Below are 71,274 nucleotides of genomic sequence, written 5' to 3'. Positions count from 1 at the left end.
GACTGGGAGTGCTTGGCAGCCAGGTAAAGCTTTTCCTTTAAAGTCTAAAGTAAATTCATTCTGCAGAAATTTGCATCTTCTGGGCCTGGGATGAAGCTGAAACCTTTGCTGGTGGAGCAGGAAAGGATCACAGGAGGGGAAATGCATAAATCTCCATCTGGAGCCAAGTATGCTGGGAAGGAGATGGGGGAGCAGGAGTGCCAGAGCAGGCTGAGAGAGCAAAATTCCAAGGGAAAAGTGGAAGAAAGGAAGAGGAATGTCCCAGGAATGAAGCTCTTCTAATTCTCAATACTTTCATCAGAAGCAAACCACTGGAAAGCTGTAACTCAAATAAGGAAATTAGAGCAAAAATTAACAATATTCAACTATTCAGATGTCAAAAGAAGCAGCGGAGTTATTGGTGTTAGAGGTTATTGCCAGAGGGGAAAACTCAGCATGTCCTGGGTAATTAAGCTTCATTGGAGAGCATGGATCCCTTCTCCAGGTAAGAAAGTCTTTTATAGCATGGCATCTTTGCTATTGTAATTAAACACCATGGGCTATTCTGCATATGAAGTCTTAAACACTTTAGTCCTTTATCAGGGGATTTTACTGGCCAGGCATGTGTGTTCGTAGAGCAAAAAGAAAAAACCCCGTCTGCTATAAAAAAAGAAACCCAAACATTTCTTTTTATTACTCGACTTGCTGTATTTTTATATATACTGAGCCAAATTCATCCCTTGTGGAGCTCAGTTGAAGCCAATAAGGGCAGATTTGGCCCATGTCTATATGAGAAAGGTGGTGACAATTAAAATATATTGTTTAATAATGAGAGCTATGGTAGTGAAGTGTCTTTGTGTCTATGAAATTATACACCACGACACCCAGCCAGTGTGGAGCTGGGACTAGCAAAACATATAAGGCTGGTTTCTGATGGAAAGGCAAAAGCACTCTGACTTTTATGATTATGATTAAATATCACAAAGGCATTTGAACAAGGCTAATTTAGGTAACATCTCCAGAAGTCTCGTTTAAAGTGCAGTATTTTACCATTTGAAAATATTTCTTGACTGTTTTTATATGTGGCTCTCAAGGACAGCACGACTGGCTGTTATTAGCAGTAAGTAAAAGAACAGTTTTTATTTCACTTATATTTGAGGGACTTTCAGCAATATTACAAAAAGGAATGTACCCTATTAAATGAAATGTGAGGACAGCCTTTACTATCACTTTACACTGGCAATTCCCAGTTGTTCCCTGCTCAGGGCACGGTACCAACACATGAAAGGCATCGCTGATACCTTGAAGAGCTGAAGATGTTGCCAGTTTGGCAACAAACACCCAAAGCAGAAGAGGACAGTGTGCAGAGGACAGAGGAGTTGTGGTTACGTGGCTCCTACCCAGCAACTCCTCTGTGTATCCCTGTTGTTAAGTTTGGGTGAATTTCCAAGCTGGAGTGTGCTCTCTGCTGACTTCCATCCTCCTGCTGCAGTTTGGGCAGTGCTTATCCCCAGGCAGGAACCAAAGCTCTCATTGCAGGCTCCGTCCCTGCTGCCAGCGGGGCTGGCTCAGCCTTGCTCTGCCTTGTAAATGTCCCAAATGTTGGCTCCAGCGCTTTCCTGTTGGGTCTTCACCCTGCCAAGAGGGGAGGTGGGAGGCTGAGAGGGATAGGCAGGAGATTTCCCTTGGGGAAAAGTCTTTTCCCCTGGGGCTGCTCTGTCCTGAGCCTTGGCAGCTGCCTCTGGCTCCTGGCTGTAGGAGCTGGGGTGAGAAAGGTCAGAGGAATAAGAGATATTTGTTAATCAAGAACAAAACTGGCTCCTGATGGCCCTGCTCAGGAGCGTGAGGAAGGTGGAAATACCTCAATAAGAAGCTGATGGGTCAGCAGAAAAGGCAGCTCTTAAAACTAAATATAAAATATCAGTTCTAATACCACTGGTCTTCTAAAGAGTCTCTGACCCCCAAAAATGAGAGCAGGGAGGGAAACGCAGAAGAATAAAAATAATTTTTGCTGTGCTTATTACTCATTCTGAATGTCTTTTATGGAAATCTGGCCTTTGGCATCAGACTCAAATAATATTTTATTAGAAGAAAGCATGATTCATTGAAATGGGGCACTGCAGTATCTATGGAAAGGAAAACTGGGAAGGACACAAGAGAAGCTCAGCTGTGGAAAACCAATTCAAGGAACCATTGCCCCACAAAGGATCTCAACCCCCAGGAAGAAACGACAGAAAGGAACAAAGAATTTCCAAGGAAACATCTGAATGTGGTGGTGGAGCCAAGTAAGGAATTATTACAATTGTAGACTGTCAGGAAGGGTCATACAGTACCTGTGGAAGGAGAATATCCTGTCCTTTGGAAATTAATAGGATTTTTTTATTAAGATCAATGTGATGATCAGGACTGGCACGAGTACCTGAAATGGAACCAAAGGAGTAATAAGAGACCCCAGGAGGAAGGGGATGTTTAGTCTGTCTTAGATAGGATAAAAAGCACTTTTTTCCTTTTTTGCACATTTTCAGAGATCTGTTTTTTGAGCTGTGAGAAGCATGGCTGTGTTATCCACAGTTCTCTCTGTATGATGAGAAGAGAAGCAGCAAAAAGAGGTGAACAGAACAACCTCAACCTCTCCATATTACTGACAACTCCTAACTCATCCAACACTGCAACTCCTTTGCCTGTTGCTTTTGCTCCTTGGCAAGAAATGAGCATTTATATTTAATTATTTTATTTTTCTTTTTCCTCCCTTTCTCTCCTTTAAGTTTTCCAGCTCATGTTTTCCCTGTATTAAATTCCTGCTCCCTTACCTCCTGCTTCTCCTTCTTTTGCTGTTAATAGGATGAAAACTGATTTTGGGACAATCTAATCAGCTACTTCCCAGAGGTGAGGGGGTGTTATTTCTGCCTTGTGCATGAGAGAAACAAGTCATCCACTAAGGGCTGGCTCATGGCTGGGGGTAGGAGCATTTGTAAATCCTGAATTTCACAGAGCCATTGCCTGCAGTGGAAGCTGTTTTCTCCCAGCTAGGAGGAATTCAGGTAAGTGTGGGGGTTCAGCTTCACATCTGCTGATTTTCAGTTGTAGTTGGTCTAAATAAGACCTTCTAGAGACTTCTTTGCATGCTGAGCCTGGCACTGGGTGGGAGGAGAGGAGAGGGGGCTGTGTGTGCAGCAGGCACTGAACACAGTGAGCTCCCAGTGCTGCTCACCCAGTTCCTGCTCCCCTGAATTCTCAGAGCTTTTTGATTTCCACATTCTGCATTTAATGGCTCTGCTGCTCCCAAATTTCTGGGTCACTCCAGGGAGGATGGTCAGTGCCTCCACAGGGATATCAGTACTCCAGCCCTCACTGGATGTTCTGGATGTCTGAAAGGACAATGTTTGCTTTCCCCTCGAAGGCCTGAGAGCTTGGGCAGCGTTTAGCCAGAGTTAAAATCCCTTCCTCCTTACCTGTTCCTGGTGGGGAAAGGTGCAGGGGCTGCAGGCATGTGCTCAGTTCTAATGCTGGGTGTAAATCCAGCCCTGCACTGTGATCCTGGACAGAAATCCCAGTGGAAGCTTTCCCTGCCCCTAAGCTGTCTCCTCCAGAATGATAAATGGTGCCAAGGGAAGGGTGAGGGGGAGTGAGGGGATCTCTCCACGCTTTGAACTGGCTGTGTAGTCAGGAAGATGAGAAGGAAGAACAGACTCATTTCAAGCAGAATTTTTAGTTGGATAAAATCCTTTCACTCTTCATCACCTTCGCTGTTCTCACGAGTAAGGTTTAGACCAAATCCTCACCCAGAGATGTCTGATCAGGTGAGGCACTGTGGTTACTTTGATTTTTGGCTGGAAATGGAAAGGATTCCCTGTCCCCAGTGCCATCCCTGCCCTGCACGTGGCTGCTCAGGAGCTGTCCCCTCCAGCCCCTGCACACCAACTGCTTCCCATTACTCTGACGCACCAGGCGAGTTCATCACCTTTCCAGGATGTCCCGTGATTGATTCCTCATGGCCAGGCCAATCTGCTCCAAAGTTTCAGGCTAAAATGAGCTCTTGCATTTAAAGGGGATGATCAATACCATTCAATTTTCAGCTCTCCTTTCATGTATTAGTTTCACAGCTGATATTCAATACAACATTAGATTCAGACTTTTGTGATTGTCTCAGTAGCTGCTCAGATACCCTGGGCATGAGTAAACTGCAATTTTCAGTGTGGCTGTGTCATCCATCAAACTCAAACACTCCGTGGCTCATTCCTAAGCTGCACTGCACAGCCAAGGCTGCAGGCTGGGCTTGCTGAGGGGAACATTAAAGGGCTGGTCCTGCTACACTGAAGTCTATAAAAGTTTTCCTATTGACTTCAACAGAAATAGGACCAAGCCTTAGGATTTTGGCATGAAAACACAAAAACATCGCTTTTCATCTCTGCTGAGCTGCAGCAGGCATTGCTGCCTGCCTGACGTAAGGAATTGTTCTCTGTACATGTTGTTCTGCAGTCCATGTTGGAGGATGTGTCTGTCCCTGCTGGCAGGGCTGAGCATTAGGACACAAATCTGGCCCAGTGTCCTGTTATCAGTGTGAACCTCCCAACTAGAAGATACATTTGTCTAATTTTGTCTTTCAGGACTGTTGAAACCCTTGCTGCCCAAGTAGACGGTGCTGACATTCCACCTAATTTTTCTTATTAAAAAGTCAACTTTCCACCAGTTTGTAAATACAACCCTGCTGAAAATGTTCCTCGAAACTGCAGCAATGTATGGTTCAAAGCCAAAAAACAATGTTTGCTGAGAGCAAAGGAGAATGACAACAACAACAGGAAAAATAAAAAAACAGATGAAAAATGTTGGTATTTGCCAAATATTCCTTCAAACCTCTTCCCCATCATTATTTTGCAGTGGAACAAGAGCCTTGTGACCTGTTGTAGCTATTCCTCCTCTGTTCATTCCAATGGGGTTTGCTTTCCTTTTATTAAGCAAGTTTCTAATTAACAAAAACTGCAATTATCCTGATTTAATTGAATCAGTATTATTAACACTTTGCACTAATTAATCTAGTTTTTTATTAGCTTCTCTCAGGACCTGCTTCCTAAGGTGGGCTGGGGCTCAAGAGGGCAATTCCCATCCTGGAGGCCTCTTGCTACAGCTCTGTGTAAATCCACTGGGACACCTGAGCTGGCATTCCCAAAAGTGCTCAGACAGGAACATTTGCTGGCCATGACCAGGACAAAGGATCTTCCTGGCAGGAATGGGGGCTTGGGGGCCACAAATACCCAGCAGGGTGGCACAAAACCCCAGGGGCATCACCTTTCCCAATCATTTCCCAGTGAGGCTGAGCAGCCCATGCCAGGATTAAATTGAATTCTGGTTTAATTAAACTGGTTTGACTTAACTGGTTTGATTTAACTGGTTTGATTTAACTGGTTTGATTTAACTGGTTTGATTTAACTGATTTAATTTAACTGGTTTGATTTAACTGGTTTGATTTAACTGGTTTGATTTAACTGATTTAATTTAACTGATTTAATTTAACTGGTTTGATTTAACTGGTTTGATTTAACTGGTTTAATTTAACTGGTTTAATTTAACTGGTTTGATTTAACTGGTTTAATTTAACTGGGCTATCCTGCCCAGTGCTGGTGCAAGGAGGGGCTGGGAACCCTGGGATGAAACCACCACCTAAACCCCAGGGTTTTATAGGCATTTCTCTCATGGCAGTGTTTGCACATTAAATGAGGGTCACGTTGGACAAGGCTTCGTGCTTTGCTTGTACCACTCCCAAGATTTTCTTTTCTTTAATTTTTAATCTTGATCCTGTTCTTTGCAAAGAGCAAATGAGTTCAAAACGTGATGTTTTCTACCAGTAAGTCACAGGCACATGATTTCCCTCCCAGCCTGCTATCACAGGAATAAAACCCCTCCAATCACACTGAATTTAGGCTGTCTCTTGTCCCAGTCAAGTGCATGGCACCTCCTTGGAGCAGGTCCTTAAATTAAAATATTGTTGATTTTTTTGCTGTTTAAGCACTACTGCAGAAACATGAGTGGCCAAGGAGAGAAGAGGTTTTTTTTTCCCTCTGGCTGGAATTTTTCACTATAACCATCCTCAGGGGAGTTCTCATCTTCAAAAGAGACATTCTTTCTATACAAGCTGCAAAAAGAATTATTTAATGACATCATAAATTAATACAGAGAGGCACAAATTTTCCAAAATGTGGAGAGAGAGAAAAATAAATTCATGTTTGCCAAAAACACCCCAGCTCTTCCAGACTTAGGCCCCTCTTGAGCCGGTGAGCTGCCAGTGATGCCAAATTGAATGGTGGGGCTTTTGGCAGGACTGAAGTTTAGCTTGTTTAAATTTTGGCAAATATTCCTATTACTCACATTCTCAGCAAGCTGATACAAATATTTGTTCTATTTAGAGGGAAGTCCAGGCTCAGTCTGGCACCGAGAGCTGCTGGGCTCGGTGGAACTGAGCCTGCCTGAGCCAAGATTGAATTTGGACATCTACCTTAAAGAAAAACAGAATTAAAAAAATTCCCTGGGCTTTTTAGTACAGATTAGAGCACATCAATGGAAAACAGTCCTCGTGTGTATTCAGGTTTTTCTCACTTGCTAATTTTTGCTTTAATCTGATTTGAAATGGGCCTGGTTTCCCTGAGCTTGGATTGCCGTTCCCGGGGCTGGAAAAGCCTCCACACACATGAACCTCCACATTCTTGAGAATTAAAAGCTGTTTAAACTGTAGTAAATCAAACTGGGACACAGTAAGCACACTTGATCTCTTTTAAAGCTGTGCAGGTTGTTGGGATTTTTTTTTTTAAGTCATGTCCCCAGTTTAGTGTTTCTGATTTGAAAAACAAACAGAGCAAATCCTCCAGGACACTCAGGATCGCTGAGCTCTGCTTCATCCCTGGGAATGATCCTGCTCAGCCAGGATCTCAGTCAGGATCAGCCAAGCCTTTCCAGGTGGGAAGAAAAGCAGGAGAAATCAAATGGAACCTGGGTGCCTCACCTGGGAGCCTGGGATTGGGACTGGACACTTACCCAGGTTAGAAATCTTGCAATGAAAACATAAACTAAAAAAGAACAACCTGTTTCCATCCCATAAATTAATACAGCCAGTTGGGGTTTTTAGACTGTGCTCAGCTCGAGTGGGATTTGTAATGTAAATAATTCAATGATGTCTCAATGTTTTTGTCAAAGTCACACAGGAGGGGGATCCTGCTAATATGAATTTTTAGCCATTTGGAAATGGGAAATCTGCTCTAAGTGGCTGAACTGGATTCCTCTGAGTGGAAAAAGATCGTCACTGGAGAATGATTCATCCCATTTAATCTCAGTGTCTGATCTCTCTCCAGTGACTATAAAAGGAACCCAAATGACCAGATTAGCATATATCCAAATGTTGCACATTTTTATGCTAACTCAGCCTTTCCCAATCAGGTCCTGTACTCATAAATATCCTGTGCTATTTTTATAAGGAAAGGATCATTGTTTGGCACAGGGATTCCCAGGGCACTCACTCAGCTCCAGTGGCTGCTGTGGGACAGAGCCTGGGCCTTGCCCTTTGCAAAGGCTGCCAGGTAAAACTTGCATTAATTACATGATCGAGATTTCTCTACACTCCCTGCATTGACTGAAAGGTTCTGGGATTGGTCCTACAGGAATTACTTTTTAAATCAATAAATATTGCATGGACAAGCAGAAGGTACATGAAAAATGGTTAAAATAGCAGCAGTGATTATTCATTAAAAAATGCCATTGTTATTGTGTTGGTCACCTTTGTAAAAGATCCAGGCAGATTTTCCTTGGCAGCCTGGGCCACTGACCCCACTCATTTTTGGGTTCCATTTGTCTGGTTCAGTGTTGATCCAGTGTCATGGTGAGAAATGAGCTGAGCATTGCAAATCCTGGCCAGTGACACCCCCAGACCTCTCCCCCCTCCCACCTTGAACTCCTCACCACTGGCCCTGGAACTGAGCTGCAGCCGGGCACAGGAACGAGATCAGGGCTGCTCAGCTCAATTCTTGTGAGCCTGAAACACCAGAAACCTCCCAAATAAACCCGGGGCACCTAAAACCCGATGCTGGAGCTTTGAGACGGTGCAAAAAGGGTCAGGTGTGACTTGGGAAGAGTGAGGTTGGTGTAGTCAGGCAGCAGGAGACAGAAGAGAGACGAGGCATCTTAATTCACCATGGAACATTTTTATACTAATTATTGAAATTCACCATGGAACATTTTTATACTAATTATTGAAATGCACCCAGAGACAGCTTGTAGTAGTAAAATGACTTTATGTTCTGATATGTAAAATAAAATGTCCATGCTATGTAACAAACATTTAAAAATTCCATACCACCTGTATCTAATGTGGTTTCTAATAAAGATTTATCTGTAGTATATATGCTTTTTTGTCTAACCAATTCTTACTTTTTACATCAAAGGTGTGTAATTAAAAAAAAAAAAAAATTAAATAGATGTCTTTCCAAAAAAAAAAAACCCTTTGCAACATTCATTTTTATTAAGTATTTCATTTGTCAAAAGCAAAGCTGAACTGGACACGTGGCCTGCATTTGTGATATATATAATTTTATATATATATATATATATATAAAATATATATGTATATAAATAGCTATTCAGCATGCAAAAATTGTAGTGATTTCCAAAATCTGGTTACAAAACCCCCACCAGTCACACAGGAACTGTGCTGGGGGGGGTGCAGGGGACTGTCCTGGTTGAAAAGTGACCTCGGGGCTGTGTCCCAGCCCCCTCACCCATTGGGCTCCTCCTTGGGATGGATTCACCAAAACACAGAGGCACCTCCCCACCTCAAATCCTGCATTTCAGCTTTTTGCTTTTGCCCATTGGGGAAGCAATGGCAGGAAATAAAAAACACCCAAAATGTGCAATGACTGAAGCTTGACCATTGTGCCCTTGAGTGGAACCAAAACCCAGCATCGCCTCTGTGCCACCACCCGGGAGCTCGGCAGGACCGACACTGCACTGGATGGACACTGCACTGGATGGACACTGTGCTGGATGGACACTGTGCTGGATGGACACTGTGCTGGATGGACACTGTGCTGGACAGACACTGTGCTGGATGGACACTGTGCTGGACAGACACTGCACTGGATGGACACTGCACTGGATGGACACTGCACTGGATGGACACTGTGCTGGATGGACACTGTGCTGGACAGACACTGCGCTGGACAGACACTGCACTGGATGGACACTGTGCTGGATGGACACTGTGCTGGATGGACACTGTGCTGGATGGACACTGTGCTGGACAGACACTGTGCTGGATGGACACTGCACTGGATGGACACTGCACTGGATGGACACTGTGCTGGACAGACACTGTGCTGGATGGACACTGCGCTGGATGGACACTGCACTGGATGGACACTGTGCTGGATGGACACTGCACTGGATGGACACTGCACTGGATGGACACTGCACTGGATGGACACTGCGCTGGATGGACACTGTGCTGGATGGACACTGCACTGGATGGACACTGCACTGGATGGACACTGTGCTGGATGGACACTGCACTGGATGGACACTGCACTGGATGGACACTGCACTGGATGGACACTGCGCTGGATGGACACTGTGCTGGATGGACACTGCACTGGATGGACACTGCACTGGATGGACACTGTGCTGGATGGACACTGCACTGGATGGACACTGCACTGGATGGACACTGTGCTGGACAGACACTGCACTGGATGGACACTGTGCTGGACAGACACTGTGCTGGATGGACACTGTGCTGGATGGACACTGTGCTGGACAGACACTGCACTGGATGGACACTGTGCTGGACAGACACTGCACTGGATGGACACTGCACTGGATGGACACTGTGCTGGACAGACACTGTGCTGGATGGACACTGTGCTGGATGGACACTGCACTGGATGGACACTGTGCTGGATGGACACTGCACTGGATGGACACTGCACTGGATGGACACTGTGCTGGACGGACACTGTGCTGGATGGACACTGTGCTGGATGGACACTGCACTGGATGGACACTGTGCTGGATGGACACTGTGCTGGATGGACACTGCACTGGATGGACACTGCACTGGATGGACACTGTGCTGGACGGACACTGTGCTGGATGGACACTGCACTGGATGGACACTGCACTGGATGGACACTGCACTGGATGGACACTGTGCTGGACAGACACTGTGCTGGATGGACACTGCACTGGATGGACACTGCACTGGATGGACACTGTGCTGGATGGACACTGTGCTGGATGGACACTGCACTGGATGGACACTGTGCTGGACAGACACTGTGCTGGATGGACACTGCACTGGATGGACACTGCACTGGATGGACACTGCACTGGACAGACACTGTGCTGGATGGACACTGCACTGGACAGACACTGTGCTGGATGGACACTGCGCTGGACAGACACTGTGCTGGATGGACACTGTGCTGGATGGACACTGTGCTGGATGGACACTGTGCTGGATGGACACTGTACTGGATGGACACTGTGCTGGATGGACACTGCACTGGACAGACACTGTGCTGGATGGACACTGTGCTGGACAGACACTGCACTGGATGGACACTGTGCTGGACAGACACTGCACTGGATGGACACTGCACTGGATGGACACTGTGCTGGATGGACACTGCACTGGATGGACACTGTGCTGGATGGACACTGTGCTGGATGGACACTGCACTGGATGGACACTGTGCTGGATGGACACTGCACTGGATGGACACTGTGCTGGACAGACACTGTGCTGGATGGACACTGTGCTGGACAGACATTGTGCTGGATGGACACTGCACTGGAGCTTTGTGGCCGAGGGCAGCGGGAGTTTTGTCCCAGAAGGAATTCCTCTGCTCCCTCAGTGTCAGCCTCCACACAGAACCACTGAGGATGGAGAAGATCATCAAATCCACCCCGTGACAGCTCCCAGGGACACTGCAGAGGGCAAAGCCAGCGCTGGAGGAATCAGCCCTGGGCACTTCCACAGTAAACAAAAGGAGCAAGGAATACACTGGATACAGATTTTACCTGTTCTACAAATATTTGTACACTGTAAAGCCTGACAGGTCATGGGAGCTCTTCCCTCCTCACCCCACCACTAGGAAAATATTCCTCCAGGCCTCCTTTAGGCTGAAAACAATTCCATCTGAGTTAGCTGCAAAAGAAAAGAACATAGCACAAGAGACACGTTTCAGCTGAATACGAAAGAAATCAAGGACCAGCAAATACAGAAATCGGTTCTGGAAAGTATTAGCGACTTTTAAGCTTAAACTTCATAAATATATTGCAAGAAGCAAATGTGATTCAATCAAGGGATGGGAGTCTGAAGACACTGGGTCTGTTCCTAACGCTGCAGTTAATTTGCTGTTTGGCCTCGGGCTTAACTCTTCACATCTTCGCTCCCCACAGCCGGGAGCGATGTGGGTGTGGGGGCAAGAAGAGACATTTGTGCTTCGGTGCCTTCTCCGCTGTGCCCGGGCAGCTCCCGGAGCTGCCGCCGCTCCCGCCCTGCCCGAGGAACCAGGAGCCTCTCCGGACCCAAAGGGCCAAAGAAGCGCTGCCACGGCAGTCCTTGAGCTATGCAACCCATCAAATGGCTTCTTCCCTCGGAGCTTCGGGAGTTGTGGCTTCATGAGCCAAGGACCGTAAAAGTAAAGCTCATATTTTTCCCAAATAGCCAAAATTTGCTCACGGATGTTTAACATTACAAGCAAAAGAACATGACTAGCTACGTCACTCGTTAGTCATGAAGATGGTTTCTACTGGATGAAGACACGAGAACGAATTTATTTGGGAGTCACTAAGAGCCCGATGAATCCAGCCCACTGAGCCGGGCGGTGGAATTCTCCGCGTGCCCGAAGATTCGAGCTCCTCACCCACACAAATCCCTCTGGAAACGCACACGTGTCTCACCCAAGTGCAAGTTACCCACAGGTATCAACACTGACTGAGCTGGCCCGGAGCAGTGAGGTCGCCGTGGCCCGGGGGTCACCCGTCAGTCCAGTTCTCCACGGTGGCCATCCCTGAATGGTACTGCAGCGAGGACTCCCTGGACAGCGAGAAGCTCTGCGAGTACAGGAACTCGTTGGCCGCGTTCAGGTGCGGGGAGGGCGCTTTCCTCTCGCACACGGCCGGGTGTCCCCGCTCCCTGGCGAACCCCGAGGCGGGGCCGCGCTCCCGGCCCGGGCCCAGCTGGTTGTAGACGCTGAAGGGGCCGTTCCCCGGCGGCTGCGAGCCCTGGCCCGCCATGGCCGGGAGCCGCGGCATCATGGGGGCGGCGGGGAAGTGAGCGGGGAAGGGCTGGTAGGGAACAGTGTCCATGGTCTGCACGCTGTAGCCGGTGTAAGGTGCGACTGAAGTCCACATGTTGCAGCTCAGCGGCGGCGGAGGAGGAGGCAAATCGTCGACGGCCGAGACGGCGGCGATGTCGGCGCCGGAGCCAGAGTACATGCAGGCCTCCCGGGGGGGCACCTCGCCGCAGTAGGACGGGCTCAGCATCTGCTGCTCGTAGGGCGGCGGCGAGCGGAAATAATGATCGTCCCCCACCGAGGAGGAGGCGTCCAGGTAGGAGCGTTTGCAGGGCAGGTCCAGGTGCCGAGCGCTTTCTGCAAGAAAAATTCGCGTTCAGGAATTCTGCTGGGAGCCGGGGCCGGGCAGTCCCCTCGGAGGCCGCGATTATTTCGCTAAACTGGTGCCCTTTCTCGGCTTAATCCACTTAAACCATCTTAGTTTGGGAAAACAATGTACAACATCAAACAGACATTGTGCTGCAAATGTCAGGCTAATCCCCCCGGCCTCAAAGCGCTCCGGTGACATTTGTCAGCTTAAGTGAGAGTCTCTTCTCACATCAGGGATTACTCCACGTTCATCCAGATAACGGAGGGCCCTGACACTCCTGCACGGCTCCTCCTGACAAATTCAAGAAGTCTCTTAAAGGGTCTTATCACAGCCTGCCTTCCTGTCATTGCAAAAATGGCTCTACATTTCCCAGATATTCACGTCAAAAGCTGCAGAAATATTTCCAGATAAAGGAGCCCTTTCCCAGTCAGGAGCCCTTCCTCAGCTTTGCACAGCCCCTCTCCTCCTGCCAGGACCCTGGCCCTGTTCCCCAGCAGCTTTCTGTTACTTATTAGGAATATTCTCTGGATGAATTAGTGAATTCATCTGCATATTAAACATCTGCTAAAATTACACATTTGCCTTGCAGCCCTCATTACTGGTGCTGTTAGATTCTTCATTTAGCCATGATCAGAGGATTCTCCCAGCTTAAATAAATTAGCAGGCAGTGAGACATGCAAATAGAAGGATTTTTTTCTTCTGTGCAAAATTTTTCCATTTAACTTAAAACATGCCATGATCTCATCTGATGCTGGACTAAAAGGAAGAGAATGCAGTCACATCTCACTTAAAATTGAGAGTTAGTGGATGAGAGGAAAGGGCTGCTCATACCAAGCTCCCACAGTCCCACTGCTCTGCAGGCATTGAGGGAATTGCTCATGGCTTTGCCTTGGAAAATGTAGAATTTTTGTAATGCTAATGGCCTCCTGCAAACAATTTTTATTTCAGCTGATCCTAACAATGGATAATTTTCCACTGAAGCTCTATGCCATTTGAATTACACGTTCTAATTAACTTTTTCACCTCTGTCTCAGAGTCTGAATTTACCTTCTATGGGACAAACCCACTAAAAACTTCCCCAAACAGCAGCTCTTGCCTCCTGACCTTCCAAAACACTCCAACCACAGCTGTATTTTTGAAGATCAAAGCCCCAGAGACCAATCCAAACCGGACTCACGCTCTCAGGTTTATTTTCTGTAATATTTTTCTAGCTGTGAACTCGAGTTACCTCTTCTTTTTAGACAATGGTAGAAGAGCCCTGAATCTCTCTGTGCTGTGAAGGTGTTGAGTGGCAGATCTTGAGTATCCGAAGCTGCAAACTGCATGTGAGCTCCATTCTCATACTGATAATGCTGGAGGGTCTGGTGATTGCCATGGAGTGGGTTAACATCTGGCTTTGCTGACAGCTGGCCATGACTGGACACCAACCTCTGCCTCATGATGCTTTTGGAAATTACTGGATATTCTTTGCTAAAAGAGGTGAGAAAAATTAAGACCGGTTAGGCAGCGATCAGCATCACCAGAATTTCATCAACAGAATGAGGAAATATTGGTTTGGCTCCCCCAGAGCATCTCCAGTCAATGACTTCACCACCCTTTGCTTCAGACGATGAACTCACTGCACTCCTCTGGGTGTGGGCAAGAGCTGACAGCACCGAGTGTCAGAGTTACAGGAAGGGCTTTTGAGGGATATCAGTGGCATTCAGGCACAAGGAAACACGGTGCCCTGTGGCTCTGGCACCTTTCAGCTGCTTCTCCAAAGAGCTGCAGCCCGTGAGGAGGAGGATGAGGAGGGAGGTACCTTTGCAGCCGCGCCACGCGCAGGTCGCTGTCGTCGCTGCCCCGGAAGCCCTTGGCAAAGGGGTTGTTTTCAATTTTCAGCTGGGTTATCTTTGAAAGAAAAAAACACCAAGAATAAAGTGTTTGAAAACAAATCGGACCAAAAGTGCAGCAGCAGAAGGGCTGAGCTGGTGGGTCTCGAGGGGCCCAGTCTTGATGACCCCTGTGAAATGCAGAGCCTGGGTCTTATTCTAGGCCCTGTGTTCTTTTTCTGGACTCCTGATAGAGAGAATTTATTTGTCTGATTTAAAAGGTTTCTTATGGTTCCATGTTAGAGAGCCCTGCTTGTCATGGTGTGGCTCTCCCTAATTCCCATAACAATTTAATACACCTTTATGGCCACCATTGAGCCATTTTAACTCTGTGAAAAGCATCCCAGCTCAAACAGTGTTTTATCCCTGCACAGCCTCTCTCCCTGCCCTGAGCCCCCTGCATCCCATTTTAGTGCTGAGGAGAGCAGCCAGTTCTGCTTTGGGATGGTTTTGCATGAGCACTGCTGTTACTAACAGCTACACTTTTAGCAATGTTGAAAAATATCCCTTACCAAAAAAACTCCTGAGAACACAGCTGGCCGCTATCAGTGCTGGAGGGGAAGGTGGTGACATGTGAATTTAAGCAGCCTCCAGGGCTCCAGCTCTTCCAGGGAAGCTCAAGCAGCTGATGAACCACAAGAAGCGCAGGACCCTTCCAAACCCACAGCCTGACAGCAGGTTTGTACATCTTAATTTCATTTTATTATTTAGTGATCGTGGTTTTCCTCTGATGTGAGCAGGATCAGGGCTTCAGTCCCTCCTTGTCACCTTCCCCTGGCCTCATGCAGCCCAGGAGGGGATTTGGGGTGAGCACACACCTTCCTCACTGGCCTGTGCAGGGGTAACCTCTATCCTCAACTTCCTCATTTTTTTCTTTAGGAACACAATTATTTACAACCACACTTCTTGTGAGCAGGAGATTTCTGAGCTAAAAATATTTCAGCAGTTTGTTTCTTCTAAAAGAAACCCAGACCACAGTTTTAATTGCTGATGTGTAAGAGAATAAATAAAACCATTCAGGTGTTCCTCTGAGGCTGAGATTTTCTCGAGGCCACACTGAGGTCATGGTGAGACCTTCTGCCTGCTGTCACCTGCTGCAGGGCCCTGTGTCCCCTGCTCAGGGCAGTGTCCATTCCATCCCCCCAGCCTGCAGACCCCAGGCCAGGAGCTGGGCAGCACCACCAGGCTCCTCACAGGATTTTCACTAAAGAATTTGGGCTCATATGGGACATTTTCCCTAAATCTGTCAGGTCCACCCTGTGCTGCCCCCCAGGCACGAGCCCCCCCCAGCACAGCTGGACAGCAGTGACACTGCAAGTGAGGAATTTATGGAGCACTTTAGGGATGAAAGGCACCATTGACAGCAGACATTTTAAATATGTATTAAATATAAGCTCATTTGGATCTTTTTGGTTAACCATGTTTGGGCAATTGGTCATTTTACAACAGCTACAACTTTCTTACCTTCAGTATCCTAATGGGCCCTTTTCCCCCACCCTGCCTGACCATACCACATCCATGTTTCTGCTTTGAGACTCTTAACTGGCTCACTAATTGCAACATTTTTGCAAGGACTCTATGCTTCAAGCATCAAAGGGCACACAGGCATCCTGCTTGGGAGGAAAAGCTCTGGTCAGGTTATTGGGGAGGAAGAATTTCACACTTGTTCCTGTTCCTGCAGGATTTTCCTATGAATGTGTAGGAAAGGAATGGGTACAGTTACACAGGCAGATTTCACACTCGGGGTGACAGGAGGGCTCTGGCAGTGCTACCTCGCTCTGCACCTTTAATTATGAATCTTGATGCACTTTAAAAATTCCAATTAAATTATTAATTATTCCTTATACAGCAATTGGACTTTGCCATTAGGAAAATGCCTGGGAGCAGGAGCTTGTGCAAAGGCAGAGCAGTAGCAGGATAGAATCTGAAGCCTTTCCATCCCTGCAGTCATTCTCCCCTGTCCCTGTCCTGGTGAGGTGACACAGGGAGGTGACAATTCACTGTCCCACCGCTGTCAGTCCTGCTGGGATCCAACCCTCAGACAGAACTCTGCCCATGGCACAGGTAGCACCACCCTCAAACCACAAACAGCCCCTGCAGCACACAGGTGCCCCTGACACCCACCCAGAGCTGAGCCCTTTGTACTTCACAATCCCCAGCCCCTCCTGCACCCACGTGCAAACTGCAGAGGCAGCTCTGAGCTCTGGTTTTATGGTTACATTCCTCATCTGTCTCACTAAACACACATTCTGTAATTACTGGCCACTGCAGATTTATGAGCAAGCTTTAGTGGTCATTATTAGATGTGCCTTGCTCTTTGAATGACATCTCAGCTCTATGAGCACAGCGAGTCAGGCGAGCCCAGGCTTTGCCAAAATCTTGTTACCAACAACATCCCTGCTGTGTCCTGGCTCATCCCTCGTGCTTACAGCCAGGATGGAAACTTGTCCTTTAAAGCAGCAGAACAGGAAGATTCTCTCACAAAGTTCCTGGCCAGAAATAAAGCATTTGTAGCCCCAAAAGCTGCCTACCTTGTGGTTCTGGTAGGAGGTGACAGAAATGAAGGAGGTCTCTGGGAAGACGTGGGTGCAGAAAGCCGTGTTCTTGGAGCCAAACGCGTTGTTCTCGTCTGCCTTCACGATGTGCAGCCGTGGCTGGTATTTGTGCATTGAATTAAGGATGATCTGAAAAACAATTGAAGCTGAAGTGAGAAATCCATTCAAAATAGAAGAGACGAGCCATGGCAGTTGGACTCTTTGCAGCAGGACCCAGCAGAGCTCAGCTTTAGCTTTGCTTGTGAGTTCAAAAGGAAAATTTACATTCTAGAAATGCACATGAAGCAAGGCACAAAAGGTATCTGCAGCTCTGGCAAGCAGAGCTGAACTTAAAGCTTTCCTGGTAAACCCTCATTTTTCCTATTGCTATTGGATAGAATCAGTCTGGGTGGAAAAAATGTCATAATTTTTTTTTTCCCCCAGCTCACGCTGAAGCTGTACAATATATAATTCACCAGCAGCCTGGTCTGTAAAGATTCCTAATAAATACTTTACTGAGCTGAAAAATACACAGTTTAGCAGAGGAAAAAAAAACCAACACAGAAACCACAGGGGGAAAAAAACTAGAAAGCTATTTTTCTTTTATCTGCTGGTAAAAAAAAATCAAACTACAAAGCAGCGGATTGGGTTTTGCTGCTGTTTGTGGAGTGGCTGAGTGTGGGTGGCTGGTCCGGGCACCTCTCCCCTCCTCGAGTCTTGACCAGTGAAAGGCAGGGCCAGCAGCAGCCAAGGGATTTTTATGGAGGGTGCCAGGGGGGCTGGGGAGGGGCTGAGGTCCAGCAGGGATCACAGCCTGGCTCCAGGAAAGGGTTTTATTTTGGTGGAGTTTTTTGGGCTGAGAGGGGCTGCCCAAGCTCATCCCATCCCAGCAGAGATCCCACAAAGAAGGGATGTGCCCACACACTGTAGAAGAAAATGGATTCAATAAATGGAATTTCTTTTAAGAAGTGGGATGGTTTGAAGAAAAGCCTTTATTCCTTTTACTGGGCAAAGAATAAATACTGCTGCCTTGTTTTCTCAGCATAATCCTTTCCAATCTCCTCCTTCCACTCCCAAAGGGGCTCGTTGAGCCCGGCTGCTCCTGCGGGAGAGGAATTCCAGAGAGGAATCCCAGCCAGGCTCTCACCCCTGGGGAGCCCAAAGGCCAGGACAGGGACAGACACAGGCAAAGGGCCAAGGAGGGGACACTGTGGTGGGTGGGGTCTTCTACTGGTGGTGGATGGAGGGAGGGAGGGATGGATGGATGGATGGATGATGGATGGATGGATGGATGGATGGATGGATGGATGATGGATGGATGATGGATGGATGATGGATGGATGGATGGATGATGGATGGATGATGGATGGATGGATGATGGATGGATGGATGGATGGATGGATGATGGATGGATGATGGATGATGGATGGATGATGGATGATGGATGGATGGATGATGGATGGATGGATGGATGGATGGATGGATAGATGGATGATGGATGGATGGATGGATGGATGGATGGATGGATGGATGATGGATGGATGATGGATGGATGATGGATGATGGATGATGGATGGATGGATGGATGGATGGATGGATGGATGGATGGATGATGGATGATGGATGGATGATGGATGGATGATGGATGGATGGATGGATGGATGGATGGATGGATGATGGATGATGGATGGATGGATGGAGGGATGGATGGATGATGGATGGATGGATGGATGGATGGATGGATGATGGATGGATGGATGGATGGATGGATGGATGATGGATGATGGATGGATGGATGATGGATGGATGGATGATGGATGGATGATGGATGGATGGATGATGGATGGATGATGGATGGATGGATGATGGATGGATGATGGATGATGGATGGATGGATGGATGATGGATGATGGATGATGGATGGATGATGGATGATGGATGGATGGATGGATGGATGGATGATGGATGGATGATGGATGGATGGATGATGAATGGATGGATGGATGATGGATGGATGGATGGATGGATGGATGATGGATGATGGATGGATGATGGATGATGGATGGATGGATGGATGGATGGATGATGGATGGATGATGGATGGATGGATGATGAATGGATGGATGGATGATGGATGGATGGATGGATGGATGGATGATGGATGATGGATGGATGATGGATGATGGATGGATGGATGGATGGATGATGGATGGATGGATGGATGGATGGATGGATGGATGATGGATGATGGATGGATGGATGATGGATGATGGATGGATGGATGGATGGATGGATGATGGATGATGGATGGATGATGGATGATGGATGGATGGATGGATGGATGATGGATGGATGGATGATGGATGATGGATGGATGGATGATGGATGGATGGATGGATGATGGATGATGGATGGATGGATGGATGATGGATGATGGATGGATGATGGATGGATGATGGATGGATGGATGATGGATGGATGGATGATGGATGGATGATGGATGGATGATGGATGATGGATGATGGATGGATGATGGATGGATGGATGGATGATGGATGGATGATGGATGGATGGATGGATGATGGATGATGGATGGATGATGGATGGATGATGGATGATGGATGGATGGATGATGGATGGATGGATGGATGATGGATGATGGATGGATGGATGGATGGAGGGATGGATGGATGATGGATGGATGGATGGATGGATGATGGATGGATGGATGGATGGAGGGATGGATGGATGATGGATGGATGGATGGATGATGGATAGATGGATGGATGGATGATGGATGGATGGATGGATGGATGGATGGATGGATGATGGATGATGGATGGATGATGGATGGATGGATGGATGGATGATGGATGGATGGATGGATGGATGATGGATGGATGATGGATGATGGATAGATGGATGATGGATGGATGGATGGATGGATGGATGGATGGATGGATGGATGGATGGATGATGGATGGATGGATGATGGATGATGGATGGATGGATGGATGGATGGAAGGATGTGCACACTGCAGCACAGCAGCATCACTTCACACTAATTATGGTTTTAGCCACTTTTAAATAAGAAGCAGAAGATTTGTGCTCTGTGATTGCTCTGTGTGTTCAGAAACCCTTTCTTCTCCATGATTCCCATGTCCAGGAGAGCTCAAAGCAGCAGCTCCAGGTGCTCCAGCTGGGATGGGAGGCAGTGCACAGAGCTTGTGCTCTCCAAACCCCCTCAATCTGCTGCAGGTCCCCCTGCCCACAGTAGCTGCTGCATTATGCACCACTGAAATGCAATTTTTACTGTTGACGTTTTCCAGACAGCCCTCCCTGCTCCCCAAGGGAGAGAATGAGGAATTTTTGGCATTTTATCAGCTTTACATCAAGCCTCTGAAGCACTTTGTGGCTGTTGATGTGCAGGGTGTAGATCTGAGAGGGTCGGCTCAGGTTTTGGGCTGGAGCCTTTTCTCTGCTTTCATGTACCAGCCACTCATAAAGCCAAGGAACACCCAAGGGACGGGACTTTCATAAAAGAAGGGACATCTCAATTTTCAGTAATTAAGAGTTGAGCCATGCTGATAAATAATGGCTGTCTGGAGCAAAAGCTGGGCTTTGCTGAGCTCTCCTCACTGTCTGTCCCACACAGCCCAGGATGGGTGACTTTTCCCCAGAGCAACTCAGCTTCAGGATGAAGAAAACAACTTTAAACTGAGATTCCCAAAGGGAAAATTAGGAGCCCAAGTTTTGATACACCCTGGATGAATAGCCTGTGTTCCACCTCCAAAACAGGCTGGGCTATAATGACCCCTTTAAAAAGATAAATGTATTTTTAATAATATCTTCAAAGTCAAGGAGTCCAAACAATTTCCAAAATGAACTTCTTGGAGCCTGATAGAAGAACTCAGCAAAGGATTTCTGACAGATGCTCAACGTTTCTGTTGTGGCTGCAGATCTGCTTGGAGGTTCATCATGCAAAAAAACCCCAAATGGCCTAATTTTGCCACTGTATTTACAAGTTTGAGCATTTCTGTCCCTTGCACAAAAAGTGAATATTTGCCCACGTGTCTCAATGTAATTCCTGTTGGAATTTGAGTGTGTGGCACAGGGGATTTCCCACATCTTTTTGGGGGTCAGCAACCACTCTCTGCATAAAACCAGCATTTTATTTAAGAACAAGAACTCCTGCACAGAGGCTGTGTCTGCACACAAATCCTCCTTACTTGTGCTTGGTGTAATCCCTGTGCATTCAAAATCTGTGCAAAGTGAAATGCCAACAATTCAGGCTAAATAGTTTTCAAGGCTGCTTTGGGAAGCTAAAAATACACAAAACAAATGTCAATTCCACTCCAGTGACGAACATAAGTGGAAAGATTAACTTGAAGAATTGTGTCAAAAATGAGAAGTATTTTTATTGATGGGACAGAGCACTGAGCCCTCGGCCTCAAAGGTGATGCTGAAACCATAACTTTGTATTTTCCTGCACTTAGCTTTTTCATGGGGAGATAAATTCAGTGTCAGACACTGTCACACACAATTTTCAATTGTTTTTGTATAAAAAGTAGGTAATTTGGGATAGGTTGGCAGGGACCCCATGGTGGGGACCCTCCTGGACTGCACCAGCTGAGACCCAAAAAGCTCCTGGATATTTTGGGAGATGTTTTGCACCTCTTGGCTGCTCCCCCTGGCCCTGGAACTGCCTTGGTGCTGGCAGAGGAGCCAGAGCATCCCCAGGGTGATGTCACTGCTACCCCAACACGTGCTGAGCAGAGTGAGAGAGCCCAACCCCGAAGTCCAATGTGAGCTTACACAAATATCCTTTTAATTTTTATTTTAATTTTTATTTTTATTCTCACCCCCTGTCTCCCTCCTTTGTGCTGCTTACACACTTGCAGCTGGAACTTCAGCTGTTACAGAATTCAACTTCTTCATTTTTTTGGCATTCCCCAGTCAACAAGAAATTTTAAAAGAAATGGTGTCGTTTGCTCCTTTCATTTAATTTCACTTAGGAAAACAAACTCCTCTAACTTCTAATCTCTCACACTGCTGAGTAATGGCAGCTCCAGGACCTGAGTGTGCAGGATGGGGCCCAAAGGCCACGAGCTGAGCTGGGGAAATGGTGCCACATTCCTTGTCACAAGGCAAACTTGCCTTGAAATCACCAGTAAAATGTATTTACTTTCATATGAAATTTGGGGAGTTGATTTAAGAGCTCCCTGTTTCGCCAAGGTATCAGATGTCAGATGATGCAGTGGTTGCTATGGTAACTCCCCTTTTTATATTGAATAGTAAATGGCTACGAAAAAGCCACATAATTTTATGGTTGCTCCCAGGGGATCACATAACTAATATAAAATCTTGCATTTTAATATATTTTCTGCTTCTTTCTTCCTTCCCTCTATTCTTTCAAAGTGAAAAAGCCTTTGAGCTGAGGCTGGCCCTGGTCCCACACTGGGACTCGGAGCTGGAGCGCAACAGCCCAGAACAAAAACCTGACAATCCAGTTTTTTGCATGGAAAAAATGGTGTTTTAATCAAGGAGGCTCTGCAGAATCATCTCAATTAATATTTAGAGCATTTGGTGGTATAAAGCATCCCAGACTGAAGAGTTTTTTAGTTTGGAGATGCTCCATCAGCACTGGAGCTGACCCAGCTGTGCTGCCTGGGATGTGTCCAGGGGATTTGGGATCAGTTCCCTCTTCTCCCTGCACCCACCCTGGGACTCCCAGGGACACCTCACCCCAAAGGCAGCACGAAAATCACACCAACATTTACAGTGGGAAAGACCCCTGAGATCACCCAGTTCAACCAAATAAAACATTCTACTCCCACACCCTGTCCAGCAGCTAAAACTCCAGCTCTAAAATTCCCCTGAAACTCATCCCATGGATTTGCCCTTCCCAGGGAAGGATTGGCCTCGCTCTGTCCCAAGGCAGGGACAGACTGGGCTCTCCCCAGCCTGTCCCATCCAGGCTGCTCCTGCAGGGCTGCAGAGGAGCCTCCCAAATCCACACGTTTGTCCTGGCAATCGGCACAGCGGGGAATAAAAGAAAGGCTGGAAAATCCTGGGAAAAGGTTCAACATGAGCTCAGACAAACAGTTCCTTACGAGATGGCCAAGGCTGGGATTTCTGGGTTTTTTCTCCCTCGGCTCTTTTTCATCTCCCATCAGCTGGAATTATGGGGCCTTGGGACACAGCTTTGGGGTGACTGCACCTCCACTCTGGCACGGGAGGGTTTTTGGGCAGAGCCCAGGTGTGACACCTGGGACACCCCATGTGTGACCCCCTCAGGTGTGACCCCTTCCCTGCCTTCTCCAGGCTGGCTCCCACTCCAAACCATTTCAGGATCTGATTCCAGTTCAACTTCACCAAAATCCGCTGCATTTGACTCCCATAAACCAGAGATGTAACAACAAAAAGACTTAACAGAGAGAAGTAAATCTTCTTTTCAATCACCAACCCCACTGGCCATTTCTTCCCCAGTATTTAAATGGAAACCCTGGATCCATCCCTCCCTGTGGAACACACACCATTCCCAGTGGCACACAGCTCTGCTCATTTCTTTTTTACAGCAAACAATGTAAAACTTCACTTTGTAATTTATTTGGGCACCATTATTGCTCTGATTTCCTAAAATGAATGAGTACCAATAAAAAAAAAATATAAAGAAAATAATCTTTTCATGGATATTCTTTCAGCAGAAGGCTTAGTGATGCTCTGAAAAAATTGCCTGCAAATTTAGGGCTGAACTAAAGAGTTTTTCCAAGGTTTAAACAGACTGGGAAAAAAGGTGGGTTAGTATTGGGAGAGATTTCATATTTATTTTTATATATATATATGTATATATATATATAAATATATACACATATACATATATATATATATAAATATATATATAAAAATGTGAACACATATATATGATTTCTTATATATTATAAATAAATATAGATATAGATATAGATACAAATATAAATATAAATATCAATATCAATATCAATATCAATATCAATATCAATATCAATATCAATATCAATATAAGAAATATACATATTGCATATATTCCTTATACATATAAGAAATCATATATATTCTTTTTAAAAACCATGCATATATCTATATATCTATATCTATATCTAAAATGTTATATACATAAATACAGGGAATTTTCAGCTGACAATTGCTGTGGGCAGGACAGGAGGGGTGAGGCTGTGTCCTCTCCCCCAGGCAGGATTTCCCCCAGGAGCTGCTGTGGCTCCATCCCTCCCTCTCTCCCTCCCTCTGGTGATCCCAGTGCCCGGGGTGGGGAAGCTGCTTCCAAGGCAGCACATAAACCTCCCACCAGCACCCGAGAGGAAACTGCTTGGCCACAAGTCATAAAGCAAACAAATAAAAAAAAATTATGAATCAAAATTAGGGTTTTGCAAGATTAGTAGGACGTGGAGCTAATTAAAAGTGCCTGAGTGCGTCTGACGGGCACAGGCAGAAAAAAGGCTGATTTAATTAATAGAAAAATGAAAAGGAAACCCCAGGACTAGGGGAAAAATTAAGGCTTTCAGTGATAATCAAATAAAACCAAGTGTGCAAATATTAAATCTGAAGAGAAATAACAAACTCATCAGCATTAATGAGTAAAGCCAGTAAACAGCAGATTTGAGTCAAGAAAAACAGGAATATCACTTGAAACGCTGTCGTGAGTGACAGGCCATCTATAATATTCTGTAGCTTCAAATCTCACTTGGTTACATCCCAGAAACTAAAATAAAAGCTTTATTTTAAAAGCAGGTAAAGTAATTATGGCAATTAAAAGGCATCACCAGCAGCTCAGGAGTGAGGTAGGTACAGAGTTTGCAACACAACCAAGCTCAGCAATGCTGTGTTGGGGGGGATTAAATTAAATATCTACTTTTATTTGTCACAACCTCCACTTCTAATCTTCATTTATTACTTGCCCTCTTTGTTTATTTGTTTGTTTCCTTGCAGGAATATCTTCATATATCAGAATCTATTTAAATATTCATTATATTCCCATATTTTTCATTTCCAATCAATCTGGTCCCAGTCAGAACCTCTCAAGAATACTGATGTGATGCTCTTGCCCTTTCCAAGCTGGCCTGGCTGCAGGAGCTGAGTCCTCTGGCAGAGAGGTTTCATTTCAGTCACTGACAACAGCGGCACAACAGCACAAACCCCTCCTGGGATGCTCTTGCTCCTCTCCCGTTTTCCAGCCAGTGAGCACTGCCCTTAGTGACTCTGGGTGCTCACAGCCTGCCTAAAACCAGGGGACAGAGGCCTGGGCTAAGCCTGGGATGTTTTCTCCCAGCTGCCATCCAGCTCATGCTCTGCTCTGGATACTGCAGATCCCACTGCTCAGTCCCCAGGAGAAGGATCCGGGGCTCTGGAGCTGCCAGCACGTGTCTGGAGCCACCACTTGTGATCAGTCCTCTGGCCAGTGCCCAAAAAGGGCTCCCCATGTCCCACCTACAGCCCCAGTGCCCAAAAGGGCTCCTCATGTCCTCCCTACAGCCCCAGTGTCCAAAAAGGGCTCCCCATGTCCCTCCTACAGCTCCAGTGCCCAAAAAGGGATCCCCATGTCCCCCCTACAGCTCCAGTGCCCAAAAGGGCTCCCCATGTCCCCCCTACAGCCCCAGTGTCCAAAAAGGGATCCCCATGTCCTCCTTACAGCCCCAGTGCCCAAAAAGGGCTCCCCATGTCCCCCCTACAGCCCCAGTGCCCAAAAAGGGCTCCCCATGTCCCTCCTGCAGTCCCAGTGCCCAAAAAGGGCTCCCCATGTCCTCCCTACAGCCCCAGTGCCCAAAAGGGCTCCCCATGTCCCCCCTAGAGCCTCACTGCAGTTCTGAGCCACCCTGTCACTGCCCTTCAGCAGCCTCACACCACCCAGAGCATTTTCACCTGCCAGGGCCAGGAGCTGACCCACAGCTCCACCAGGATGATCTCATGGGCACCTTCCACCCCACTGTTTATGTACTTTAAACCCCTGGAGAAAGTGGAATTCCATTCCTGAGGGTTTATCACCATGCAGACACACACTTGCTATTTTCCCATATTGCCCAGAATCAGCTTTCTAAAGAAATATGGGATTTATGTTCCCCTTTCCAACAGAGAAGGGATTTTTGTGCATCCTCTGCAGCTGAGATTAGCACAAAATAACCTGGAGTGATGGAGTCATTCCTGGTTTTCACCTGGAAAACACTGCTAGGTATTTCCCAGGCAGAATACACTGGGAATGGTAGGGGATGTGCCACCCTTGCTGGCACAAGATTATTTTCACCTCTGCAAGTGCCCTGTGGCATCAGAGAGCAAAGCACCAACTCTGCCAGAATCCCTCGTGCTCATAATCACTCACCAGCCCCAAGTAAATCAGAAGCTCTATCAGGTCGATTATCTCTGCATGTAATGCTTTGAAAATACATAAATTCAGATTTCACTCTGAGCATAGGTGGCTTACAGTGCTTTCTTTGGGGTCAGATAGACCTCACTGTAGCTAAACATTACAGTGGCTGCTGATTTCTTAATCCATTTTCAACATGAACGTTCCTCAGTTGTTAAGCCTGGTGTGAAAGAAGCCTTTCATGGATGAAAAATCCCCCCGGAGCAAAATATACAGCCCACGTTTTCAGGCTGTGCTGTGTGAGCTGGGCACAGGCTTACCTGCCACAAAACCTGCTCAGCCACAGGGGCTTGAGGCAGATTACAGAGCTCTGAATTTGTTCTGATATAAAACCTGCTCAGTTTTTCGTGTCTGCATTGACAAATGCCTCCCATGCCTCGGACTGAAACTAATAACTTACCACAGCAGATAACAGCCCGTGGCAAGCAGCAGGAGTGAGGCTTGTGAGGCTGGAGAGAAAGGGCTGAGTGTCAGGGAGTGAGGCTTTCCCATGTCCCCAGCATGGTAAATAATCTCCAGTCTAATTCTGGGGATTGCAGCAAAGGCTTCAACTCCACAGTTTATTAATTAAGATGTTTATCTTACTTATTTTAAGCCTCAAATGTGCCTCCACTTCTTACAATCTCCATGGAGCTGCTCATCCCTGATATCAAGCAGCTATTGCAGTGCACAGAGTCAGGGCATGGATGGATAAATGGATTCATTTATTGATGGAATAATGTGAAATTTCTGCTTGTCTTTCAGGTGAGATCCCAGGAGCTGCACCCCATGTAGGGACAGGGACACTGCAGTGGCCGAGGGTGCCACGGTGGGTGACCCAGCACAGCTCTGGCCCACAACCCCAAAAATGCCCCAGCCAAGGCTGCAGAAATCCTCACTCCACATGGTTTTGAGGTTTGGAGGAAATCAAAGACAAAAGGAAACGCAGGCAGGCTCCGCTGGCGCACGGGAAGGCAAACAAACCCTGTGGCTTTTCTGACTTGTTTTTCTTAGGGAGCTTTAAGAAAGTTTTTGCAGTCACTGGGAACAAATTCCTAGAAATGAGAAGCTGTTATTATTCCTAACGTAATGCCTTCGTGGGACAGGCCCTGCAGCAGCAGAGCTGTTCTCAGCCTGAGCTGATGGGAGCCTTCCCCCTCTCCTGGTGCAGCCCAGCTCTCCTCCACGTGCACCACAAAACCTGGAGCACAACATCTCTAGAGCAGATGATTAATTTGGAAGCCAAAGCAGGAGCTGCCTGAGGACAGGTTCAATCCCATTTAGGCAGGCAGGTTGTCAGTGCCTGAACTGAGCAGCAAACCAGGTACTTTAAAATCGATTATTTCAGGCATTTTCCCATTAATGTGAGAGGGGCTGTGGTACATGGCCCAAGGGCACTGAACAGGGCTCATCTGGAGCCACAGCATGGTGGGTATTACCCCCAACACCCAAACCAGAGTCCCCACTGTCTCACTAGGGAAACCTTGTGGGAAGACAAGCAGGCTGTTCATTGGAAAGGACGAGGGGGTTAAAACCCTGTTAAAATGCAGCGCTAAAATCTCAGTTAAAAAATGACAAAGTCAGGAAAAGCAAACGTTTAAAGTTGCAAAACCAACAGGGCACATCCTGTTTGTTTTACAGCCACATCGCACATCCTGCATGTTTTATGGTTTACATTTTACAGCATAAACAGTCGTATATTAAGCTGCAGAGTGACGCGAGAGAAAAAGACGGCGTGAAGAAATGCCACGTGCAAAGCCAGCGGGTCAGGATGGCTGTGGCAGCGAAACGGTGCCAGGGGTGGCTTTGTGTCACTTTTCCTGAGCCAGCCCTGACGCAGTTGTTTCATTTCATTTCATTTCCGTGGTGCTTCCCCCCTTCAGGGGGAGCAGGGATGGGCTGTGATTAATAACAGCAGCATTAAACGGTGCCGGGGAGCCTTTGAAGCTCACACATGTCTCACTGGGGTCAGTAGGGTGGGGAGGGGGTCAGGGCCCAGCACAGGGCTGGGTTATCAACGAGTCCCTGCCAGGGCCCAGCTTTTGGAGGCTCAAAATCCACAAAAAATGACAAACACTGGATTTACAAAATCTGGATTTACAAAATCTGAATTTTTAGCAGTGTTTTAAGCTGGTGGGGTCCTCCTGCCTCTTGAGTGAACTCCCTAAAGCTCCAGCTGATTTAGCTGTGCCAGAATCACTTTGTGGACAGCTTTGGGAGGCACTGGGACCCTGATTCCAAGTGCAAAGCTACTCTTTAGAAGCTCCATGCACAATCATTTTAAGCAAGACAGATACATCCTTTCCCACTCTGCACCCTTCTCACAGCCCCCCTTGCCCTCCAAACTGCTGCTGCTAAAAACACCATCAGGTTAAAACCCACATTTGATGACACAAATTAGATTTTCTTACCTGTGGTACAAGGAGGAGCTGATGGCACTAAACCTAGAAGGATTTTAAACTCTCTCTTCCCTTCCTCCCACCAAGGATGGTTTAGTTCTGTGTGACTTTTCAGCTCAAACTGTGCAAACCAGACAGGTCTGTGTTTTTATGTGCAGTATCTGAGCACTCACTCTCCTGGCAGGCTGCAAGGGCCCTTGGTCTGAGTTATTAAATGCACTGGGGGAGATAACTGTGTGCTCCCCACTTCTGCTTTCCCAATACACATGAATCAAGATTTTCCAAATAAAATACTTCATCTTTTTTAGGGCTGCCAAAGCCAGCTTGGAAAATCAGAAGTTTATGCAAGCTGCTTCTGTGAGCTGCATGTACCACGTGCAGGGCTGAAAATCCCCCAGTGCTGCCTGGAAAGTTCCTGGGCACAAAACTTGGTGGCATCCAGCAGGACACAACTGAGCCAGTCATGGCTGTGTTTCCAGGAGCAGGGGAAGCACACAGACCCTCTCCCTTTGCATTAAACATCCCCCACTCAGCACAAAATAACATTGTTCCTTATTATTCAATTAACTGTTATTAACTGTGACATCCCACCCAGCATCCCAGCCACAAACTCAGCATTACAGGCCCACCTCCACCCAAACCCCTTGCAGAGCATCTCTCTTACGTGTCCAAAGGGATCCAGGTGGTTGTTGGTGAGTTTGAGCTTCTGGAAGGACACCAGCTGCCGCATCCAGTGGGCTCCGGTGGCCGGGGAGTCGGGGTGCACGTACAGCCGGCCTGGCATGGCTGGCTCGGCCTTCCCAGCCACCATCCTGGGAACAGAGGGGACAGATGGCATCACCCTGGCACAGCCTGCACATGGAAGAGCTTTTTGTCCTTGGACTCATCCCAGCAACCCTCCTGCCAGAGCTGGGGGGATGCACTGGGACATGGGAACTCGGGGAGGCTCCCGCTGCTCATGGGAGTTTTTGGGATCCTTGTTTCAGCATCACAGGCTGGCAGAGTAACCCCATCCCTGCTCCAACATGGAATTTCCTTGGGGCACTGTCTCCACATGGGGATTGTGGAGACATTGTTCAAGGAGGAAAACTTGTCTGGGTTTCTGGAAGTCTTCAAAGACCCTTCTGCAAAGGGAGATGGCCCTGCACAGGAGAAAGAACCTGTGGGCAGTAGAAGTGGTGTGGCTGCACCCTTCACAGCCAGGCAGGGTTCCCACAGCCTGTCCCAGTGGGAAGGGGCTGCTTCCCACCCTGGAGCTGCTCCCAGCACCCTTCTGCAGCTCCCCTTGCCCCACAGCACCATCAGCTCTGGGACACAAGGCCCAGCCATGAGACATCATTTAATGGCAACGCCCTCATTACTCCACATTGTTCTCCTCTTATAAAACCTCAATAAAAGCAATATTACCAAAAACAACAGAAACTTTCCAGCAGCAATAAAAGGAAAAGGGGAAACAGCTCTAGGGCTGGCAAAAACTAAATTAGACAGAGTTAAAACTATCCATCATCTTGTGTTTAATGTCTGAAACACACAAAGTGGCCACCGTGGTGCAGAGACCCTCAGTCCACTCCTCTTACCCGGCGGCATTCCGGGACAAAAGCACACGGAAAAAGGATTTTTGATTTAAAACTGGAGCAGTCCTAATGTGCAAGTAAATAATTTCTGCTTTCTGGGATGTCACTGGGCTCGTTTTCTGTGAAATTTTCCATTGCTTTTCACCAGGCACAGCCAGTGGAAGGGTTTGGGGAAACCACAGCGAATAGTGGCAGTGAGGGAGGCTGCCGGGCATTTTACAGGGGGAAAATCAAAAGAGAAAACAACACGTTTCCTTTGTCAGACAGCAAAAATCCCAGCTGCCTCTCGGGTAAGTAACTTTGCTGGGAAAGGCACAGGGAAGGGAAGAACAGCAGAAGAGAATCAGGGCTCTGAATAAACCACCCCACATTTTGCTTTATAGCTGCACTCCTAAAAGCAAAATATTACTATAGAAGAAAGGAATTTAAAACTTTTCTTGAGTCACACAGAGACCTAGTTTTGAGGGCCAAAATGGGCCATTAGATCATCCTGTCCAGCCTCTGGTACAAGGCAGGCTGTGGCTTTACCCTCCTACACTGGACAGATAACCTGTGCTTGCTTAAAGCACCTTCTGCAAGAAAACTCCCCAGTCTAGAACACTTTGGGGATGGACGAGTCACCACCCCCAGCAGCACTTTTTTCCAGCAGTTAACCACACCAGCCTGTTAATAATATTTCATTTTATATTTGTCTGGTTTAAACTTCCAGCCCTGGCTCTTGTGTCCATCATTGCTCCAGCAAAGAGAGCTCTGGGATGTCCTGTGGGAAGGTGTTTCTGTTGGTTTCTAAGTTTGCAGAACAAATGGTTGATCCAATTGTAATTTTCTTATGGAAAAGCAGGCAAATAGAAGTGTTGTCTTACCATTTGTTGTCACAGAATTTGTAGCGGTGGTCGTCGGCTGGGACGATGTCGATCAACAAAATGTACTTGGTCTTGGGGTTCATTCCAGTCACTTTGACCTTGTAACTGGGAAACATCCTCCTTGGGGAAAGCAGAAGGTTACCACATTAGTGAGGGATGGAAGCACTGGAACTGATGGAAACCTGGAGCAGCAGCCCAAAAAGGAGATCAACCATCAGAGGGATTTATGTGAGGACATTATTGGTTCTTGTTCATACCTGAATTAAACTCTCCAGAGCGTGTGCCAGTGCAAAAGTGGGCACAAATTTTGATAAGGGTATAGGGAGGGGGGCAGTGGGCCAGTGCCAGGAAAAGGAGAGTGCAGAGAGAGAGATATAAGGGGCTCAACACATCCTGTTTGAGGGAGGTTTGGACAAGGAGCCCTCACTTTTACAGGGTCTGTACCTGGCTTATGGCAGCGCAAAATTGCAGATTTCCTGCTGCAGTGGAAGTGTTTGGAAGATCAGGAGACCTGCCTACATTTCAGAGGAAACCGAGCACAGGCTTTGTCATTCACACAATCCCAACATCCACCAGGTCCCACCACTACCCCTGTTCCCTCCAGCAAACTGAGAACTGAGGATCAGCAAAGCCTGGGGAAGACAAAGGGTTAAACCCTGTGGTGGTGCAGACAGGCTCCTCTGGCATTCCTGGATTTCCCAAATTCACAGCACACCCATTAAACATTGCTGGAGCATGGCAGAGCATGGCAGCCTGTCCCACCAGCTTCAGCAACCGACACCAAACCAGAGTATCCCATAAACCAGTGCATCACTGGAGAACACTTACATGCCTTACAGACCTAAAGAGTCCTTGTGATATTAAATAACACCTTTTTATAAAGCTATGTGGCTGTGAGAACAGCAGATTCCATCACAGTCCAGCCTTGCAATCCAAAGGAGAGGGCCCTAATGGATACTGACATTGCCATGGGCTTCCCAATCCCTCGAGGCTGGGTCAGCAGCCAGGATTTGCAGGATTAGGCACTTCACATCCTCAGAGTAACTTTTTTCTTGGCTCCATCTTCCCCACCTCCTCCTCATCCAGTAAAAACACCCAAGTCAATAGAGCAAACTGGCTCACCACAGCCCTCCAGCCAGGACACAAAGTTCTCCTTCCCGTCAGCACAAGGGGATGGAGGATGAGAATTGCCACATCCTGGACTCGTTCTAATTACGAATTAAGATGGGCCCAAATCCTGATGTCCTTTCTCCATCAAACATCAAGGCCACTTTGTGCCCCACTTTATCCCTCTTTTCCTGAGCTGGTCCAAGTCTGCAGCACCATTTTGTCGCTGCTTGGGGAGAAGGCAACAAAATGGGCCCTGTTCAAAATCATTTCAATTGACTCTTTTAACCGCCCTGCATAAATTCCAGATGTTTACCATGTAATTAGCCCAGAATAAAAAGGGGTGGTTTACCAATGTCCCTCTTTGATTTTCATTCATAAACTCTGCACTCCTCTTAACCTTGTCCTCCTACAGGTAAGCACCTGGGTAAATACAGTAGGACATTTCAATTTGTGAATACACAGCCCAATTCACACATTGAAAAAAATTGTATAAGGAATCCAATCTGAATGCCAAGATTTTTTTTTTTTTAAATTAGGTCTTAAAATGGCATTTAAAAATGAAACAAAAAAAAAAATAAAAAGAGGAGAAAATTATTAAAAACCCAAAATGAGATGGACACGATTTGACAGTTTGTCATACCTACATTGGGGGTTTTTATAACACTGAGCTTCTGAATTTCTTTTTCCTTCAATCATTTCATTTACTGTAGAACATCCAAGCTGCTAAAGTAGCTGAACTGATATATTGTAAATGTTAAGTGCTTTTTTAATGGCATTTAAAATTAAGCTTCAGCATATGGAGTTCATATAGCATGGACATGCCTGAGTTTATAATGTTCTTTAGTATAGCCCTCTAAAATAAATACAAAGAGCCAAAGTACTACTATAACATATACAGCTGAAATTCTTTAAGGATAACAAATGGGGACTCACATCTGATTGAAGGTGTTGCTTAACTTGCAAACCACTCACTATCTCGCAGTGGTAGCATTGTGCTCAGCAGTCCACAGACCCAGCTACAACCAAGTTTGCCAACTCTCCACATTCTTTTCCAGGAAAACACAGGGTAGATTTTAGTAATTTGGCTGTGCATAGACATTTCATCATTATTATTAGCTGCTGCATTTTGGCCTTAAAGAAAAAATATGCAACTAATGTGCTGTCCAGGGACTTGTCAGTTTAATTTTCTTAATGAAAACATATTTCTCAACCCCTTGGCAGAGGCTCGTTTAGTAAATATCTCTTTGCAATATGATACAAACATGGGTTGTGCATTTCTGGTGGGAAGGCATGACAAACCCAAGAGCTGGGGCCAAGGAAATGCAGTCATAGAGCTTGAATTAAAAAGGAAAAAAAAAGCAAAAGACAGCACCTAATATCATATCCTGGCCCTTATTAACTGTCCCATTTGAAAGAAGGGAGCAGAAAACCATGGTGGAGCTGCACCAGCCCTGCCCGGGAGCGAGGCCATGCCTACAGTGGCTCTATAGAGCTCCCTGTCAGCCCTGGGAAGGGGCCAAAAACCTGCCTGCTTCCCCAAATTTACTCCAGGTCAATGGAGCTACTCACAGGCACGAGGAGCTGCAGCTCAGCAGAAGCTTTGCACAAGCAGCCCCTCTGGCAGCCCTGTGCAGGCAGGAGCTCCGGGCGGATGGGCGGCTCCGCCGAGGATGCTCCGCTCCGGCCAGCTCCTGGACAATAGGTTGCTTCATCATCCATTGCTCGGGGACCAGCAAAGGCACAAGAATCACCCAGTGCTGCAATAAAACTTGCCAACGTCTTGCCAAGCTCTGGGAAAGCTCAGCCTGGCTTTGGTGGGAGGTCTGAAGCAAGAGCTGGGCAGATCCCTGTTTTATCCACCCTCCTTCCCGCACGGCTCCAAACCGAGGGAGAGCATTGCTGTGCAGAAACTGGGGACAAAAACTGGGAATCTGGGGCTTCCTAGGGAATGTGTGCAAGCAGGTGACATCTGATCCTCAGGGCACCTCCTGTGCCAAGGGCAGCTGCAGCCCTGCCTGGGCAAACGGGGCAGCTCAGTGAGGTTCAGTGATGGGCACAAGAGCAGCACAGCAACACCCAACTCTCAGGTGAGGTTTGAGCCACCAATACTCAGGAGATTAGTTGCAGCAATTCCTGGCCTCAACATATTTTGTTCAGACCCAAAACCTGTTTGGACACAGTGTCCATGCAGGGAATGCCCTGAATGTGCCAGCGACAACACCATCCCTGGGGTGGGGATGTCCAGCACTGGACCAATTTCCTTCCAATTTATACTCCTCTTCTTGAAAGCCACACCAGGTGCGTGTCCAGCCCAGCAGCACAGCTCAGGTGGAGGCAGCAGGGCCCACCAGCAGCCCCACAGCTTCCCTGCCCACCCAGGGACTGGCCACGAGCCCTGGGAGCACCCGTGTGATGCACAAGGGACTCAGCACAAGCAGCCAAGCACCAGCCCCACCAGCCTCTTCTGCAAAACACCAAAATTAACAGGACTCCAGTTTTAGGCACAGTCAGATCCATTTCTCCCTCCCTCCAGCTCCAGCCAGAGCAGAAGGGATCATCCAGGCTCCTCAGCCCTATCCTGAGGGTCTTGTGTGCCCCTCAAAGCTCTCTGCTGGGTTTAATGGCTCTGACAGACACGTTCCTGTCCCACCCCTGCACTGGCAGGGACAAAGCGCTGCTGTGCCGTGGCAGCAGCTCTCACAGAGCAAAACTTCAATCAGTCTTTATGTTCACAAAAGAGAGGCACCCACAAACAAAGTGATCATGAGGAAAAGGCCACTGTGCCTCCTGTGTGAGCAGGACATCCCTTATGGCATTAAAATCCCACAGTCACTGGGTGATACCCTGGGGAGGGCAGAGCTGGCTCTGGGGACCGTGGGCAGTGGGAGCAGGGTTGGCATCACCAGGGTTTGGCACCCCACTGCCACAGCCCCAGCTAAACCCTTCCCTGCAGATGAAATGTAGCAAAAACAGTAAAAGCCAGGAAAATAAACAAGCAGAACAATTCCACAGGCCTCCCAAGCTTCAAAGATGATGTGCTAGTGAATTATTTGTTCTGATAATGAAGCAGTCACTGCTTAGCTAAGTTTATGCTAGGCACATTTTATCTCTACATGATATTCACAAATTGTTTTAAAATGAACTGTTAGAATAAGCATCTCTTGTTTATTTATTTATACTACTACTATCCAATCCCCTTAACCGTGGAGCAGTTGCTGACATGGAGCCAAAGCTTCTATTATGTTCAAACAAAGTTTAATTGATGTGTAATTGGCTGGTTGGATTTGGAAGTGAGCGATAAGAGGAAAGCTTTGCTTTCCTTTGGGGCAGCAGTTCCCAGCCTTTCAGGCTCTCCAGGCTTGGTCTCTTTGTGGGCATCTCTCATGTTTTTAATCCCCAGATGAGCAGGTTTGGTTGATCCTGGAGAGATGGGTGGCTGCAAAGCTCCCATGTCCAACAAAATCTTGTTTTTTGGGCGGGGGGCGGCAAACCAGGAAAGTGGAGAGACTCAGAACTGATTGAGGAACTCAAATACTGATCTGAGCACTGACTCTGCTGTGCCACACTGCACATCAGCAACAAACCCTCACTACCCTCCTGCTCACCTGAATTCAATCTGACCTGCACTTAGATGCCAACACCATCCCTGATATCCCTATGGATGCATTAGCTGGGAAGGGATGGCTCTGACCAGCACAAGCAGGGAATTCAAACAGTATTTCCATAGAGAAAACTGCATGGAAGCAGGCAGCTCAGCAACTCAAGCCATGTCCTCACCAAAGGCTGTCAGTGCTCTCTGAAGCCCGTGGATTTACGTGGCTTGGTGTTCACTGCACATCCCTGAGGTGTGTATGGTCCTTCAGATATTACTGAGTGCTTCCTTCTGTCCTTTCAAGGGGATGAAAAACATCCCCAAGCACTTCAGCAGCTCAGCAGCTGAAATTCTATTTTTTAAGACAATAAGACAAAGACTTCCAAAGACAGACAGAGATTTTACAATCCTTGCTTTTGGGATGGTCAAGTAAAGCAGTGACTGGATTTTTGGAAGCTCCTGTGCTGTGCTGCCTGGGAAGGTGCTGCCTGTGGTGGGTCAGGTTGTGAAAGCATCAGAAAACAACTGCTCACTCAACATCTTGACTAAGAAGCCGTGTCATGGCTGAGCAACCCCCTCCTCAGAACCTGCTGGGTGTGCTGAGATGCCTCCAGTGATGCCTTCAGAGCACCAAGGCAGGTGACACACCTGCATCCCTGATAACGACCGACGTGGCCCCAAATTCTTCTTGAGAACTGGCCACTGCTGCTTGAGGATGCTTCTCCTTGTCTTTATTGTTAGAAGGGAAAAGAATGGTGTGCACAGGCTTCAAGAACTATGTCTCCATTCTGATGACCTTTCTTAGGTTTTTTGTATTTTCCCTTCTTTTGACAAGTATTTCTTCCACTGACTTAACGCATCTTTAAAAATAATATTCTCCAGGGCAGATTAAAACAAATTTGGGGATGTCAGCTGTTTCTTTTAGCCTCTTAAATGGCATTTCCTTTTTGATAGATTCTTGCTTTCAGAAAATACTTTAAAGAGATCAAAGAGTTTTTCAACAGGGTCCCATTTTCCCAGTGTATCCTAACCCTGAGTCCCTTATTTCTCTTATCACCCACGCCACTCCGTTATGACGCTCTGTATACAAAGTAAGAGCAGTTAACTTTGAAGTGCTGGATTAGCCCATGCCAGATCCTTGCCTCAGAATAACAAACAATACAGGTTCAACAGGAGTTCTCATCAGTAGTTCATTTTTCAGCCCCAAATTCACTGTCACTAACACAAGCAACATTGAACTCTCAGTCTATGGGCAGATAGGAGAGATTTATCTGGTGGCAGGACCATGACCTAGTGATGAGAAGGTCAGACAGTTAAAGGATTTTTATATTTTGGAATGGCGAGGTTGTATTTTTTCCTTCTGGCTAGCACATCTAATTTTTAAATAAAACATTGTTTCTCACATAGTTGAGAACTTGGTTAGCTGGATGGCTGCTTTCATGGTCTAGAAACATTTCCTTTCTTTGCCCCATGGTGACTTGAGGCACAGGCAGGCTCCTGACCATGAGCTGCTTCTCTGGGCTTTCATTTTGCTGCAGCTGAAGTTGAGCAGAGAAGGTCCCAATGTGCAGGAGCATGGGAGAGGTGGTGCCAGCAGCACCAGCAGCACCAGCAGCACCAGCAGCACAGCACAAAGGTGCCTCAGAGAGAACCTGGGTGAGAGCACGGTCACCAACAGCATTTCAGGGCAGGTTTGCACTGTCACCAACAGCATTTCAGGGCAGGTTTGCTCCCTCTCCAGCCCAGCTCCCCGGGCAGTGGGCTGAGGGAGGAGCTGAGGCAGCCTTGGCACTGATGGAGCCACAGCCCTGGTGTCCAGGAGCCTTTGAGACAGAGCCCCAGCAGTGGCTGGGACCTTCCCCAGCTGATCTGGGCTTGAGCAAAGCCTCCCCTCACCCTGCCACAGCACCAGCACAAGGACAAGCAGGGAAAGCTTTGGGAACACCTTTAACTGTGAGCATCCCATGTTTTTAAAAAGCAGGGATGGCTGCTTGAAGAGAGAAGTGCATTAGGAACCAAACTGCCATCCCTGCCCTCCTTGGCGTGCACAAGCTCTGTCTCCCTTGCCAAAGCTGTTGACAACTTTAGCAGCAGAGCCAAGAGCCATTGGAGTTCACTCCTGCTTTCTCTATAAAAGCAGGAGTTTGCCTGAACAGGATAATTCCAGGATCCCAAATTTAGGAGCAAGCAGATGAAACATTCCTCAAATATCTATTTTATTTCTATGTTTTAAATTGACGGCTCACATTCCTTCGTTGATCTCGGATATTAAGGTTTGCTTTTGGATCAAAAACCATCAACAGAAATTCTTGTAACTGCCTCAAAAGATTCTGGACAAATATTTCCCTTTAATTGTAATGAGAACTGGGCATCCATATGCCCTACAGAGCCATGGAAAATTTAACTTTTAAAGGATTATTCACACAGGAAAGCTGCACCAGCTTAGCCAAAGCATTTATACTTCTTCAGACCTTGATGTCCTAAAAACTAGTTTTATTTTGGTTTACTAAAGTTGATTAGGAACAGATTTATTTTTTTTAAACTTAAATAAGCCACTTTTAAAATGAAACTTGAACATCTAAAGTGGATTTGCATCTTTTCCACACATGCAAGATGTTTTATTGATTCTATTTTTTTCCTCTGCAGCATTTTCCTACATATGCTTCTTAAAACCTGCTACCATAGAGACTAAAGCTGGCTTTGTACCTGTGTACATCCTGCACTCCAGCCAAAACTCAAATTCAGTATCTCAAACCTCCTGTTACGTCTCAGGGACGGTTCTGCTACCACAGAGAAATGATACATTATTTTCTCTTCAGGAACTTCTCACAAAAATGTGGCCAGACATCCTGTGAACTGGCATTTTTTACTGATGAAACAAAAGCTTTATCAAATTGTTTGTCCTTGGCAATACCTTGATAGAAATTGCAAAGATTGGCACCTTGGAAAAAAACCTAGGGAACAGCTAAATAAATAATCTAACAGAAAGAAGAAATCCTGAGCCAGGAAGGCTGTGAAGCAAAGATTAACTTCCAGCAGAAATAAAGTCCAAAAGATGAGATTTCACAAAGAATGGTTTGCCACGAGCTACAAAAAAAAAAAAAATAAATCTGCAATTGTTCAGTTAAATAATAGTTCACAAAAACGAGAGGATGAAATCGGAAAGCCAGATTTATAATGATGTCCCTCATTTGCTTTCTGCTTTCCCCACCCCTCGAACAATTTCACAAAAGTGTGGAATTCCTAAAATCCCGGGGGAAAGGTGTGCACCCTGCCACGACAGAGCGATGTCCCCACAGCAGGGCGGCCAGAGGGGAGGAATCCAGATGTGCAGCTGCATCTGCATCCTCTAATACACCCTGTGCCCTTTATTAGCATCTAGATTGATTTGATTAATTTGATTTAACAGGATCTCATCGACTGGAACTTTTCGGTGCTGGAAGTTTTTAGGGTGTTTTTTGGTTAAGTGTTTTTTTTGGAGGTGAGGGATTTTTTGGTTGATTGGTTTGGTTTTGGAGGGGTTTTTGTTTGTTTTAACACACATACACACACACACACACACACACGGGAGGATTTGTGAACAATTATTTCCAAAACCAGGCACTCCGAGCTGGCTGTGGGCGCTGGATTCGTTCCCCCATCCCTGGAAAGCAGCGCTGGGAGCAGGGATGGGAAGCGAGATGCTGGAGCGGGGAGCGGGAGCGGCCGCCCCGCCGGGGCTCGGCGAAGAGAGGCTGCTCAAACAACGGGATTCCCTCTGCCACCCGAAAAACCTGTCCTGCAAAACGCCCCTCGAGATGGGCACTGCCTGAAGGGATCACCCGTGGGCGCTTTTTCCTCTCGTTCCCCTCCAGTTCGGGCAGCCGTGGGTACCCAGCGCTCCGGGCAGCGCCGGGGATGGGGCAATCTCTGCACCGCAGACATTCAGCCTTTTAAAACCATCACCAGATAATCCTCCGGAGGAGAAATCCGTAATTCCAGCAGACCTCAAAGAGGAGGAAGGAGAGGAAGGCTCTGAGTGATGGAGCCGGCGCCCATCCTGCAGGCGCTGCCACGGGCGCTCTGAGGGATCCGAGCGCTTTTCTCCAAAGTTCAGGGAACTTTGCTAACATCAACTTTTTATCTTTTGATGATCCTTTTAATATAAAATAATCTCTTTTTTTTCCCCTCCCACAATGAAGCAGTCAGACATTAAAAAGATAGCAAGTGCATTTTAAAGATGTTTCCACTTTATAAATCAAACTTTCTTGGCAACAACATGATTTCTATTTCAATGCTGAGCTTGCTGTGTTCTCCTAATATCTCCTACAGATCAGTCCTAAGAGGGAGTAATAATCCCCTAAAGTAATTCTCAGCCTTAAATTCTCGATAATTTATAGTTGGCTCGTTCTGTGGAGCTCTACAAAGAACGAAACAAATCACTCCCCCTCTCCCCCCTCAACTAAGTTATCAATATTTGCCTTGTTTATACAAAAAAGCTATTTTACACCATTGCCATGGAATTAACGCTTCCGCTGAGCTTTACATTTCCTCTCCATTGAGTGAACTTGTGATTAAAGTCACTCTTTTTTTTGTTGTTGTTGTTGTTTGAAATTTAAAAATCAGGCTTCCATTTCTTTTCGTTTGTGCCCCTTGAGGTCAGACAGACCTACATTTAAATGATTTCAACTAAAGGCATTCAGGGGCATCTCTGTGCCTGCTGGGAGGGGGATTAGAGTCCTGATTAGTGCCTGCAATTAGCCGCTTTCCCTCTTTCCACACCCCCCCAATGCTAAATGCAAGTGCACACAAATCTCCATTAACCATGGTTTGTTTTTTTTTTTTTTAATTGGGTCAAGAGGAGGTTTATTATTGTGACTCTCTATTTAAATAGCTTGGGTAAAATTAAATCTGCATGAAGCAATAATTTGCATTTTGTCCTTTGCATGGGGATTAGCAGCAGATCGAGGCTCGTGGGCTGCCCTGCTCTCAGCACGGCCACGCGTGGCACCGCTAAGAACCGAGACACGAGGCACCACGGCATTTAAGCGATTCCATTGTTCTCATGTTCATTATTTTGTGTATTTTTGCTGTGGGTGCTGCGGCAGAGCCCAGCCCGGAGCGGGGGGACCGAGCCGGCTCCCGGCACCGGCGGCGCGGGGGCTCCGGGGCTGCGCCTCCCTGCTAAAAACACCGATAAAAGCCCTCGTCCTGTATTTTCACACCATTTGCAGCCGAATCCAGTGGAAAAACATACATTAAAAAAAAGCTCTTTTGTTCCTCGTTGTTCATCGGCATTTCAGCCACTTCTCATTATTTTTTTTAAATTCAAAAGCGTTTTAAAATTATTATTTTTGAAAATTCTTTTAGCTCGATGGCGCTGCACTGAATTTCGCAAACGGAGAATTCGGCTCGGGTAACTTAAAAAACCCCAATTTTTTGTACATCTTGTGGTCTACCCCCCATCCCACCTCCTGAAAGGTGCACTGGCAGCTCCACCGGACAAGGAATGTGGGACTGAGCCCTGTCCATATGGAGCTGTTTAAACAAGCCACGTTAAGACTTCCAGAGAGATAACATGCACGTTTGGGATGCTTAGGGTCTCGAATTTGGTACAGATATTACACATCTCTGCACAGACACACTCAGATACTATAAATTATACTATAAGGGTGAAATATCTGAGGTCTTGATCCCCTCATCTGAGCTGACTTAGGGAGCAGACCCATCCAAATGAACCCAGCTCTTCCCATCACAGAACGAGCCCTGAGATTTTATACACCAAAATAAGGTGTGAAAAGGACAGAGTTACCTGCACCATCACTCCATAAAACAGACACACAGCAAATAAATGGAAGATTCCCGGGACATACACCCCATCTCCAGGGGAAATAAAGGGAATATCTTGCTTATTAGAGTCCAACTTCCCTACACCGAGCAGCTGCTGCACAGAGCAGCACTGCCCAGCCAGAACACGGAGGGAAAGCAGAAGAAAAGCGCTCATCAATCCCAAAAATCCAGTGCCGAGGGTTGGCTTCTGGATCTCACAGCGTGAACAGCAAACAGGAGAAAATCACACACACACACTTCATGAGCAGCCCCGGTTGCTCTGAACGAAGGGTCAGAGACTACAGAGAAATAAAAACTGCATGGGAATTATTTGTGGGTTTTTTTCTCTGTTTTCTGCCCGTTCTTTGAGTGTCTGGCTGCACAGCTCGCTAGCACGGTGTAAAACAAGCAATCACAGGGCACGGCACAACCACTCAGCTGTGCTGGAATTCAATGTTAATGGCTCAGTTTTTCTTTCCCAGCAGCAGCGAGGCGAGCCCGCTGCCGCAGAAGCCAAGGGCAGATACTTCGGTGCCCACAGTGACACCCTAATTTTCTTGGGAATTATCTGATTCCCGAGCCGGTGATGGTTTGAGGTTTAATTCTGATTCTTAATTTTCTGACATTAATTCTGCCATCTTCCACCAGAGCAGCCCGGGCAGGACAGGAGCCCTGAGCAGAGGCAGGGCTGAGTTCTCTGGGCAACTGAAGCCTCTGTGAGGCTCTGGTCTCCCTCTCTGGCTGTGAGGGGGCTGTGATTTGATAAAAAGAATTATTTGTTTCCAAGGGAAAACAGATTTTTTTTTTTTTTTACCCGTTTCTCTTTCAGTTTTGAGATTAAAAGAACATTCGTACAGCTAAAACTTTGGTGCAGAGTATCTCAGCTCAGGTCTTAGTGCACGGCACAGAAAAGAGAAGAGGGTTTGCTTTGTGGGGAAAAAAAATAAAACCACACTTATGCTGATTTCCTAATTTAAAAAAAAAAAATAATTAAAAATCATTACCAATGAAAATAAGGACTAAATGTTCCAAACGACTCCACAACATTTTCTTACATCTACATTCTAACTGCCACACTTAAACACATGTACAGTGTACACTAAGAAAATGATCTTACTGAAATTTGCAATCACAATAATACTTTTAAATACCACTAACTGGCAGCTCTGCAAAACCCAGTGTTAGCAAACAGAACATTTCATAGAGATCAGAAGCAATACATGTTTGCAGGGAATTTTCACTAACCTGCCTGCTTTGGTTATTATCATTTCCGTGCCAGCTTCATGAAATTTCTTCCATAGCTCCTTCTCATGGAGATAGACTTTGATATTTTCTATTGTCTGTTAAAAAATTAAGATAATGAGAACAGCAAGAAACGATGGAGAAAACCTGCGAGAAGGGCTGGGAAGGGCCGTGGAAGGGCGGGGGTTGGGGACACTCAGGGCCCGCGTTGCAGCCGAGGCTCCGGGCGAAGCCACCAGCCTGTGCGGGAGGAGGATGGAGTCTCAAAAATTCCGCTGCCCTTTGCCAAAAATAAGAGAAACAAACGGAGGCCGGTTTTAATTGCAGACTTTCACAACCAGGCAGGACACTGCAGCTAAATGGAATTTTTTCTTTTTTTTTTTTCCTAGTGGGGAGAAAAAGTCTCTTAGGGTAGACTCGCCCTAAGCCTCCTAAAAACCGGGGCCAGGAGCAGCCGCGGGCACAACGGATCCGCGTCCCGGGCCGAGTTTTGTGCGTTCCGGGGGATGCCGGGGACATCGGCGAGATGCGGCCGTGCGCGGGGCGAAGGCACAGAATCCGCGTTTTATTTAGGGATGGAAAAACCCCGGCGAATTCCCTGCCGGGCCGCACCCCGGGAGGAGTCGGGCCCTGCCGGCCGCGGCTTTCGGTGCTCGGATTCGCCCTTTACCGACCTGCGCACCGATGGTGGGCCCGGGACGGCCTGCTGCGGACGGGAAAAATCAAATGATAACATAAAAAAATAAAAGCAAAGAAAAGCGACGAAAAATGAGCTTTCCTCGCAATCCCTCCCCGTGTCGTGGCCGGGGGAGATGCGCGGTGCTGGGCCGGGCTGGTGGCGGGGTCAGGGCGCAGCAGGGCAGGATGCGGGGCCGGACGGAGCGTACCTGCTCGGGGTCGGGGAGCTGCGGGCTGCTGAGCGGCGTGCTGCTCCCCCCGGCTACGCCGAGGACGGGGGAGCCGGCGGAGGTGTCCGCATGGCCGGGCGCGGGGGCTGTTGGAAACCCTTCCTCGGTTTCAGACAGGCTTTTCTCCTGGAGCATTTCCTTGGGGGAGAGAGGCTCAATGTTAGCTCGCGGCTCCGGGAGCCACATCCAACCCTAGCCCCGGGCACGGCCACCTGCGAGGTCAGGCCCTCCCGGGCCGGCCCGCGCTCGTTCCTCGGGCGGCGGCACTCGGCGACACTGGGATGTGACACCGCCGGCCCCGGGGGAAGCCGCAGTGCCCCAGCCCCCGCGGGAGAGCCGCCCACGCGTGAGGCCGGGTCAGCTCATGGCTGATGTGGCCGCAGCCCCCCAGCCCCGATTCTTTCTCCCCTCCGGTACCCGTCGGGAAGGGCAGCCCGGCCCGGTCGGTCTCTCTGCCCCGTCCCGTCGGGGTTGCGGGGGCTCCGCGACGAAGAACTGCGGCGGAGCCGGGCGGTGTAAACAGGGGGAGTGCTGGGCTCCGAGATAAAAGGGCCCCTCTTAAACTTGGACGGAGACTGGGAAAAGCCAATAAAGATAAGGCCTGACAGCTCCGCCGGGGCTGCCGCGCATCAACGCCGACTTTTACAGTGCGGACGGACGCGGCCGCCCGCCCCGCTTGACGGACGGACAGACAGACGGACGGGCAGCGGCGGCGAGGAGGGGGAGCAGCTCCGAGGAGGCTGCGGGGTGCCGGTCCCAGGGACCGAAGGCGGCGCTGGCCGCGGACCTGAGGCCCCGGAGGGAACGCTCCTGTCCCCGGCCCGCAGCCCCGGTCCCTGCCCCGAGCAGCCAAGGCCGTGCCGCTCTTCGGGACAGCGGCTATGCAGGGAGAGAGAGGGGCTGGGACCCCAAAGTGCAGCTCCAGCAGAGCTCCAGGGAGAGCGGGACTGGAATTCCCAGCTCCATTCGCACCAGAATTCCCGGAGAGCTCTCGCCGAGGAGCCGGACAGCGAGCCCGGCTGTGTACGGCGGATACACACACACCCCAGTGACCAGTCCCCGGGGCAGGGAGCACCGAGCGGCGAGCACGGTACGGGGCTCAATGCCCCGAGAGCTCCACCGGTCCCTCCGCTTGGCTCGGAGTGTCGGGACGGGGCGGCCCCAGCCCGGCCGAGGCGCGGATGTTTTCCGGCGTCCAACCGCAGAGCGGAGCCGGGTGACCGGGAGGGCACAGGTGGGAGGTGTCCGCGGCGAAGCCCGAGGGCGAGGCTCCAGCCCCGGACTGGGATCGGTGCTCCCGGCACGGAGCAGGTTGGCTGGCGGGGAGCAGCAGGGAGCAGCGGGGCAGGCTGGCGGCGGTGTCCCGCCCCAGGCCGGGGCTCGGCGGGCTGCAGGGAACCCCGCACCTTTGGACCCCCCGCTCCCTCCCGTCCTTCCCCCCGCACCCCGGGAACTCACACGGCCGGCCGAGGGGCAGGAGGCGCAGAGGGGGGCTCCGGGCTTGGCCTGGGGGCGGCTGCGGCATGAAGGGCATCCGCGGGGCGCTCAGGCCGGGAGCGGCTCCGCGGCCCCCGATGGCAGCGGCGTGCGGAGCATCCCCCGCTGCGCGGATTCACTTTCCCTTGATCTCGGCGGAAAATGTTCCATAAAGATCCAGTTTGGGGCCTTTCGACTCCCTCCCTCTTTGTCTCCCCCCCCTCCCTTTTCCTTCCCCTCCTGTTGCTGACGTTGCCGCTGTCAATCACATCTCCTTACACCGACTCTGGCCCGCTCCGCCCGGCCCGGCCCGCCCGGCCCGGCCCGGCCCCGGGCCCGCCCGACGGTCCGCACCGGGGGGCACCGGCGGGGGCAGCGGCCGCCCGGCCCCAGCGCACCGGACCCGGCTGCGGCCTTCCCCGGCCTGCCTCGGCGCTGCGCCGGGCCTGGCGGCGAGCGGAGCCGCTCGCTGCTCCGGGAGGAGCCCGGGGAGAAGGGACATCCTCGGCACCACCGCCCCCTCACAGCCCCGACGGTCCTGGGGCTCCCCACTGCCCGCCGGGGAGCCGGGCAAGGCCGGGGCTGCAGCGGGGGGCATAGGCCGCGCTTGAAAGGGCACCCGGCTCGGCGGGACCCCGCTGCAGGAGCCGGGGTAGCCCGGGAGAGGTGATGGGGAAGAGCCGGGATCACGCCTGGGCAGGGTCCCCGCCTCAGGAGGGGCCCACGACCCGCGTGGGGCTCCCTGACCCTGCACTGCAAGCGAAGCGTCCGTGTCCGCCAGCCTGCGGCCTGCCCTCGGTTGCGGGTCTCGCTGCGAGCCCGGGGACGAGGACAGGGCTCCCCTCCTCTCCATGTCGCGACAGAGAGCCCCGAGCCATTCCACAGGGCAGGCAGGGGCCGTGTGGCCACAACAAAGGCGAGGCCAGGCCGTCAGGGCTGCCCCGAGGTGAGGGCGGCAAGGGAAGAATCCCCTCAGAGCAGCCGGCTGGAGCTCCCTCACCCTGCGGCACGGGCACCGCCAGCTCGGGGCTCCTACGGCCACGCCAGACCCCCAGAGCAGGGGAGAACCCATGCGGGAGAGTTCCCCGGTGCTGTCGCGACTTAAAAGAGCCACTTCAGCTCGGCTGTCGCGATTGCCAAGCCCCACACACACACATCCCCTCAGCGCTGCCCTCCCTGCGCGGAGCCGGCCCTCACATCCCAACCGCGCCCAGGCCAGCGCGGGAAGGATGTGCACGGGCCTGTCGCGACAGCTGCACTGCTGAGCCCCGCGCTATATCGCGACAGCAGCGGGCTCTGCGCTGCACCCTGCCCCCCTCAGCCCTGCCCTTACCCGAGCCGGGGTCCCGGGCGGGCGCCGAGGCTCCCGCAGCGCCGGGCTCACAGGGACCCCGCCATGGGCCGGCGGGGCTGGGGTCTCATCGGGGTTTTCTTGAAAGTGAATTTAAACCCAAACTCACTCCCACCGTCACGTGGTGCCGAAATTGGGAACAGGAGCAGAATAAAAAGTAAAGTGGGGTCAACCTCGTAATGAACCTTTTCCCCACTCCTACCAAAAAAAAAAAAAAAAAAAAAAAAAAAAAGGAAAAAAAAAGAAAAAAGGAAAGAAAAAAACAACAAACCACGAAGCAGAGCGGGCCGGGGGATGCGAGCTTGGGAGCGGCGAGCGGATGCCGCAGGAGGCAGCGGGATGGGGCAGGTGAGAGCGGGCCCCGAGGGACCGGGGCGAGAGGGGACCGCGACCGTGCTGTCCCCGCACAGAGCGAGCGGGGACTCAGGAGGGCCCAAGGCCGAGGAGCCGTCCCGGCGAGGGGCAGCAGAGTCAGGCTCAGCCGAGGGCTCCCGGGAGCACCGCTCCTGTAGCTGACCCGCTCCGCTCGGTTCCCCGCCGGTTCCGCGCTCGCAGCCGCCTCTGAGCCGCGGGCCCGGCCCGAGCCCCGGCCCCGCGGGCACCGCGCCCGCCCCTCCCCGGGACCGCTCTGTCCCGCCGCCGGCTCCCACCTGCGGGGCCGGGGCGGCTGCCGAGGGCCGGGCTCCACGGCAAGGTGAATTTCGGTGTGACTGCAGGGGCTCGGCTTGGTCTGGGTGAGTCTCCCTTCAACCCTTCCTCTCTCAATCGCGGCTAGGATAGGAGAGATGCCGGCCGCTGCCTGAGCTTCCCGATGTTAACTACGGTTTTTTCCCCCATTGAACAAAAATAAAAGGGCGGAGGGGGCAATCCCGAGTGGGGAGGATTTAATTAAAGCAAATCCAAAGACTCTCAGGCCTCCTTCCAGCCTCAGCCCCGTCGATGCGTTCGGGGATGCCGGAGCGGTGGGGTCGGGCCCATTCCCCTCCGTGCGGCCCCGGTTGGGTCCAGCCGTGCTCGGCTCACCGTGCCGGGAGCCCGGACAGCACCTGCCCGGAGCGGGCTCTGGGCTCGCTTCCTCCGGGAGGGCGCAGATTTCCTCATCCCCAGAGCCGGGGACGAGGCCGACACCGAGGGGTGAAACGTCCTCGTCGGACAGAATCCCCGGCGGCGGCAGCTCCGTGCGCTGCCCGAAGGCTCCGGCAATTGACGGCGAGGCGAAAGCAGCCCGACTGTCATCACCCGGCAGATAAACGGCCGGATCCCCGACGGCAGGGTGGCTCCTATTCACGGCTCATCAACGCCGAGCCAAGGGAGCAGTGGGAGGATAAGCCCCGCTTTCAGGAACCAGCGCTCCAAACCACTCATCACTGTCACCGAGCTCGCTCATGCCTTGGCCCTAAACACCGGCGATTAATAAAAGTTTACTGTCGCTTTTTTTCCAAAGTTACACTCAGTCCGCGGGCCGGGGAAAACCCGAGTGGGATCCGTTCTGCGGGATGCTCCAGCGCTCTTCCAGCCTCCGCGCTTTTCTGTGGCTCCTCTTCCCCCAAAGTAAACCTGCTCTTTTCCCCCCAAGAAAAGCTGCCAACCGCGACGGAGACGAGGGAGAAGTGAAGCCCGAGCCCGCACCCGACAGAACCGGGCGGCCCCGACGGCGGCGGCTCAGAGCCCCGTGCGAGGCCGGGGGAAAGCCAGAACCGAGCCTCGACCGCGTGGGTTGGCGTAGATTTATTGACTTGAGAGGAAACTCACCGGTTTACACTGCTGAGAAGGGTTTGAATGGATGAGTACTGAGAAAAAATTGCCGAATTTGGCCAGTAACAAGGCTGGAAGAGTGGAAGGCTAATACTGAGTTATGCATGGACTCGGGAGGAATTACACAGCATCAGAGTCTTGCTTCTAAACAGCGACAGCGCCAAATTTCTAATAACTGTGTAATATGCTTATTTATACCATACAAGGACTTACAAACCTCATTGTGCATAGCAGCTGGGTCATATTTCTTTACCCTTCCATTCCTCAGGCTCTTTTGCCAAGAGACTGGTACCAAACACTTCTAGGCTAAAAGGAAAACACAAAATTTAATCGCAAAGAAACGATGACAAGGAAGCGTGGGTAAGATACGGGCTGACGTGCAGCCCTTTAATCTTGAGCATCTGCCTAAAATAGATGCGCTAAGGGGGTATTGGAAATATGCACGGTTTGAAATTCAAGTGATTCTCTGCTTCTAAATCGTTCAGCCCAATTATCCACATGTATTTCCCTGACCTGGGCACGTTTGTAGGCTCTAAGGCTTTGTTTTAAACTGTTAAGTAAATATTTTAACGAATGTTTTAAAACGTTGTAAACGAATGTGCTGCTCAGTCTCGCACCAAGCTCCGCTGGAACCGGGTAAATCAAACGAAGAACCATATTCCGATTTGTTTTTAAATATTTGAGGGGGGGTTATTTGATAATTTTATCCCAGCGTACCAAGTGTACTCACCCCTCGTAATTTCAAACAAAGCTATGCAAAATGGCAGCCCGGCAATGTTAAACTTGTATCCAGAAATAATTAAACTATGAACAAATATTCACGTATGTAGACATTTTTTAAAAGCTTGAGTATTTTAGAAATAAAAGCTAACAATCGTGGAATTGGTTTAATTGTTAAAACTTACCCTAATTTTGTCCAAATGCTCTGTTTTTTTATTTATGAATATGCTCATTTTCAAACCATTTTTTAAAGTAGCATCTAAAAAAAAACAACATTTCAAATCAACGGCACGTTTTTTGAGGGAAGAGATTTTACCATGAGCTTGGCAAAGTCTTTGTAAGAACGAACAGTCCAGAGATCACTGCCCTGGTGAGCGTCAGACTGAGAAAGTCCCCAGTGGTACTTCCCAGCCAAAGCTGATTTAAATTCAAGATTTACATATATACATACAAAAAAAAAAAAAAAAAAAAAAAAAAGGCAAAAAAAGAGGCAGCTCAATCTATTTTGCAATAACTTTTTTTTTTATTTTAATGAAAAGAGCCCTAAAGCTACAACTTGCTGGAGCTGGAATGGGAATGAAGGTTTAAAAAATAAAAGGAGAACAAAGCCCAGCGCTCGGAATGTGGTGGTTTCTCTGCAGCCTGGTTTGCAGTGCCACAGCAGCCCCAGCTCTGCTTCCTGCAGCCACCAAAATGCTGTGGGCACAGGATGGGATCTGAGCAGGGTCTGCCATGGGCTCAGGATGGGATCTGAGCAGGGCTATGGGCACAGGATGGGATCTGAGCAGAGCCATGGGCTCAGGATGGGATCTGAGCAGAGCCATGGGCTCGGGATGGGATCTGAGCAGGGTCTGTCATGGGCACAGGATGGGATCTGAGCAGAGCCATGGGCACAGGATGGGATCTGAGCAGAGCCATGGGCTCGGGATGGGATCTGAGCAGAGCCATGGGCTCAGGATGGGATCTGAGCAGGGCCATGGGCTCAGGATGGGATCTGAGCAGAGCCATGGGCACAGGATGGGATCTGAGCACAGCCATGGGCACAGGATGGGATCTGAACAGAGCCATGGGCACAGGATGGGATCTGAGCAGGGCCATGGGCACAGGATGGGATCTGAGCAGGGCCATGGGCACAGGATGGGATCTGAGCAGAGCCATGGGCTCGGGATGGGATCTGAGCAGGGCCATGGGCACAGGATGGGATCTGAGCAGGGTCTGTCATGGGCACAGGATGGGATCTGAGCAGGGCCATGGGCACAGGATGGGATCTGAGCAGGGCTATGGGCACGGGATGGGATCTGAGCAGGGCCATGGGCACAGGATGGGATCTGAGCAGGGCCATGGGCACAGGATGGGATCTGAGCAGGGCCATGGGCACAGGATGGGATCTGAGCAGAGCCATGGGCACAGGATGGGATCTGAGCAGGGTCATGGGCACAGGATGGGATCTGAGCAGAGCCATGGGCACAGGATGGGATCTGAGCAGGGTCATGGGCACAGGATGGGATCTGAGCAGGGCCATGGGCACAGGATGGGATCTGAGCAGGGCCATGGGCACAGGATGGGATCTGAGCAGGGCCATGGGCACAGGATGGGATCTGAGCAGAGCCATGGGCACAGGATGGGATCTGAGCAGGGTCTGCCATGGGCACAGGATGGGATCTGAGCAGAGCCATGGGCACAGGATGGGATCTGAGCAGGGTCTGCCATGGGCTCAGGATGGGACCTGAGCAGGGTCTGCCATGGGCTCGGGATGGGATCTGAGCAGGGCCATGGGCTCAGGATGGGATCTGAGCAGGGCCATGGGCACAGGATGGGATCTGAGCAGGGCCATGGGCTCAGGATGGGATCTGAGCAGGGCCATGGGCACAGGATGGGACCTGAGCAAGGTCTGCCATGGGCACAGGATGGGATCTGAGCAGGGTCATGGGCACAGGATGGGACCTGAGCAGGGTCTGCCATGGGCACAGGATGGGATCTGAGCAGAGCCATGGGCACAGGATGGGATCTGAGCAGGGCCATGGGCACAGGATGGGATCTGAGCAGAGCCATGGGCACAGGATGGGATCTGAGCAGGGTCTGCCATGGGCACAGGATGGGATCTGAGCAGAGCCATGGGCACAGGATGGGATCTGAGCAGGGTCTGCCATGGGCTCAGGATGGGACCTGAGCAGGGTCTGCCATGGGCTCGGGATGGGATCTGAGCAGGGCCATGGGCTCAGGATGGGATCTGAGCAGGGCCATGGGCACAGGATGGGATCTGAGCAGGGCCATGGGCACGGGATGGGGGCTGAGCAGGGCCATGGGCACAGGATGGGATCTCAGCAGGGTCTGCCATGGGCACAGGATGGGATCTGAACAGAGCCATGGGCACAGGATGGGATCTGAGCAGAGCCATGGGCACAGGATGGGATCTGAGCAGGGTCTGCCATGGGCACAGGATGGGATCAGAACAGGGCCATGGGCACGGGATGGGATCTGAGCAGGGTCTGCCATGGGCACAGGATGGGATCTGAGCAGAGCCATGGGCACAGGATGGGATCTCAGCAGGGTCTGCCATGGGCACAGGATGGGATCTCAGCAGGGTCTGCCATGGGCACAGGATGGGATCTGAGCAGGGCCATGGGCACAGGATGGGATCTGAGCAGAGCCATGGGCACAGGATGGGATCTGAGCAGGGCCATGGGCTTGGGATGGGATCTGAGCAGGGCCATGGGCACAGGATGGGATCTGAGCAGGGCCATGGGCACGGGATGGGGGCTGAGCAGGGCCATGGGCACAGGATGGGATCTGAGCAGGGTCTGCCATGGGTACAGGATGGGATCTGAGCAGGGCCATGGGCACGGGATGGGGGCTGAGCAGGGCCATGGGCACAGGATGGGATCTGAGCAGGGTCATGGGCTCGGGATGGGATCAGAACAGGGCCATGGGCACAGGATGGGATCTGAGCAGAGCCATGGGCACAGGATGGGATCTGAGCAGGGCCATGGGCACAGGATGGGATCTGAGCAGGGTCTGCCATGGGCTTGGGATGGGATCTGAGCAGGGCCATGGGCACAGGATGGGATCTGAGCAGGGCCATGGGCACAGGATGGGATCTGAGCAGAGCCATGGGCACAGGATGGGATCTGAGCAGGGTCTGCCAGTGCTGCTGTGCCACTGAAAGCAGGTCAGTGGCTCTGCTCACACCATCCCCGGGGGTCACTGACACCACCATGGCCTGGAGGACAGGCTGGGACAGAAGGGATCAGGCAGTGGTGTGGGTCAGGGTGGCAGGCAGATGTGTGCATGGAGAGGGGACAGCACCCCCAGGGCAGCTCAGTGTCCTACAGGGACCTTGCTGGAGTGGGAGGAGAACACATGGAACCTCCTGGGTGAAGCTGCTCTGGAGCACCTGGGCTGAGGCTGAAAATGAGAGGTAAAATCCACCAGGTGACAGCATGGTGGATCACTTGTCACCAGGCAGGAGGAAAAGAGGAGAGGCTTGTCTTTAGCCTTGCATCAGAGCAAGAAACTGCCTTAAGGTATTGCAAACCCAGCCCAGTGCACTGTGTTGTGTGTTGTGTGTTGTGTGTTGTGTGTGTGTTGTGTGTGTTGTATGTGTGTGTTGTGTGTGTGTTGTGTGCTGTGTGCTGTGTGCTGTGTGTTGTGTGTGTGTGTTGTGTGTTGTGTGTTGTGTGTTATGTGCTGTGTGTTGTGTGTTGTGTGTTGTGTGTGGTGTGTGTGTGTTGTGTGTTGTGTGTGTGTGTTGTGTGTGTGTTGTGTGTGTGCTGTGTGCTGTGTGTTGTGTGTTGTGTGTTGTGTGTTGTGTGTTGTGTGTTGTGTGTTGTGTGCTGTGTGTTGTGTGTTGTGTGTGTGTTGTGTGTGTGTGTTGTGTGTGTGTTGTGTGTGTGTGTTGTGTGTGTGTGTGTTGTGTGTTGTGTGTTGTGTGTGTTGTGTGCTGTGTGTTGTGTGTTGTGTGTGTGTTGTGTGTGTGTTGTGTGTTGTGTGTTGTATGTTGTGTGTTGTGTGTTGTTGTGTGCTGTGTGTTGTATGTTGTGTGTTGTGTGTTGTGTGTGTGTTGTGTGTTGTGTGTGTGTTGTATGCTGTGTGTTGTGTGTGTGTGTGTGTGTGTGTTGTGTGTTGTGTGCTGTGTGTTGTGTGTTGTGTGTTGTGTGTTGTGTGTTGTGTGTGTGTGTTGTATGTTGTGTGTTGTGGCTCTGCACGGTGTCCTTGGCATCATCCATCCATCACCATGCAGGGATGAGGGTCTGGGAGAGTCCTGCCCAAGTGATTATTCAATTTGTGCTGGGGATGAGGTTATTGCTCTGGGAAATCGCTGTCCTCAAGGGTAAACAGAGGAAAATGCTGGTGTGGGTGAGAAATTCCCAGTGTGAGGAATGAAGGCAGCCAGCAGCCAGCTCCATCTCTGCCCTGGAGCTGGGCACAGACTCTGTCCAAGCCCCCAGTGTGGCACAGTGTGATGTCCTGACAGAGTCACCAGGGCCAGTGGCCAGGGCCAATCTTGTTGTAACATCAGAGCCCCCTCAGGGGCCAGAACCCCTGACCCAGAGCCTGAGCAAGGCAGCACAGCGAGCCCTCACACCCCAGCAGAGCCTGCTCTTCTTGGCCAGTCCCCTTCCCCCACGGGGAATCTTTCCCTCTTTCTTTCCCCTTTCTCCCTCATCCAGGGCCAGACCCACAGCATGGCAGGAGGTCAAAACAGGGCTCAGCACTGGAGCTATGGGGAGGGAACAGAAAACACTAAGCCAGGAGCAAACAGGGGCCCTGGGGGATTAAATCCTTGCCAGATGCCTACGAGAGCCGTGCATCCCTCCTAGAGATCAGTCCTGTCCCGAGTCCTGGCTAAATCACCCAGGGCAGGTTTAGGGATGTGAGGCTTTCAGAGCATGGGAAGGCAGCTGGGATTTCAAAGGGCAGAGGGGAGCAGGGAGCAGCAGAGTGGAGAGGCTGGAGCAGAGGCACAGCCACTCATCCGGATGTGGAGCTGCTGGAGAGGAGGAGGAGGCACAACGGGATGGAGGAAGACAAGGAAAGGAGCTGGGGGGGTCTGGGGAGCAGGAGGCTGGGGAAAGGGGAACCCTTGGGGAAGGGTTTTGCTTCTGAGGGCAGCACACATCAGCAGCCAGCCTCTGGGATGTGGCAGCTCAATCCCTGCTCAGTCACATCCCTCCCGTGCCTCTGTCCCAGGACACTGATGTGAAACACATTCCTTGGGCTGCAGTGGGGCAGGGCCAGGCCTGGGACAAATGCTCTTCTCCATTTTGGGGATTTTCTTCCCTGCCCAAGGAATGGGTTTGCTCTGAAAGCAGGGCTCAGTCTTAGGGCTGCCATTGCCCCTCCAGTAAAGGGAGAACTGCAAAAAGACCCCACATTCCCATTCCTGAGGAAGGCTCTCAACAGAAGCAGACAGGAAGGGAAGTGAGAGCCAACTGGGATGGGGCCCAGAAGCTGGGAATTTCCTCCTCCTGGGACATGCCTTGCTGTGGGACCTCAAATTTGCTGCAGGTAGAACGAGGGAAACTGGAGGGAGGAGAGGGATGAAATGCTGGAGCAGCATCTGCCCCTGACTCCAGCAAGGAGAGAAAGGATGGCTGAGATTCATGAAATAAAGTTGAGACAGGAAAACCTTGCTTAAGGAGCTGTCTGGGAAAGGGGCCATTTCAGGCCTGCTGTATACAAGTGCCAGTGATTTGGGGCCAGAACAGACAATTGCTAAAATTTCCTCCAGGCTCTGCTGTGCAAGGAGCTGGTCTCAAGCAAAGCAGTTACAGAAATTCATGGGGAGCTTACTGCTGCCCTTCAGCTTGGGTTGAGGGAACAAGCTGGCTCCATCAGGAGAAAGGAAGGAAAAAGTTCCCTCAAATTTGGAATTTTTTCTCACACAACAGCTCAGAGCACAGAGCTGCTGGTGCAGAGAGGACGAGGCAGCTCCTCCTGGAGGAAGGGTTCAAGCGTCTCACCGTGCAGTGGGAACAGAGAGAGGGATGGAAAAGGGATTTAATGATCCTCAGGATCAGTCTGCACCTGTCATAAGCCAACAGGGTGGAATCTGGGAAGAAGCAGGAGCAGTGGGGACAGCAGGAGATGCCCCCATGGAGGTTTGCACCCCTGAACTTCAGCACAGCCACAGCTACAGAGGGAGTCCAGGGGCTTCTGCCCCTGCCATTCCCTGCTCTTACCTGGGAGCCAGGCAGGGAAGAGGGCAAAATGGGCTCTGCCCCAAAGCCCAACCACTGCTCCACCACCAGAGAAGAGGGATCCATGCTGGGATCTCTCCCCTTGGCCCGGGTGATGAGGCTGCTGCAGGTCTGCAGGTCAAGGGGCTGGCCTGGCTGCTTTGGGACATCCTCAGGACCATTTCCCACCTCTGCCACATGATGTTCATCCATTTCCATGCTGGTAAATGGTGGAAAATGCTTGCCTGGGTTGGGAACATTGACCTGAGGAAGCACCTTGGCCAGTGGGGCCCAGCATTGGCTGTGGAGCCTCAGGGGCTGTGGGGACAGCAGGCACAGAGCCAGCAGCAGGATGGTCCTCTCTGATCCTGACACAGAAATCAGGAGCTGTGAGGGGGGGTCCATCCCCTCTCTCCTGTTCCTGCTCCAAATTGAACCCAGAAAGTGTAAAAAATACGGATAAGAAATGCTGCTCAGTGCTTTCCATACCAACATCCTTCATGTACAACACATTCTCAGCACCTCCAGCCAAGGAGAACGCTGTGGTTTTGCCTCTGTGCTGGTGCCACCGACAAAGTGCAGAAAAGCCTCAGAGCTCGAGATAAATGCTCTGAACCAGAAGAAATCAGCCAGGAACACCTGATCCTCATTCCCACAAGGTTATGGTTAAGGTTGCGAAACGAAGGAAGTGCCGCACTGGCATGCTGGCAGCAAATCAAAGCAAATGACATTAATTAAAGCATATGTTAGGAATAGGAAATTCAGCTAAAGCAACATTTCATCTGCAGCGTCTTCTCTGGGCACTTTAGAAAGGGTATAAGTTTACTGTAGAGAAAGAGAAATGAGGAGGCTGCTGCAGAGGATAGATGTGCGGGAAGTTAAAAGAATTAGAGGAGAGTTTTAAAAGCTTTAGACTATACACTCAAGGTCATGTTCACTCTCTGTATTTATTTTGAATTGTGAGTGAGGGGGAAGGCTGAGAGTGCTGGCTGGCACTGGGGGCAGACTCAGGCTAACATGGACCGAGTATCCTTGACAAGGGGGCTCAGCCCCGAAACTGGGACCCTCCGCACTCCTCCCTGCGTGGCTGCACCAGGCACTGATGGACCTTGGCAGTGGTTTTGCAAAATTACACATAATTTACCAATTTTGCTTTTCTCAGCTCATTCAGCCCCAGAATTTACCAAAGCTCAGTGCATTTCTCTGGGCAGCTGGGGACAAGGGCACCGCTGTCCCCTGCACAGGGGGAAACTGAGGCACAGCACAATTAACAGTTTTGAAGCACGGAGCAAGCACAAGGCTGGGAGCACCGAGCAGAGCTGCACTCCAACCCCCTCAGGAACCAGGAGAAGCCCCTCAGACCCTCTCCCATGGTCTCTGTCAGCCCTTCCTCCTGCTCCCGCCCTCTGGGCTGGCAGCGATGCTGCAGTCCCGACCCATCGGGGGCGTTTCTGGGGCTGCCAGCCGTGTGCCAGCCGTGTGCCAGCCGTGTGCCAGCCGTGTGCCACCCCTGTGCCACCCGTGTGCCAGCCGTGTGCCAGCCGTGTGCCACCCCTGTGCCACCCGTGTGCCACCCATGTGCCGCCCCTGTGCCACCCGTGTGCCAGCCGTGTGCCACCCCTGTGCCACCCCTGTGCCAGCCGTGTGCCAGCCGTGTGCCACCCCTGTGCCACCCCTGTGCCAGCCGTGTGCCAGCCGTGTCATCCCAGGTCACGCAGCTTCTTCCCATCAGGGCCACACACCTCAGTGTGCTGGGGCTGTGAACGGGGCCAGCCCGGGGCCTCTGTGCCAGCACACACGGTGCACGGAATGGCACCAGGGCCCCGTGTCTCCACGGGGAGGGGGTGACATCCCCACTGCCCGAGCTGTGCCATGAGCTGTGCCAGGAGCTGTGCCATGGGCTGTGCCATGGGCTGTGCCATGAGCTGTGCCAGGAGCTGTGCCATGTCCTGTGCCATTTGCTGTGCCATGGGCTGTGCCATGAGCTGTGCCATGAGCTGTGCCAGAGCTGTGCCATGGGCTGTGCCGTGGGCTGTGCCATGAGCTGTGCCATGGGCTGTGGCAGGAGCTGTGCCATGAGCTGTGCCATGAGCTGTGCCAGAGCTGTGCCATGAGCTGTGCCATGACCTGTGCCATGAGCTGTGCCAGAGCTGTGCCATGGGCTGTGCCGTGGGCTGTGCCATGAGCTGTGCCATGGGCTGTGGCAGGAGCTGTGCCAGGAGCTGTGCCATGAGCTGTGCCAGAGCTGTGCCATGAGCTGTGCCATGACCTGTGCCATGAGCTGTGCCAGAGCTGTGCCATGAGCTGTGCCATGAGCTGTGCCATGAGCTGTGCCAGGAGCTGTGCCATGAGCTGTGCCAGGAGCTGTGCCATGAGCTGTGCCATGAGCTGTGTCAGGAGCTGTGCCAGGAGCTGTGTCAGGAGCTGTGCCATGAGCTGTGCCATGGGCTGTGTCAGGAGCTGTGCCAGGAGCTGTGCCGTGTCCTGTGCCATGGGCTGTGCCATGAGCTGTGCCAGGAGCTGTGCCAGAGCTGTGCCATGGGCTGTGCCATGGGCTGTGCCATGTCCTGTGCCATTTGCTGTGCCAGGAGCTGTGCCATGAGCTGTGCCATGAGCTGTGCCAGAGCTGTGCCATGGGCTGTGCCATGGGATGTGCCAGGAGCTGTGCCATGGGCTGTGCCATGGGCTGTGTCAGGAGCTGTGCCATGGGCTGTGCCATGAGCTGTGCCAGAGCTGTGCCATGGGCTGTGCCATGTCCTGTGCCATGTCCTGTGCCAGGAACACTTTCCCAGCGGTGCAGGTGTGATCCTCAGCTCCCTCTGTCCCGGTGTCCCGGCTGAGCAGGGCGCGCAGGGGGAGCAGAGTCAGGGGGAAGGAGCTGGGCAGCCTCCTGACCCCAGGCGCTCTCCTCCCGCTCTGCTCCGCTCCCAGCCCGGCTGCCGTGCTTCCCCTGGAGCCATAAATTGCTGGCCGGGCCCGCCGGGCTCCCCACGGCGGTGTCTCCGCGATGAGTTACGAGGAGCGAGCGGCGCGGCCAGGGCTCCGCTCCAGAGCCCCAGCGCCAGCGGGGCAGCGCCGCTCCCTCCTCCCGCACAGCCCGGAGCCGCTTTCCTGCCGCTCCCAGCCTGCCCACGCTGCTGCCCTGCGGGGATTCGCCCCCTGGGACCCCCGTGCTGCCCGCTTTTCCGAGGAGGGCTGGCTGGAGCGCCGTGTTTACCCAGGGCGAGCGGGCAGATGGCTTGCTGACAGCTTCAGGAACACCTTGTAGCAGTTGCGGTGATTCCCGAGATCCGTTGCTTCCCATTTCAATTCACACATCATGATTTCTAAACCTCAGCTTGTACCTTCCCAGCAGAGCTCCCCACCTCCACCCTGGCTGCACGAATCGCTACCGGCTCGGGAATGACGGGGAAGGGGATCCCGTGTTAGCAGCAGCCATCCTGACACTGCCTCCTGCAGTGGCCTGGGACAAGCCCCTTAACCTGCCCAAGAAAGGGGCACAAGCAGCACAGAGGCTGGAAATCTCTTTGAGGATGTAAGTACTTCTTAGGGATGAAGAATTCTTTTTCCATCCCCTTCTCCAGCTGAATAATGGTTGTAAATGTACGGGCAGAAAACAGGGTAGTGTGAGGTTGGCATGTGTGAGCTTCTCCTACGTTTGGTGTGGAACATCTCCACTTGGGATGCCACCAACTGCTGGGGACCAGCATTGTCCCCACTGGGCTGTGGGAGCCTGCTCAGCCCCTGGGAGCAGCTCACAGCGGCAAAACTGAAGCTGAGACCGAGCTTGGCCATGGTGGCTCCTATAAACAGCATGAGTTTGGTCAGCAGGAGGCTCACACCCAGCTTCCCCACCTGGAATGGCTGCTGGCCCCCACCTTCCCTCCAGGAATTGCTTTCTGGGCCTGCTGGGACCCCAGAGCTGGTTGTGGGGACCTTTGTGCTCCCACCGGCTTCCCCAAGCAAGTGTGAACCAGAGCATCTCGCACTTGTGTGCATTCCCCTGCCCTCCTTGTGCTGCTGTACCAGAGCCTTGGCCTCAGGGTGACAAAAGGAGTGTGTTTTTCCAATTAAAAGAGCCAAATGTGTTTTCCTGCCAGTATTTAGTCCAGCCTAACATGCAATGTCTACATTTTAACCTTGAAGAAGCCTCTGGAGACACTGCAAAATAAATCAATACTAGTCCACGTGCTGGAAAACAGAACCAATAAATAACTTCAGAGCAGCTTTTCTGTTTACCCTGTGAAATTCTCACTCTTGGCCGTGCACTTCAAAACAGCGTCTCAAAATAAAATAGAAAAGAAAAACAACCCCCTGAACCCTTCATTAGTGGCACAGCGTGAGGCTCTCCAGCCAGGCAGAGCTGGTTTCAGGTTGCAGGTGCAGGGCCAATTCTCCACTGACCTCTAGGTTGGGATTTGGGATTGAGGTTGCCTGTGCAATGGTTTAAAAATATTAAAAAAAAAACATTAAAAAAGTGAAATGTATGTATATATATACCCTGCATGGTTTCTTATGGCATGGAAGGTGCTGGAGGAAAACAAGCAGCTGGGTTCTTGGATATGAGAATCCCCAGCCTGGTTCCTGAGCCTGATCCACAGCTCCAGGTGCTGCAGCCAGGATTGCTTGAGCCCATTGCAGGCAGGGGGATCTGCACAAGGTTTTTACCCATTGCTGTGTCCCCAAATGATGAGGGATAACTGTGGCCCTCTGCTCCCTCTGCTCTTCCCAGGTCACACAGTTTGGGGCCAGCCAGGGATTCACCAGTTCTTCCTCCTTTCTGACAATAATAAACGTGTCTCTAGCTTTAGCATAAAAAAAAAAGATTTGCAGGAGCTATTAAAAGGCAACTTCAAGGTATTTTTCTGCTGAGGAAAGGTCTCAGGTGGGAGGCAGGTGGGGCTGCAGGAGGCTGCAGGGACACGCAGGGATGTGGGGAGCCCCCTGTGCATGCGGGGGTGTCCTCAGAGCAGTGGGGTGAGCTGTCCCCAGCCTGTGCTGCCATCCCCATCCTGTGCTGCTGTCCCCATCCTGTGCTGCCATCCCCATCCTGTGCTGCTGTCCCCATTCTGTGCTGCTGTCCCCATCCTGTGCTGCCGTCCCCATTCTGTGCTGCTGTGCTGCTGTCCCCAGCCTGTGCTGCTGTCCCCATCCTGTGCTGCCGTCCCCATTCTGTGCTGCTGTGCTGCTGTCCCCATCCTGTGCTGCCGTCCCCATCCTGTGCTGCCATCCCCATCCTGTGCTGCTGTCCCCATCCTGTGCTGCCATCCCCATCCTGTGCTGCCATCCCCATCCTGTGCTGCCATCCCCATCCTGTGCTGCTGTCCCCATCCTGTGCTGCTGTCCCCATCCTGTGCTGCCATCCCCATCCTGTGCTGCCATCCCCAGCCTGTGCTGCCATCCCCATCCTGTGCTGCCGTCCCCATCCTGTGCTGCCATCCCCATCCTGTGCTGCTGTCCCCATCCTGTGCTGCCATCCCCATCCTGTGCTGCCATCCCCAGCCTGTGCTGCCATCCCCATCCTGTGCTGCTGTCCCCATCCTGTGCTGCCATCCCCATCCTGTGCTGCCATCCCCATCCTGTGCTGCCATCCCCAGCCTGTGCTGCCGTCCCCATCCTGTGCTGCCATCCCCATCCTGTGCTGCCGTCCCCATCCTGTGCTGCCATCCCCATCCTGTGCTGCCATCCCCATCCTGTGCTGCCGTCCCCAGCCTGTGCTGCTGTCCCCATCCTGTGCTGCTGTCCCCATCCTGTGCTGCCATCCCCATCCTGTGCTGCCGTCCCCATCCTGTGCTGCTGTCCCCATCCTGTGCTGCCATCCCCATCCTGTGCTGCTGTCCCCAGCCTGTGCTGCCATCCCCAGCCTGTGCTGCTGTCCCCATCCTGTGCTGCTGTCCCCATCCTGTGCTGCCGTCCCCAGCCTGTGCTGCCATCCCCATCCTGTGCTGCTGTCCCCATCCTGTGCTGCTGTCCCCAGCAGCAACACCAACACCCGGAGGGGTCAGGATGGGCAGGGCAGATCCCACACAGCGACCCCGAGCTGCCCCGGCTGCCCTGGGACGGACAGACGGACACTCCAGGAAGGGTGGCAGGAGGCGAATCTGTGGCTGCTGGAGATGAAATAGGTCACACAGCCCGAGGTGTGGTGGAAGGAAGAGAGAGCTTTATTTATTCTCTCACAATTTATAGGTTTCTGACCACGGCCAGGGATTGGATGGTCAGGATAACACCTTCCCAACCACTCTGGCCGTGAGAGATGTCCAGCACAAAACGTGTAACAGAAAGAATGTACACATATCTATATTTACAGTGACTGTCCTGGGAAAGTCTTTAGAAAACTACGTCAGCAAGCTCAGAAATTGAGTTTTCAGGGCGACACAAGTCCAGCTCCCCGGCCTCCCACCAAGCACGGCAGTTCCACAGGGAAAACCCATCCACTGGCCAGGGGACAAATTGAAGCGATTTCCCTCACTCCCCTGTCTTTGTGCTCGCCTCCCCTGAGGCTCGCTGCTGTCAGAGTGCATTCTGCAGCCAGGACAGCTCCATTAGTCATTCTCTTAGCGACTGGAAAAACACACGGCAGGGATGAGCCTCACACCCACGGGAGAACAAGCCCTGGGGCTAGGGAACCTGCTGGAAAAGCATCCCGGAGAATCAAGCCCAGAACGAAGCAGAAGGGATTTTTTAGGTGGGGATTCAAGAGCAGGATCTCTGCAGTCCCATCCCCACGCAGTGAGGTGTTTGTTTCCTCAGGGGGAGAAAGCTGACACCCCTCTGGGCTGGGCTCTGCCTCTAAAGCACTGACAGCATCCCAGGAACTCCAAATCTCCTTCCCTGTGAACAAGCAGGGAGGAGCAGGACCAGGATCGTGTTGGAAAAGTCGGGGCAGTCATTTACAGCTTCACACTGGTTTGGAACCCACCCCTGTGGCCGCTTTTTCAGAGCGGCTCGATTTTCAGAGGCACTGGAAGTGTCTGAGCTCTCAGGGAGCGGCAGACCCGGTGCCAATCTCCAAAAAACTTCACGCTCCAAAGCATCCACCAGGAGAAGATGGTGAGCACCTGAAATCACAGCACTGCACCCACCTGCACGGATTTATCCCAAAAAACCCCCAAGGACAGCAGGACACCGCATCACAGGGGCAAAAGTGGAAAAAGTTCAGGCTCTGGGATGCAGAAAGGTCCCTGTCCCTGCAGTGACCATGGCAGGGGATCTGTGCATGGGGTAGGTGTGAGCCTTGCTTTGCCTCTGGCCATGCAGCAGCTCCAGGAGCTCTGTGGGAAACGGGATGGAGACAATGTTGGCTTTTTATAGTTGGATGTCAGGAGAGAAATGCAGGGGAAAAGGGATGCCCAAACCTGCAGCTCATACAAGGTAAACACGAAATGCATCCCAGACTGCAGAGCACACATCCCTGTCCTGCATCGGTGCCACTGCTGCAGCCCCAGGCCCTGGTGGCACCACTGCCACCCCTCTGCTCCTGTCCCTGTCCTGGACAACAAGGGGAGAGGGCACGACCTTGCAGGGTGTGTGTCCTGTGAAAACATGCTGTGGGTATAAACTGGGCAGATTTAGCGACTGTAGGGCCTTCTGTTCTTCCTTACATCCCTGGACCATTTCCCCACCCCTTAAATGCTTTACATTATTTATTACATTTCATTTAACCCTAGCCACGTCCTCCAAATAAAATTTATTTTGCAGCTGTCATTCAGGTTTACTCCGGCCTTAACCTCGTAATCCTATTGATTCCCTCATTATTCTGGGAGCGTGGGATTGATTTCATGCCTTCTGTGTTATGGAGAAGCCTTTGCTCATTAATCTCACACACATTTACAAACAGTCCATCCTGCTCATTCATTATTTTCTCATTCCCTGACTCAGGAGGTTCTCAGCATGTCTGCTTTGCCTCCTGATTTTGGGGTGTGGGTGGAGAGGGAATATAATCCCTCCCCAAAAGGGCATCCCCCCTGCACCCTCCCAGCCCAGAGGCAGAGAGTGATGGGCTCCCATGCAGGGAACCTCCAGAAAATCCCCCAGACTCGTGCTCTGCATCACCTCAGTCTGCCCCAGGACTGAGCATCCCGCTTAGGAAACCACTGAAACCGAAAAACAGAGGCCCAGAAGAAATCCAGCTCAGGGAGGTCTCCAGGTGAGCTCCTGCACACAGCAAGGAACACCCCACAGCCAGGCCACGCTGCTCAGGACCCTGCAGGGTACCAGCAGTACCTGTAGCTGGAGCTTGCTGATGCACACACACGTGTGCACGCCTCCAAGAGCAGCAGAAGTGTGTTTATAGGGTGTGATTAATCATCCTGAGCATTTAATAGAGCCCCATCACTGTGCACAGCACTGTACAGTGTAGGGAGGAAGACATGACCCCTGTCACAGAGGCTTAGAATAAAAAATAGGCAGACACTGTAGTTCAGACACGTAATAAATCCCCCAGAAGGGCCAATCTCAAATATTTCAGCTCTTTCTCCCTCTCCCCCCATAATATATAATTGTCTTTGTTGGATCAATACAGAAGGGCTTTGTGGAAGGAGCGGGTTTTAAGGGAAGATTAATGTAGTGAATTATATATGCAGCTAGGAAGAATTCTAATATCCAGCTTCCAGGAGGAGAAGGAATCTCTGTGGGATCAAATCCTTCCAGGATGGGAACACAGCGCCTGGTGGTGCAGGCAGCCACAAAGCTGCTCCTGTGGGATGGTGGTGGGAGCCTTCCTGAAGGGATAGATGGATCTGGCCAGGAAGGGTGGATTCAATGAGCAGGATTTCAGCATTCCTGGGCTGTATCTCTCAGCCCCAGCTGAGGTTTGGGGCAGGTTTTGTCCCAGCACAGCTCCCCACAGGGCTGTGCACCACCTCACCCTCCAGACACAGCCAGCAGTGAGCAGACAGGGCCCTGGGATATTTGTCACTGGGGTTTTTGCCACTAAACACCCATTATTTATTCACAGCAAAGCCTGTGATCATTTCTCTGGGTGCACACAGCCCCCACCCTCTGCTCAGAGCATCCCACCCCTAATCTCATTAATGTGTAATGACACAGGGTTGAGCCCTGGCTCTGGTGAGCAGCACAGGGCTGGCTGAGCCTCACCAGCAAGGTGTGCATCCTGTGAAGCACAGGGCTATCATATGGAATAAATTTAACTGAATCAACTTTTGATTAAATGCCATAAACATGATTGATTTGGTTACATACCCTCTGTATGACGGTCTGTTTAATTTATTTTTTCATTCTGAGAAGGGATGTTGCATTGATCCCAAACATTAGCTTTGACTACCACCATAAATTCCCATTTTAGGGCGACCTGCAGCAGCCTTATTAATATTTTTACACTTACCCAGCAGTTGCCAGGGTTAACCCTTCCACTACGTGCCCAAATTGTGCAGAGCTGTGGGGCCAGGGGCTGCAGCCAGCAGGGGAAAGTTTTAATGCCACCTCTCCAAAGCCACTGACCCTGCCAAAGCTGCTCCTTGGACCCCTCAGGACCAGGAGAATCAGCAAAAACTCTGAGGCAGCATCTCCACAAACCTTTTTGGCAATGAAATCGTGCCCCATAGCGTGTGCAGAGTGAGCTGTTTGCTATCTGAAATCCCACAAAACCCAGCACACCTCTCACCCCGCTCACCACGCCGGCCTCTGCACCAGCACTACCACAGATTTCCTCACAACAGCTTCTATATCTTTCTTTTTATCAAGAAAAACCTTGCCCAAATATTTTTTTATATTGCTAATAAATTGGAAGAATGCTTTATGTTTTCAATATATTTTCAATCGGCTGCCATGGTCAGTATCTTGGTTGCTATGTGTATTTTATAAGCAACGTCAATGATAACCAGATTTAGCTGTTGTTTTCTCCATAAATACTTTGTTATCCACCAAAAGTCATCTCTGGTAACACTGTGTCATTAAAAACAATTCTGAAAAGCATCAGGGAAACACCAAAAGCAAAAAGAATAAATCACTTCCAAGCACATCTTGGAGATACTGGAATTTTTGAGGGTTTATTTGGAAGATAAGATGATTTTTAACACATTTTTTGGACAGATCCTGCAATCCCAGTATCCACAAAAGCCTCAAGTAACACATGAGCTCACTGCAGGCTCACCCTGCCCAAAGCAGAAAAGGTTTCTGTGCACTTGAATCCAAGAGAGACAAAAGACACTGAGCCTGCCCAGGCCTCATCCCTGGCAGGTGGGAACTCACAGCACACATCAGCTGGAACCTGCTTGAGATCATTCCTGTCTCCTGTGTGGTTTTGTACCATTCCTTTCATCAAATCCTTTCATAAAAGGGACACCTCCCACCACCCCAGGCTGCTCCCAGCCCCACCCCAAGTGCTGAGCAGGACACTCATGTGAGGGTATCTCTAAATAATGAATTTTTCAGCAGAAACTTTTCTGCTGTCCTCCCTCCAACCCAATTAAGTTGTATTTAACTGCATTTAATTGTATTTAATTGCATTTAATTGTATTTAATTGCAAAGCACATTCCCCCTGTTTTGATGGAACAGTGGGATCTGGGAGCTGGGCTGGTGATTCTTAGGGAGAAGTCAGATGCAGCAAGGACTTGATTTAGGATTAAGACTTTTTCCCTACAAGAGACCAGCCCAAGAAGGGGCAGAGCCAATGGAGTGACCTGACCTCGAGGAGCAAAGCTGGAAAAGTGATGCTTTGTCCAGGCTGGGGCTTTGTGCAGGAGCAGATCAAACACATTCCACCTTCCTTCTTTCTGGAGGAGACCAGCACAAATTCACCCAAACTCCCCCAAACCCACACATCCCCACAAAGCCAATTTTAGCCTTGATCAGCACAAATTCACCCAAATTCACCCAAACCCACACATCCCCACAAAGCCAATTTTAGCCTTGATCAGCACAAATTCACCCAAACTCACCCAAACCCACACATCCCCACAAAGCCAATTTTAGCCTTGATCAGCACAAATTCACCCAAACTCACCCAAATCCACACATCCCCACAAAGCCAATTTTAGCTTTGTTGCAGGCAGATCTCTCACTCACCTCAGCTCTCTTTTATGAGCTGGACAGTTTGTTCTCACTGAAGTCAAGTCCATCCTTCCAGGGTGTTCTGCCATCAGGAAGGTCAAGGGAAAGCATCCAAATCACTCAGCAAATGACCCAGCACAGCCTGAACCACCACAGCTCCATGGCACCCCAAACCCCAGCCAGCACCTGCAGTGGGGCTGTAGACCTTTAATTAATGAATTAATGAATACTCTGTGGTAAATTCACAAATTATGAGTTCCCAGGACCCTGCAAATATCACACAGGATGGTAAATCATCACATCACCAGCCACCAGATACACAGGGGGAGTATGGATGGGTGCAGGCACCCTTAAAGTCCTCATGCTACAAAAACCAACACAAAGCCCCGGCAGCACGAGGGGTTTGTCTCCCTTCACCCTTGGCAGAAGCCAGAAAAACCTCAGCTCAACAGCAGCAGAGTATTTTCCCATGGTGTTCTGGCTTTCTTGCTTTGGAAAAAAAAACCAACAACCCCCCCCAGAATTATGTAAAGGTTTCAGAGCCTCTTTTCATCTAATATTTAACGTGCAAGAGTTTCTGCATGCCCAGGTTAGGTAAACATTAGAGAAGATTGTTTATAGAAATTATATACAGAGCAGTGCTGGTTTAATTTATCACAAAAGGTTTTGTTGAAATAAATTCATTTTACAGTGAAACCCACTTAAACCTGTTAAAGGAGTGACCTCGTTGCAGTGAACCTGTTTGTGCTTCACCTCAAGGGACAGCTCGAGCTGCACCACGATAGCATCTTCAGTGTAAATATTCCCTGCTCTCCCAGAGTGGGAAAGGGTGGCAGGAATTGGCAGGAGAGGGATGCCAGGTGCCACAGGGATGAGGGAAGGATGTGGCCTCGGAGCTCACAGGGAAATTTGGCCACCACAAAGTGGTTTAATGCTGTATCCACCCTGCTCAGCGCTGGCAGGGGGTGGCAGTAGGATTCTAGGGCTACACTGGGATGCTGCAGGAGGAATGCAGGAGAAATGCAGGAGAAATGCAGGAGAAATTCAGAAGAAATTCAGGAGAAATGCAGGAGAAATCCAGGAGAAATGCAGGAGAAATTCAGGAGAAATGCAGGAGAAATACAGGAGAAATACAGGAGAAATACAGGAGAAATTCAGGAGAAATGCAGGAGAAATACAGGAGAAATTAAGGAGAAATGCAGAAGAAATTAAGGAGAAATTAAGGAGAAATGCAGGAGAAATTCAGGAGAACTGCAGGAGAAATGCAACTCCCATCAGAGATAAAGGATGTGGAAAACCCTCAACCTCTGCCTGTCCCTCATCTTCATCTGCCGCCGCTGCTTTGCCCTGGCACTCATTGCCATGGGCAGCACTGCTGCTCTCGCTCTTATGTGGGGGAATTAACAGAAATAACCCAGGAGCCATTTTCCCCTTCCCCCAAAATTGACTGTAAAGTGGGGAAAGGCAGAATCTCTTGCTCTCGCCTCCCCTCTGCTGGCTCCAGCAGCACTTGGCTCACGGCTGGTTTTGCTCCTCTGCTTTTAGATTTAAACTCGGTGAGAACAAACCAGGACTGCTCAGAACAGAGGGGGAAAAGCCCACCAGCATTCCTCCCTCATGGCACAGGTCAGATTAACAGGGGGAAATTAATGCTAGCAGGTTTAATGGAGATGAAATGCTTTAGGAATGAGCAGATGCATTAATTTGTAGCATGTGGCTTTAAGAGTTAATCTCAGTCCGGAGCAATACCGGGAAGCACATTCATTCATTCATCCATCCAGGAGGCATCAGCCAGGTACAGGGCTTTGTGCAGTTCCCACAGTCTGGCCTAAAGGTATTTATAGTCTAGAGCTGGGGGAAAGAAAACACAGAAAAAAGAGATGGGATAAGGGAAACTGTGCTTTGGAAGCAGTCTATGCAAAATCCACCAAGGCAGAATTGTCTCGTTAACAGGGGGAGCAATTTGAAATTATATGGGAAAGGTGGATAAAACCTGGAAAGCATAAGAGCCAGCTCTGATTTCAAAGTCCATGGGAGCATTCCAAGGCAGAGCTTTAAAATTAGAAACAGCATGCAAAGTTACTTTTCCGTTGAAATGTCATGTTTTCCTTGAAAAGAGCTTTTTCCATCTCGAGAGTGCATTTTGTCACCGAGCAGTAAGTGCACTTCTCCCAACAGATCTGCTGAAGCAAAAACTCTGGGGGAAATGGAGAATCACATCCGAGGGTTTGCAAACAAATAAAATCAGAGGAGAGAAGAGGCTGGGCAGCACATTTCCATCAGGGGGGTTTGCAGCTCATCCTGGGCTCCTGACACCACTCTGCTCTCTGCCAAGTGCAGGTGCTGCCTCCAGCTCCTGCCCAGAGCACCGCTGGGGTGAAATCTCTTGTACCTGATCCAGGAAGGAGCAGATCCCATTCCCAGCTGTCACTTGGATGCAGGAGAACCCCAGTGCTCCAGGCAAGGGTCCCACTGTGATAGGGGAGATCCACCAGCACCCTCCGAGCTGGGACAGCCACAGCCACCACCCTGATGGCCAACACATCACAGATCTGGACACTTTTACTTCCCTCCTGTTTCCAGGTGGTCCAAATGCCAAACCCCACAGATGTGCTCTGTGGGACCCCCGAGTGTCCCCCCAGCATCGGGTATGTGACAGCGGTGTCCCCAACCAGCCCTGGCTGTGCTCGTCCCCAGCCACACCCCAGAGAGCTGCAGGGGAGAGGAGGAAATTCAGGAAATTTAGGAAAGCAGGAATGTAAAAAGGGGATGCAAAACCCCAAGAGGTCCCTGGTCCCTGGCTTAGCAGCGATCCCACTGCGAGGCTGAGCTCACCAGGGCCACAGAAAGGGTCTGGACAAAGATCCCTTCTGCTGTGTCCCCCAAAAACAGCCCTGTCCCCAAAAACAGCCCTGAAAACAGCCCTGTCCCCAAAACCAGCCCTGTCCCCCCACAAACAGCCCTGTCCCCCCAAAAACAGCCCTGTCCCCACAAACAGCCCTGTCCCCACAAACAGCCCTGTCCCTGCTTTCCAGAGCATCCGCAGCCCTTGGAGGGAGCAGAGTGGCAGCACAGGGGGGCTGGGGGGCAGATCCTGCCCGTGTCCCGGCCCCGGGGCTGGCAGCTGCCCTGGGGACCTGTGAGGACCATTGGGGACCCGTGGGGACCAGTGGGGACCCGTGGGGACCCGTGAGGACCAGTGGGGAGCAGTGGAGACCCGTGGGGACCCGTGGGGACCTGTGAGGACCATTGGGGATCCGTGGGGACCCGTGGGGACCCGTGGGGACCATTGGGGACCCGTGAGGACCCTTGGGGACCCGTGAGTACCCGTGGGGACCCGTGGGGACCCGTGAGGACCCGTGGGGACCTGTGAGGACCCGTGGGGACCCGTGGGGACCCGTGGGGATCACTGGGGACCCGTGAGGACCCGTGGAGACCCGTGGGGACCTGCGAGGACCCGTGAGGACCCGTGGGGACCATTGGGGACCATTGGGGACCCGGCCCCGCCGCCCCCCGGCCGCCGCAGCCAGCCCCGCTTTGAAGCGCTGCCGAGGCTGGCGGCAGCGGCGGGGCTGGAATAAGATGGCTTTTAAACTCGGAGCGAGATGAAAAGCAGCCGGAAACGCATCTGAAGGGTGACTGGAGGGCTAAGCCTGCTTTTCTCATGCTCGCTTATCCCGGGCTGCTCCGCCAGAGACCGAGTCCCACGGGAGATGCTTTCTCAAGCTCTGCTGCCTGCCCCGGTCCTTCGCTGCTCGCATCTCTCCTATGCCGAGAGGTGAGGCGGCAACAGACTTTCAGCAGAGATGTAAAAAACATTTTTTAATTTTTTTTTTATCATTAAAGGTCCTGTGTTGTTTCCTGCTGCGACTCCCAGGAGCCCAAGCCTGGTCCTGGAGCAGCAGCCGAGGTGCTTCACCCCAAGAGCAGCTGTGGTCCTGGAACAAGGGAAACTCTTGTGTTGCTTCTTGGAGTGATTTGGGAGGAGAAACGGGAGACTGGAGGGTGGCACTGGCCCCTCAGCAGGCCTGCACAGCACCAACAGGAGAAAAAGAATTCCCTTCCCCAAAGCATTCCAGGCTAAATCTATCCCTATGTTTTATTTAAATTTATTCCCATATTTTTCTGAGCACTGACCGCCTCTTCCACTACACCCCTAATGGAGCATGCTGTAAAACCGTGCCCAGACAGCCCCATTGCCCACAGTGCCAGGCCAGCAGACAGCCAAGAGCAAGAGCCAAGGGAAAGCAGAGCTGTCTGGGGCACATCAGAGCAGAGAAATCACCCTGTGCCTGTTGCTCAACAGGGGAGACACCCCTGGGCATCATCAGCTGAATCATTGCTCTAACAGAGCAGCCAAAACTTTAAATCAGGTTTAAAATACCCAAGGACCTTGAATGGCTTTTTACCTATTAGATTTCTGCTCTCCTGTGCATTAAGCATAATGGAAATGGTTCTGAGAAAAGCAAACTCAAAATGCCACGGCTCTTCCTTCTTGGAAAGAATTTCTTCTCTTGTCGCCTGCACAGAACCCCTGTGAGGGGCATTAGGAGCACAGGAGGCCAGGAGAAGCACGGATCTAATGAGATTTGGGCTAATTCATGTGATTGTTTATAAGAACTGCTCTGCTCTAAGCCTGTTAAGCCACTCTGGCTGGCCAGGACTATCCCAGCTCTGGGTCTCGCCTGTGCACCCTCCAAAGCCTGAGCAGCTGGGCACACATTTTGCCTGGGAGAATACAGAGAAATCTTTGCCATTTCTCCTAAGCAGAGCCCTCAGAGCACTCTCAGAAAAAAACTCTCCCTCTGTTTTGACGAGGATGCCCTCCCTGCACAGCACCAGGCTCTGGGATTCATG

The 71,274-nt window shown here is 50.6% G+C and overlaps 1 protein-coding gene across 3 annotated transcripts; it reads right to left on the bottom strand.

Moving 5' to 3' along the window:
- Positions 1-10,692: 10,692 nt before the first annotated feature.
- Positions 10,693-46,772, bottom strand: TBX4 (T-box transcription factor 4). Of its 3 annotated transcripts, none has more exons than XM_058854720.1 (9): positions 46,732-46,772; positions 43,902-44,060; positions 43,018-43,112; positions 31,263-31,382; positions 29,490-29,637; positions 17,030-17,182; positions 14,429-14,517; positions 13,856-14,097; positions 10,693-12,614 (listed from the first exon to the last, which is right to left on the bottom strand). In XM_058854720.1, the coding sequence occupies exons 2-9, from the start codon at positions 44,055-44,057 to the stop codon at positions 11,998-12,000; spliced, it is 1,620 nt and encodes a 539-aa protein (XP_058710703.1). In that variant the 5' UTR covers positions 44,058-44,060; positions 46,732-46,772; the 3' UTR covers positions 10,693-11,997. The 3 variants fall into 3 exon arrangements, with proteins under 3 accessions (XP_058710703.1, XP_058710701.1, XP_058710702.1); XM_058854718.1 differs by lacking the exon at positions 46,732-46,772 and adding an exon at positions 45,381-45,590; XM_058854719.1 differs by lacking the exon at positions 46,732-46,772 and adding an exon at positions 44,895-45,124.
- Between the last annotated feature and the right edge of the window lie 24,502 nt (positions 46,773-71,274).

The sequence above is a fragment of the Poecile atricapillus genome, chromosome 21, assembly GCF_030490865.1.
Source record: "Poecile atricapillus isolate bPoeAtr1 chromosome 21, bPoeAtr1.hap1, whole genome shotgun sequence".
NCBI classification, from domain to species: Eukaryota; Metazoa; Chordata; class Aves; order Passeriformes; family Paridae; genus Poecile; species Poecile atricapillus.
The sequence above is the reverse complement of the archived record's forward strand: the minus strand, read 5'-3'. Positions and strand labels throughout refer to the sequence as shown.

Excerpts from the sequence above, each read along its gene's own strand:
- TBX4 (XM_058854720.1), bottom strand. The coding sequence starts at position 44,057 with ATGCTCCAGGAGAAAAGCCTGTCTGAAACCGAGGAAGGGTTTCCAACA. Across the intron at positions 17,183-29,489 it reads ACCTGGATCCCTTTGGACAC|ATCATCCTTAATTCAATGCA; the intron begins GTAAGAGAGATG and ends ATTGTTTTTCAG. Across the intron at positions 14,518-17,029 it reads CCTCCTACCAGAACCACAAG|ATAACCCAGCTGAAAATTGA; the intron begins GTAGGCAGCTTT and ends TTTCTTTCAAAG.